At 41.4% G+C, this 71,729-nt stretch overlaps 1 protein-coding gene and 7 non-coding genes across 9 annotated transcripts; 2 read left to right on the top strand and 6 right to left on the bottom strand.

Moving 5' to 3' along the window:
- The first annotated feature begins 4,594 nt into the window (after positions 1–4,594).
- HPRT1 (hypoxanthine phosphoribosyltransferase 1) lies at positions 4,595–35,805 on the top strand. 2 transcript variants are annotated; one of them, XM_059883273.1, is made up of 9 exons: positions 4,595–9,701; positions 13,598–13,704; positions 15,198–15,381; positions 24,375–24,440; positions 27,976–27,993; positions 30,736–30,818; positions 34,296–34,342; positions 34,497–34,573; positions 35,095–35,805. In XM_059883273.1, exons 1-9 carry the CDS (start codon positions 9,651–9,653, stop codon positions 35,140–35,142), a joined length of 681 nt encoding a protein of 226 aa, XP_059739256.1. In that variant the 5' UTR covers positions 4,595–9,650; the 3' UTR covers positions 35,143–35,805. The 2 variants fall into 2 exon arrangements, with proteins under 2 accessions (XP_059739256.1, NP_001029207.1); NM_001034035.2 differs by having other exon boundaries at positions 4,595–4,657.
- A 27,634-nt stretch (positions 35,806–63,439) lies between these two features.
- MIR450B (microRNA mir-450b) lies at positions 63,440–63,525 on the bottom strand. Its single transcript, NR_107724.1, has one exon. It is a non-coding gene; the product is annotated as a microRNA mir-450b (primary transcript).
- Positions 63,526–63,609: 84 nt separating this feature from the next.
- On the bottom strand, positions 63,610–63,691 carry MIR450A-1 (microRNA mir-450a-1). Its single transcript, NR_036342.1, has one exon. It is a non-coding gene; the product is annotated as a microRNA mir-450a-1 (primary transcript).
- Positions 63,692–63,760: 69 nt separating this feature from the next.
- Positions 63,761–63,852, bottom strand: MIR450A-2 (microRNA mir-450a-2). Its single transcript, NR_030963.1, has one exon. It is a non-coding gene; the product is annotated as a microRNA mir-450a-2 (primary transcript).
- Positions 63,853–64,672: 820 nt separating this feature from the next.
- On the bottom strand, positions 64,673–64,769 carry MIR542 (microRNA mir-542). The gene has a single exon (NR_036343.1). It is a non-coding gene; the product is annotated as a microRNA mir-542 (primary transcript).
- MIR3601 (microRNA mir-3601) lies at positions 64,683–64,760 on the top strand. The gene has a single exon (NR_036380.1). It is a non-coding gene; the product is annotated as a microRNA mir-3601 (primary transcript).
- Positions 64,770–69,634: 4,865 nt separating the features above from the next.
- Positions 69,635–69,717, bottom strand: MIR503 (microRNA mir-503). Its single transcript, NR_107789.1, has one exon. It is a non-coding gene; the product is annotated as a microRNA mir-503 (primary transcript).
- Positions 69,718–69,978: 261 nt separating this feature from the next.
- On the bottom strand, positions 69,979–70,074 carry MIR424 (microRNA mir-424). Its single transcript, NR_036341.1, has one exon. It is a non-coding gene; the product is annotated as a microRNA mir-424 (primary transcript).
- Positions 70,075–71,729: the final 1,655 nt, after the last annotated feature.

A 71,729-nucleotide genomic window follows, 5' to 3' on the forward strand; every position in this document is an offset into this window, starting at 1 on the left:
AAGTTAATGGGTTGAATTTGTGTTCTAGAGTGAATCTGATGGAGTTGAAGGAGAATGTGTTCAGAACATTCCTGAGGAGAACAAGAGGGGTAACTGACCAAGCACTTGTAAAGGATTGTGCATGGCTGTTTAGGGCCCGGTTGAGGTTTGAGACCATAAATCTGTAGAGGAATCAATGTCCATGGTTGTGGGATATTCTCCAGCAGCCCTTAACGGCCTATAGGGTGGGCAAAGCAGGCTGTGGGTTGAACAAGGATGTGGCACTGCCATTGTGGCAGAGCAGAATTAGAAGGGTACAAAGGACCTCTGGCAGTGGTGAGAGAGTGGTGCAGGTGGAATCCAAACTGAAGTGGGAAGTAAAGGTTGTAAGGAGAGCCAAGAACAGAATGCTAGATGATGAAACTGGAGACCTGCCATGAATCTGAAGCACAAATTATGTTAGGCATGGTGGCCAACATGAACTGGAGAGGAAGAAAACCGGTCAGAGATTGGGAGCTGCCTATCAGGAGCATTGGAAAGCATCCTCAACCTGGCCTACACCATTATAGGGGGACTATATATTCCAGTTTGCCAAAGACAGTCCCAGTTTATGTGTTACCCTGCATCTTGTCCAATTTAGCATTTGTCCCAGATTTTTCATTTTCCTATCAAGTATTTTTTTTACTAATTAATTTATTTTTTGCTGCGCTGGGTCTTTGTTGCTGCATGTGGGCTTTTTCTCATTGTGGCAAGCAGGGGCTACTCTTTGTTGCACTGTGTGTGGGCTTCTCGTGGTGGCTTCTCTTCTTGTGGAGCACAGGCTCCAGGCACAAGGGCTTCACTAGTTGCAGCTCATGGGCTTAGCTGTACCACGGCATGTGGGATCTTCCCGCACCAGGGATCAAACCCATGTTCCCTGCATTGGCAGGCAGATTCTTAACCACTGGACCACCAGGGAAGTCAAAGTGTAAGTATTAATAGTTGAATCGAGATAAGCCAGGATGGGTCAGTTGCATACCACTGTTTAAATTCCAGCTTCTGCCTTGGCCTTGCCTACTAGCTTGTGAGATGCAATATGCAGAGAACCAAATTCTCACTTTAACACAGTTAAACCTAAGCAACAACCAGTGGACAGCCAGTGATAAACCTTCTCCCTTTTCCTCTCAAGGACAGTGTGCTGGGTGTTCACTTGTGTCAGCAAATGCACTCACACTATGAGTTAGAGACAACCGACTCATTCTTATCCTGGGTGGGGGTTGGGAGAGCAGTATTCACTACTCTGCCTCTTGCTGGACATTGGGTGTGTCAGCTGGGTGTGCCCATGCCAAAACCTGCAAGATACATGAAGCCACTAGGCAAGTGGACATAGGAAATTACATATGTACATGTATGTAAAATATATTCAGGAAATAGAGGTAGAAATATGTCCTGCCATAGAACATAATACAGCAAACAGTCTGAATGCTCTTGGTACAATAGTTATTCATTATATGTTGCAAATCTACAACCCTTATATTTTTTAAAACTTGCAGTCCACCCTTTCAGCATGAGTTTAAAAAACTAAAGTACATAACTAATGAAAAATACTGAACTTGTTATTTAAGAAAATTGATCATGAATGTACAATGTGAACAAAACATTTGTTGATAATTATCCACTCATGGGTGGGGCTCCTCAGTGATATCACTGATCACATGAAAACCAGAAGCTGTATGCATGCCTGCAGAGACAACATCATCTACCTCAAAGGTTTGTAGTTATTTTAAGAAAATTGTGCCCAAAGAGGATGACTTAAGGAGGTCCAGCTGCAGAGAGGGTAGCTTCATATTGCTCATGAATGACTTGTTTAGATCAAATACTTTTCAACATTCATTTACTTTTTGATGTCATGCTTCCTTGTACATGATGAAAAGTGAAACAATAGCTTTTAAGATGTAGCTCTACTAGCAGGAGAACTTCACAGTTAAATGATGTCAGTTTTATACTGATATCATGCGATGATTCAAATTGAAAATCAGTTATATTAGTCAGGGTTCTTAAGAGAAACAACTAACAGGATGTGTGTGTGTGGAGAGAGAAAGGGAGAGAGAGAGAGATTTTATGGACTTGGCTCATGTGATTGTGGAGGCCTGGCTGAGTCCAAAATCTGATGGAGAAGGCTAGCAGGCTGGAAACTGGGAAGAGTTGCAGTTCCAGTCTGGCTGGCAGAATTCTTTCTTGCCGGCAGGGGAGGTTAGCCTTTGTTCTATTTAGGACTTGAAATGGAGGTAATCTGGTATACTCAAAATCCAGTGATTTAAATGCTAATCTAATCCAAAAAACACCTGCATAGAAACATCCAGAATAATGTTTGATGAAATATCTGGGCACCACAACCCAGCAAAGTTGGCACATAAAATGAACCATCCCATTAGTTAATTCCAGTAATTGTTCAGTTTCTCATCCAATTCATGGAATCAAAGTAAAACTAATGAGAATTTAATCTGATGGAGAAACATCTGACATTGAGAAGGCTATTGTAAATTCAGTTTTTCAACATTTAGGATACGGATTTTTGCAGTGATTTTTCCCCCCATAGAAATACACAGTACCATGGTAAAAACAAGGTTCTTACTAAACAAAGAAACCTGTGGAGCAGAAATATACTCAGAATTGGCTGTAGTATAGAAATAATTCCTCATTCTGTCCACATAAGTGGATTACAAAATTGTTTCTTGAAAGGCAGGGGTGGGGCAGGGGAATGTTGCGTTATACCCATGCTTTTTTTTTTACTGCTTTCTGCATGCAGATCTTCTAGTGAAGAATGGTGGCATGCCTAGCATATTTGACACCCAGAATGACAAAATTATGTGAGAAAATTATTTTGCCTATCTGACAAAATTATTTTCTGTTAAAATAATGGTATTACTAATTACTACAGAAAAAATAGTAATTAGTAAAAACCATTATTTTCTTGTTTCATCTTTAGTTTTAAAACAATTAAAAATTTAAATGAATACATTTCAATTTAAAATTTATTGTCCAAAATCAGCAAAAGATGTCATATATGAACCAGATTTTCACTTACCAAACAAAAGGATTACCTCTTGTAGGTTGTACTCTGTTTGCTGTTAAAAAAATTTTTTTTTCACAAGTAAAAGCTCCAAGTTGTCACCTAAAATGACAAGGTTGAAATAATGATTTGTTTCTTTGTCTTTAAAATCACTGGCTTTCACCATTTATTTCAAGTCTCTGTTAAAATACAGGAGTATAGGGGTTGGAGAAAGAAACTGCAAAGCAGAAGCAAGCTGGAAGGGTTCTGAAGAGTTGGAACTTGATTTAGAAACCAACGTGGGCGGCTGAGTCCGCTTGTGTCAGGGGCCAAATATATAACCGAAACTTCTCTGATTTAACTTCCTAGGGCAACAGTGTTTGTTAAAGGAATAAGTAATAAAAATGTGCTGATATGAACGTCAACGTCTATACCCAATGGAAATACACTCATGATCACCAAAAGATAGGTACAAAAAGTTCGTAACTGAGAAAGAGACTGACGCTCCGAGTTCAATGACTTGCCCAGTTTCACAAATCTCCTCCCACCACGTACCTGTCAGTGGCCTTAATGGAGGCCACCAACTATGTGCTAGGCGCTGTGGTGGGTGCTGGAGCTACACAGATGAGCACAGTAGAAATGGAACAACTGTTATTGGCGTGCTCGACCTATTGGAGTGTAGGGAAAGATTTTCCCCCCCAGATTCATATCGGAAATTGTGGCGGCAAAGAATAAAGATCAGTGAAGGCGATAGCTCTCATTTACTGATCGTGCACCGTCTTCAGTGTTGTACACACACACACACACACACACACACACACACATTACATATATATATATGTAATGTAATGTAAAATATAATATATTATATATATATATATATATATATATATATAGTGTGTGTGTGTGTGCTCATAGAACACCGTCTACGTACATATCATTATTTCTCAACGATCCAAGTTAATACCCTCATTTTACTGAGACGCAAAAGAGTGGCTCAGTGAGTCTGATTCGCACAGTCAAAGAACAGTTAAGGTTTCCCTTCGGATTTATACCCTGTTCGGGTTGACTCTACGGTTCTAGGTCTCAACTCGTACACCCAGTTAAAGATTTTTGTTAGAATTGGGCCACGATTCAGGGAAATGGAAGCCGCAATGCAGTCCAAGGTCTTGGGAAGGGGACGCTGGGCGAGAGGAACCACGTGGTGACAGAAACCTGAAGAGTCGGTGCCCGATTTAGGGCCACTGGGAGGAAAGGAGGGCGGCGGCAGGTCTGGGAATTTGGGGACCGTCTGGACAGAGACTGAGGGAAAGCAAAAGAGAGGTTGCGGACGACTCTCCACTTCCTTGGGAAGAAAATTCCCACGGCCACCACCGGAGCGTGGAAACCCGCAGGCGCCCACGGAGGCGCGCGGGGAGCGCGCGGGCGGCCCTGGGCGGGGCGGGGCGGGGCGGGGCCTGTTGCTCCGGAGCTCTGAGCGGCGGTGGAGAGCGCTCCTGCAGACCTCTTGGCTTTCCCGCGCGGCGCCGCCCACCGCCGCGCCTCCGCCTCCCGCTCGGCCCCGCCACCGGCTTCCTCCTCCCCAGACTGCCTTCAGCCCGCGCGCCAGCCGGCTACGTTATGGCGGCCCGCAGCCCCAGCGTGGTGGTGAGCAACCTGGCTCGCGAGGCCCGTGGCGGCTGCCACCGGCCCCCCCCGAGCCGCGGGGCCGCAGTGCGGGCTTGGGTCCGGGTGGCCTGGGGTCGCGGGAAGGGGGGAGGCCGCATCTTCCTGGGTTCGGCCGCGTGTCACGCTGGGGCGTTGGGGTGACGGAACGGCGAGGTCGGGGTGGCCGCCTCTGGAGAGCCCCGGGAAGGAGGGCTGCGTGTGGGAGGAGAGGGTGGAAATGGCGTTTTGGTTGACATGTGCCGCTGGCGAGCGTGCTATGGGGAGGGGCCGTGGGCCAGTTCGGGAATGATCTGGCGCGGTGAGGGTGGGGGATTTCTTAGGAGAGGCTCTTCTCTGCAGGTTTGGAGTGTGGGAGTGAGGTCCTCAGGGCAGGTCCGGAGAGGGCCCCGGGCACGGAAACGACCACATGGGAGGCATGCGGGGACTGGTATTTTCACTTAGTTCTGCAAACACTATGATGAATATCTGTGGGAATGCGCATTGCTTCATTGCATCCTCGCGGCAGCCTTGGCAGCCGTAACCATACCTACATGCGTAGAAAATAGTTAACTGATATTAGGTAATTTTCCCACAGCCCAGAGGTAAGCCAGGCCTCGTAATCAGATATGCTTGAATCCCAATCCGTTGCTCTTTGATGTCTCAGGGGGCATAAAAAATGCGAATCTGGTCCTGACCTTCAAGGACATTGGTACCATAATCCGTCTCTGGTATCCTGTCTCCAACCTCATTGGTTCTTGTTTCTCCAAGAAGCCAAGCTGCTCCCTCCCCTTGCTCTCCCCTTCTGATCATGCTTGCTAAAAGAGCCAACCCTCTCTCAATAGTTAAATGCCTTAGCCTGCATTATTACTATTATTATTATTTTAACAGTTACCTTATTACCTGTTGATTGTCTCTCCCAAAAGGGCAGGAATCACAGTGCCTTGCACGTAAGAAATTCTCGATGATTTTCTGTTGGATGAGTAAATTAAATAAACCGTTGAGCCCTAAAAAAGAAAGGATTCTATTTCATATTAGGCCTTGTGACTTAAAGAGCAGTGGTCTTAATGGAGTCTGCCCTGGGATCCTATCGGATCCTTCAGAGAAGGCAATGGCACCCCACTCCAGTACTCTTGCCTGGAAAACCCCATGGAAGGAGGGGCCTGGTAGGCTGCAGTCCATGCGGTCTCTAGGAGTGGGACATGACTGAGCGACTTCACTTTCACTTTTCACTTTCATGCATTGGAGAAGGAAATGGCAACCCACTCCAGTGTTCTTGCCTGGAGAATCCCAGGGACAGGGGAGCCTGGTGGGCTGCCGTCTATGGGGTCGCACAGAGTCGGACACGACTGAAGCGGCTTAGCAACAGTAGCAGCTGGGATCCTATCATTGTCATTACCTGCCTATCCCTATTTAGTCCTCAAAACAACCCTCTAACAGAAGTATGGTTATCATTTTACAGATGGGGAATCTTTGAATCCTTTTAGGCTCTAAATCTCTGAAGTTATTGAAAGGAGCTCAGACTCAAACCTAGGTCTCTATCAAGCGCCATGTGCTTAAATATGATGCTAATAGTACCTACTCAGCTATTTTTATTCACTTGCTGAGGAGGTTGATTGGTTTTAAGTTTTGGGGTCCAATGCTTGCCCCAGCATACAGTGAATTATTTTTGCTATAACTGGCTGTTAGTTTTGTTTAAACATCAAGATATTCATTGTGTTTTTGGTTTGCAAATTCCTGTTCCCTTTTTTATTTCCTTCCCAGAAATTGTCTCCATGTTAGCAATAACAAACAGTTAAATAGTGCTTGCTATGTGCTGGTTACTAAGCCCTTTATACATATTAATTGGTTTGATGTTTATTTAAAAAATTTACCTGGCTCAGAGAGGTTAAGTAACTTTCCCAAGATGACCCAGCAATACTAGAATTTGAATCTAAGCTATCTGGCCCCAGAGTCTGCTCTTAACCTCTCCACTTTTAAGTTCAAAGTGACAGTAGTAGGTGTTTATTTAGTACATACTATGTCTTAGGCAGTGAAGTAAATATTTTACAACATTATCTAGTATAAATGCCCTAAGAATACATAATAGATATTCCGAGGGACGTTGAGGGAGGTAGATAAATACTAGTATGATCTTGGAGGCATAGATGGATGAAGTAACTTACCCAATATCAATCAGATGAAATTGACCGCCAGATCTACCTGGTAAGACCCATGCTACTTCTAAGTATGTCTCTAAACTACCAGGGAAAACTTGGACACACTTGAACAAAGAACAAGCTTTTAAATTTTTGCAGGTTATTATGAAGCATCAGAAATACATTATGTGGATAAAATATCTTCTACATTTCAGGATGGCCGACTCCAGTACTCTTGCCTGGAAAATCCCATGGACGGAGGAGCCTGGAAGGCTGCAGTCTATGGGGTTGCTGAGGGTCAAACAAGACTGAGCAACTTCACTTTCACTTTCATGCATTGGAGAAGGAAATGGCAACCCGCTCCAGTGTTCTTGCCTGGAGAATCCCAGGGACAGAGGGGCCTAGTGGGCTGCCGTCTATGGGGTCGCACAGAGTCGGACACGACTGAAGTGACTTAGCAGCAGCACTGCTAGAAATGTAATCCCTATTAACTGGGCTTAAATCTTACCCTGCCACATTTTCACAGAATTGATAAAATAGTGCTTTTTTGGGGTCCACAACACTATCATTTTATCAACAGGATTTAGGCTGACAGTGTAGACCAAAATTATCCTTGGTGACTGCTGAGAAATGGAGTAGTTGAATTTGGTGGTTTCATTCTAAAATTGATTAATTAATATGACATGCATCCTATAGATTCATCTTAACTTTTTCCATCCATTTTTTATATCTAGGTATTACAGAAAGTCTGTAGGCAAGAGGTGGGAAAAAGACAAAAGGAACAACCAGATCAACAGAGAAGAAGGGTCTTGGAGTTCTTTTAGCTTTCTGTTAGCTTTCTGTAGTTCACTAGGGAGTAATTAGGCCGTGTCATTTTTACCCCCAGTGTGAAGAGATGCTAAAGATGAAGATGTGCTAGTGTCCTCTTCTTCCTCTGTAATTGTATATTACATGCATCAGTAAGATTTATATGCTGTAAAATTGCCAGCCACCATTGTTAATATCAATATTGAGACTGTTACTTTCCTACCAGTGGCTGCCAAATGTCTAATATTTAGAAAAATTTGCTACAAATAAGAATTCAAACAGACATTTGAAATTGCTGTGAACTACTATCTTCAGCACTGTGCTTCTGATAATTGATAGGCATGTATTTTGCCCAGAGTTAACATGCCTATTATTCTACTGTGCACACTGGAAAGGAAAGATGATAATGTTGGCTAAATGCATGTCCTTGTACATATAGATAGTAGTTATGGGCCCGCTTACATAGAAGCAGGTAATAATTTATCCCTGAGTTGAATAGAATGCTGATTTTAATTCTTGTAAGCCTTAGATTCTTGTAAAGCTTTTAATTCTTTACCTATTAGAAGGGAGGGCAAGCAAGTGATGTATGTAATTTATTTGTAAGGCTGATATAAAATTGGAAAATGAACATACTACTAGCTTAAACTATTTTCACATTTAGGAATAAATGCATCAGAAATTCATAATTTTGGTCTTAAGATACCCTGAGTTATCACAGATTATCCCAAGGGTATGACATATCTGCTTTGGTGTTTTTTGAGAGTTTGAAGTGTCTGAATATCAAAGGTAAAAATATGCCACCTGGTCATTTCTGCCCATTCTGGAAGCTTGGGATTATTGTTGGTGTGTGTGTGCTAAGTTGCTTCAGTAGTGTCCAACTCTTTGCGACCCTACGGACTGTAGCCTGCCAGGCTCCTCTGTCCATGGGATTCTCCAGGCAAAAGTACTGCAATGGGTAGCTATTTCCTCTTTCAGGGGATCTTCCTGACTCAGAGAACTCTTGTCTGTTAGGTCTCCTGCCTTGGCAGGCAGATTCTTTACCGCTATCACCACCTGGGAAGCCCGTATTGTTGGTTACTAAGAATAAAATAAAATGTATTTTATCTATTACTGTACACCTTTTAATTCACATTTTAAAACTCATTTCCTCACTTCCATTTAGTCTTGTTTAGACGCATAAACATTGTCATTTTTGGATCACAAATAGACCTAAGCCATCCAGCTCACAGATGATGAATTGATGTTGCATGTGTTATCTTCATTCTAGTTAATTTCTTTGCTTACTGTAATTTTAGATAATATATCTTTGTAATTAGACATCTTATGTACAAGCAACAACATTTTTCATGTATGAAAACCATTATTATAGATGTGACACATATAATTATTAAGAATTTGTGGCTCCAGTTTTACTGGAAAATAAAATAATTTTGATAAGTTATGATAGTAAAAGATGGATTTTGGTCCTAAACAAAAGATATATAGTAATGTTACATTTTTCAGTAATCTTTCATATTAATAAAAGTGCCTTATAGATTTTACCATTAACAAGTTTATTATAGATGAGTTAGAATTTGAAAGCTACCTTCTAAAGCTCTGAGTAGATGCAGTCAGATTTCTGAACTGAGTAAATGGTAAGTGTCTCAGAGCTATTAATAACCTATCTTTTGGCCATTTCTGGCTGAACTGGGAATCATAGAAGGAAAGATGTATCTGCAAAGAAACCACATTTTCATTTGTTTTCCACTTCCAGCCCCTCCAGAGCTCTCCCCTAAATATTTTGGGGTTGGGCCCTTCCCAAAGCCATCCAGAAGCTTCTTTGTGAGCTTGAGGCATTTTAAGTTCACATGTTGAAGCTTTAGCCACCGCCCCGCCCCACCTGCCCTGCCAAGCAGTGGTATTTGGGAAGGTAATTAGGATTAGATAAGGTTGTGGGGGTGGGGCCTTGGTCTTTGAAGAAAGACACCAGAGTTCCCAGCCCCACGCCGCCCCCAGCACACACATAGCCAGGAGAAGATAGCTGCCTACAAGCCAGGAGAAGAGGCCTCATAATGGAGCCTACTTTGCTAACCTTGATCTTGGACTTCACAGCCTCCAGAACAGTGAGAAATAAGTTACTATTACTGTTGTTTAAGCCACCCAGTCTATGATTTTTTGTTACAGCAGACTAATACACTTCTTTTAGGAAGTGTTGGTAGTAACCACTGTCCTTAGACATACAAGCTACAAATAATACCATGTAATTTATACTCATATACAAGGTTGGGCATTTCTGTCACCTAGTTGATTTAGAAGGCTGTGCTAATTCGGTGCCAGAGACATGTCAGTCTAATTTACTCAGTTTGCAATTTAGGCAACAGAATATAATACTTTATCATATACTTTAAGCTTAATATTTCTTTAGGAAGGGGTCATTGGTGCTAGGTGACCTTGGGTTCCATTTATTTTTAGTGTATATAAGCACTTTTGATAATCACACATTTGTGGGCTTGTGGGATTAGATATGGTACAGATTATAAGCTTTAATGTGCTGTATAGTTAGTCATATATATATATTTGTCTTTTCCATTAGATTATAAACTCTTTGAAGTCTCTCAATTTATAATCATCTTTGTATCCTCCTACAAAATCTGGCATAGTGCTATAATCAAGGTGGATGCTGAATGCATTTTTATGTAATTAAATATATATGATCCCTTCCTATCAAAGTACCCACTGGATTGTTAACTAATCCATATTAGATGGGGTTAATTCATATCAGATATTAATCAGTTAATATTGAGGTTCCCAGGTGGCTCAGTGGTAAAAAATCCACCTGCCACTGCAGGAGACGTATGAGACACTAGTTCGATCCCTGGGTTGGGAAGATCTCCTGGAGGAGGAAATGGCAACCCCATATATTTATAGTGAATTATAACAAAGTTGTGAATTTATGTCTAAAGTACCTCAAGTGATGCAGATTTTATGAATTTTGTTTTTGCCTTTTGGAAAGAGTTATATTGATGTATTTTTTTTAATGCATCAAATAACAAAAAAACCCTTTTACACTGAATGTGATATATAAATCGAATAGTACCAGTTGAAAATAAAACCTTTTCAATTGGAGAAAATTTGTTTAAAAATTTCATTTTTTGGCCATGCCACACAGCTGGAGGGATCTTAGTTCCTTGACCAGGGATCGAATCCGGGCACCCAGCAGTGAAAGCATGGAGTCCTAACCACTGGACTGCCAGGGAATTCCCTGAGATGGAAATGAATTTGGCATGATGACAGAATTCCTATTTGGGGCTATATCCCTGCTGATCTGTCTGTGTTAGACTGCGTGTCTGACTTGAACTCTGGGCAGAATTCACATTAGCTTTGATGGATACAAACAAGACTTGAAGTTCTTAGGATGCATGCAAAACCCATAGCCAGATACTGAGTCATTTTCACAGAAGCAGTAGTCTTCCGTGAAAGTCTTGCATGTTTCAGAGTACTGGGTGGGTCCTGGTTTATGCTTGTGACAGAGCAGTGAGTAACTGGGAGGAAGGGAAGCCATTTTGGTGCTCTGGATCTTGATTTTAAAGCACTCTGAAATGGTACATTTTTCATTCTTGTCAGGTAATAGCAGATCTAGTCTGACAAGCCTGACATGAATGTTTATCCTTGCATAGGATCTAGTAAGGTCTACCTCTCCTTTTCCCAAAACTTTGATTAGATTTCAGTTTATAAAATTTGGAAAAGTAATACCTTGCTTGTTATGAAGCATTATAAAAATAATACTCACTTAAAATACTCCTGTAGGTGTCACAGATGTCCCATTCCCATTCTTTTTGTAGTAATGTCTTGTGAAATAAGCCTGATGTGAATGCTGAGTTGGGTACATTAGTACTTCACCCTAGAGGATCTAGCATAATCTTTCTCCCATACCCAAAATAGGATTTTCCCCCCTGCGTATGAAAGTAATACATGTTTGTTTTTAAAACAAACCCATATTGACTTCAGGCTGCATGCCCAGCGAGTGCCTGTGCTCTGCGTGCTGCTGGACCTTGCCCGTGGACATGTCCCGATCCACCTGCCCAAATGACCACCAGCCTCCTGGCCACAGTTCCAGACGGAAGTGGCGTGCAATTACTACCAGTCTGACAGCACTTGAAACTCCACCAAAGTCTGGAAAACTCAGAACTCTGGGGACCGAAGGAAAGACGACATGAACTTCAAATTTCTTAAAATATAATTATCAATTCTGTGGATAATAGATGCATCTTAAAAATCTATTTTTACAATTTATTGAAAACCAAGCTACTTGTCCTTAAGCACCTAACACAGTGCTGAGTGGAGCAGGAGATGCTCAATAGATAATAACTGACTTGGCAAGATTTAATTATGGTTTGACCAATATTTCTTGCCAGCTGCCAAAGTTCATGTCATCAGCTTCTTGAATGTGATTTGGAAGATATTCCATCTTGAATAAAATGTGAAACAAAATATTATAATTCTGGTTGGTGTCTTTGGAATAAGCTGTATTAGCACCACTCTAACCAACTGAGCTAACTGGCCAGGTGCTGAAGAAATTTTAAATATAATGCCGAATAGAAATTATAAAGAAACTATAATTTTTTTTTAAGTGAAATTGACAATGAAAAAAACCCAAGTCAAGATTAATGTGCAGAAAGTGGCAGGTCCCCAGTTCTTACAGTTGACCACTGTTTGGTATATTCTTGCATACCAACCTTTCTTTTTTTTCTTGTCTTCCTTTTATTTCTATTATAATTTTTTATTCATAGATTTGGTTTTAATATATCTTAGAAAATTTCCCTATGCTTTTCATATTATATATGAAAAGACATACTACCACAACTAATTAATGAGGACCTGACTTTGTAAAAAGCAATATATACTCATCGAAGACAATTTGAAATATATAGCTAAATAAAATCACTGTAACTCCACTCCCCAAGATAAAGGTTTTTGTGATTTTATTATAGTTTTTCTGTGTGTATGCGTGCTAAATCACATCAGTTGTGTCTGACTCTGTGTGACCCTAAGGAGTATAGCCCACCAGGCTCCTATGTCCATGGGATTCTCCAGGCAAGAATACTGGAATGGATTGCCATTTCCTCCTCTAGGGGATTTTCCTGACCCAGGGGTCGAACCTGCGTCTCTTACATCTCCTGCATTGACAGACAGGTTCTTTACTACCAGCACCACCTGGGAAGTCCTCTGTGTGTATAGGTTCATATACAAAATTTAGAAAGCTGTACTCATAGTATGTTTCACCACCACAGGTACCACGTCCTCAGTGTTATTAATATTTTACTTTCCAGGAACTGGACATACCAAGATGACCAATATGTGGTCCTACTCAAACAATCTTAGAGTGTCTAGTATGAAGGCTCCTCATGAGTTGATTATAACAGTCTCAGAGTTATGCAAGCGTGGGTTTTTAAGGAATCACTTAGCTTCATGGTGGGTTTTTTTTCCCCTACTGTGAGATGAGACTATTTTGATTTGAGTTAGGGACCATCAATTTTTCTTGTTCACTGTGATATTTTAACTTGTTAGACTATAGTGTATTAAACATTTTTTACTAAATTTTCAAACATGCAAAAGTGGAGAGCATATTAAAAGTATAATTGATCTCTATGTACTTATCACCTATGTTTATAATATTATCAAGATTTTGCCATATTTGTCTTAGCTATTTAGTTTTTCTTCTCTGCTGAACTAAAGAAATTTTCATGTCATTCAACTTCTGTAATCTTAACTGTTCATCTCTGAAACGTGGTTGATTTCTTCTATAACTACAATTCATTATACCTATGAAGTTACAGAAAGTTCTTGGCCACAGTCCATAGGGTCACAGAGTTGGAAACAACTGAAATGACTTAGCACACACAAGATATCTCATAATATCTAAATTTCTGTGATAGGCTAAGGTTTTTAAACATCTAAATCCAATCAAGTGTTTGTATCCTGAAATGCTCTCATTAACACAGCTGTATTTCTTTTTCAGATTAGCGATGATGAACCAGGTTATGACCTAAATTTATTTTGTATACCCAATCATTATGCTGAGGATTTGGAGAAGGTGTTTATTCCTCATGGACTAATTATGGACAGGTTAGTATGATCTCAAGTTGGAATTTTGTCTTTCCTTATATTAATTTCTAGTGTCAGCAACTGTTTTAACTAGTTGATATTTGAACATAAACTAGGCCAGCTTTTCACATAATTGATGCTTTCTATTTTAGAAGCCCTCTTGACAAAAAGGGAGGGGAGGAGAACTTATGAATAACCCAGTATAAGTCATGGTATACCGGGAATCTGTATGGAGAAGAATAAAGTAAATATTGAAGGGAAACTGGAGGAATGAACTTTAGTCACAAAGTCTTTGATTTCTCAACCCTGAACAGGGTAATGGAGTGGGGCTCAATCATGGGAAGGCAAGGTCATATTTTGATTATTACGCACACTAGCTTGAAAATTTTCTGTTAAATAAATTTCAGTGAAAAACTTCACTTTCTTTAAATGCTTGTCTTGTGTCTCTGGCTGTTCTTTTTTATTCTAAGATTATAATATTATTATAACTATATTCTAAAATATTCTGACTCTAGACGCTTAAACATGAAGAGTAAAGTTCTCTCGGTCTCCTGTACACATTTCTTCCCTACTCACTGCCTATGTATGTATACCATATATTTTAACACATGAGTATTGCTGTTGTATAGATCTACAATTTATTGGACATTTTTTCAGATTAGTACATCTGGTACTGTGTCAATATTTAAAGGTTGCATGGCATTCCACTTTCTGGCTGTACCATAATTGATATAACCAGTTCCTTATTGATGGATGCATGATGTCTCCATTTTTTTGCTTTTACAGATCATACTAGAAGGGAACATCCTTTTACAGATATTTGGTCAATTAACTTTATGCATGGGGAAATTTTGGGCCAAGGGGAAGGTGTTTATTGAATGTTTTGATACTGTCAAAGTATCCTCCAGAAAGTTATATTAATTTATACTCCCAATGGTATATGAGTGTGCTGTTTTCTTCACCGTCTCTTCTAATATTGTATTATCAGAATTTGCCAGTTTGATAGGTAAAAATTGTATCTTATTTTAATTTGCTTTTTAAAATTTTTCATGATAGATCTTATAGTACACATGGATTTTGAAGGTTTTTGAAATTTTTACCTTTGCTTTATGAGCACAGATAGACTTCACAGGGGGCAGAGGACGTGTTTTGTGGAAGCTTAATCCTTTTTTTAACATTTGCAATGCATTGATTTTATTTATTTATATTTTTTTGAACTTATTTTTTAATTGAAGGATAATTGCTTTACAATATTTGTTGGTTTCTGCCATACATCAACATGAATCAGCAATAGGTTTACTGACTTGAACCTCCTTTTTTTTTTTTTAAATGTTTGTCCACTCCCTTCAGCTTGCAGGATCTAAGTTCCCTTACCAGGGATCAAATCCAGACCCTCATCAGTGAAAACATGGAGTCCTAACCCCTGGACTGCTGGGGAATTTCCATAAAGTTTAAATGTTTTTTTTAATAATATAATTTAATTTCTATTAAGTTACTGATTTTAATTTCTGTAGGACCGAACGGCTGGCTCGAGATGTGATGAAGGAGATGGGTGGCCATCACATTGTGGCCCTCTGTGTGCTCAAGGGGGGCTATAAGTTCTTTGCCGACCTGTTGGATTACATCAAAGCACTGAACAGAAATAGTGACAAATCCATTCCTATGACTGTGGATTTTATCAGACTGAAGAGCTACTGTGTAAGTATATTTCATACATGTTTAAAATAAACATGGCATTTTTATTATGCATCCTATATGTATCAGCTTTAACTGATTATGCATAAATTCCAATTGATCTATATTAATAAATAAAAACAAAACTACATGGATTCTAAAATTCAGATTAACATGAATTTATTGTGAAGCATTATGTTTTGCAAAACCAAAAAAACCTATGGCAGCTGTAGGTTTTCCTATGTTTTGAAGCTCTTCAAACTATACTTACATGTTCATTTTACATGGTTACTGAGCTTTTCTAATATATTCCCTAGTACTTTATATCCAAGTGAATATTGTCTTTTTCAAACTAGTTGCCTTATACAGTCGCCAGTATTTATTATAGTTTTTTTCAAACTTTTAACTTTATATTTTGTATTAGGATATAGCCTATTAACAATGTTGTGGTAGTTTCGGCTGAACAGTGAAGGGACTCAGCCATACATATACATGTATCCATTCTCCCCCAAAGCCTATATTTATTTTAAAGTTTTTTTGATTTAGTTTCGGTTTTCTGGATTTTTAAAACCCCCTTGAGGAATTGCTCTTGGGACTTAGGGGATCCTCTGTTGATTGGTGGCAGATATCCTCTCTGGCGCTAGATTGACTTGCAAGGGAGTCCTAGGCATTTGGAGTTAGTTGTAAGTAATAAGGAGGGTCAGCAGTTGTCCTTTAGGAAGCGTGTTGGAGTGCGAGCATTAGCACATTGAAGAAACCACCTTTGTGTCACATTCCCTCTGTCTGTGTCACACAGTCTCAAATGCTTCAGAATATTGACAGAGTAAGCATTATTGATGCTTGTGGGGTGAACCAAAATCCATGTCATCTTTTCATGTGAATTTCATCATCCGTATGCTTGATTTTTATTACTTCATACTGTTGCCTTTTTTCTGGTTGCATGTTGGCATTGTAATTCCTGAGAGTTACTATTTTCCTTAAATAATAGATTTTTTTCCCTAGCTTCTTCAAGGATTAGAATGAATGTCTGATCTTTTTCTGCTTTATAAATCAGTATTGTAGGGCATCTTTGTAGAAACTTGTGTTATGTTTACACTTCCATTTGGAAATAAGGACCACTTACGTACATTTAACTTTCAGCCTCCTTTCTTTTCGTTAATCATCTATTTGACCCAAGTTTTTGACCTTTCCCCCATTTTTATCAGTCCTGCTGGTGATTGGACAACTATTTAAGTATCATCATAGACAGTTTCCCTATCCTGTTAAAAATCTTTGTGCTTATATATCATGACAGTACTTTGTAATTATAAACTCCTTTTAACTTGTCCGTATCTTGCTTGAATTAAAGACTTGCTTAAATGCAAAATTTGGATTTTTACTTAACAGAAGTTGTTTTGCTGATTTACACTAAGGTTTAATTCTAGTCAATATAACTGACTTTAATATGCTATTGCTTAGAGGCTCACAGTCCAGGGCATGATTTCTGTTTTTGATCTTCTGAAGAATCCTCCTGCCCACACACATACACATAAAAATCAGTTTTGTTGCTTTATGACTTCTACTTCATTACTGGAGACGTGTGCAGAATGTTCTTTCTTTGAAAAGAAAGCTCATTAAAAAATGAAGGGAGTTTAATATTTTCTTTTTAAGTATATTTATAGTCATAGAGCAATTTGAAGCAGTAGGAACATTGACATTTTAATTCTGTTTTTTTGGCTACGCCACACAGCATGCAGGATTTTAGTTCCCTGATCAGAGACTGAACTTGTGCCCCTGCAGTGCAAGTGTGGAGTCCCGACCACTGGACCACCAAGGAATTGCTAGTTTTTTCCCGTTAGTTTTAGATCTTAGAGGATTGTTAAGCTGAAGTCCTCAACTGATAAAAAGTGTTGAGATCTTGAACATAATTAAAGCAAACATTTAGGTAAATTTTCCCATAGAGAAAAATTATCTGTTCTATTTTATGTGACATTTTGTGTAGATTTACTACTAAACAATAGAAATTAGGAAAACCATATATACTTTGTTGATTTGAAGTAACATTTCTACCCTCTTTAATAATTCATCAACTTGTGGAAGATATTTACATGTGCATATTATAAAACAATTTGATGTAATCATAAAATAGGCATTTAAAATTGTTTGTAGCATCGGTAACAATGACGTTAGTGTAATCTTCACCAGTTTGAAGTAGTGAATTAAACATTAACTGATCTGTACTTATCCTAAAGAAATGCTCCATGAACTATTAAATTTCCCCGGATATATGAACAGCCATAACAGTGTTAACACAGCCTATCTAGTTTTTCTTCAGAATAAAAAGTAAATTTTTCTGATTAAAAAAAAAAACCTGTAAAAGAACATACAACCATAAAAAATTATAAAGGAATTAAATTCCAGTACCTCTTTTAATTGTAATATTTTGAAGAATTTTCTGTGCATACACACACATATTATAGTTTACATACTTTTAGACTAGCTATTCAGATTTTTATTTGCTTACTGCCTAGTTGAGAAATTGCCTAGGGATTCCAGATACCATGTTTAAATCTAAGATAGCCTCGATTTTAAGATTTCCCACTACTTTTTGTACTGCTAAGAAAGAAGACACTGTCAGTTATATCTGTAAGTTGCTGGCAACTGTCATATGTCAATTTCAGGAGGTATTAAGATGTGTATATATATCCTTCAAAAGTAAAATGCTATATATTAAGTGACCTTTTCTATCACTAAAGATCTATGATATTTTTTTAAAAAGCAGTTAGTAACTGTGCAAATGTATTTTCTCTATTGTGAGTTCAATTTTTTAGTAATTTTTTTTACTAAAATAGTTTAATTAAAAAAAATGAGACAGCCACTATGGAGAACAGTATGGAGATTTCTTGAAAAACGAGAACTAAAACTACCCTATGACCCAGCAATCCCACTACTGAGCGTATACCTTGTTGTTGTTTCATTGCTAAGTCATGTCTGGCTCTTTTGCGACCCCATGATCTGTAGCCCACCAGGCTCCTATGTCCATGAGATTTTCCAGGCACGAATACTGGAGTGGGTTGCCGTTTCCTTTTCCAAGAGGATATACTCTGAGAAAACCACAGTTTTAAAAGACATGTACCCCAGTGTTCATTGCAGCACCATTTACAGTAGCTAGGACGTGGAAGCAACCTCGATACCCACCGACAAGATGAATGGATAAAGAAGTTGTGGTCCATGTATACAGTGGAACGTTAGTCAGCCACAAAGTCAGTTCTAGTGAAGTGGATCAATCTAGACCTTGTTATACAGAATGAAGTAGGTCAGAAAGAGAAAAACAGTATCATGTATTAACATACATATGGAATATAGGAAAATGGTGCTAATGAGCCTATTTGCAGGGCAGCAGTGGAGACGCAGACATAGAGAACAGACTTATGGACGCAGCGGGGGAAGGAGAGGGTGGCACGAATGGAGAGAGTAGCATGGAAACATAAATAGCCATATGTAAAATAGAGAGCCAGTGGAAAGTTGCTGTGTGGTGCTGGGAGCTCCAATCAGGTGTTCTGTGACAATGTAGAGGAGTGGATGGGGTGGGAGGTTTAAGAGGGAGGGGACATATATATACCTATGGCTGATTCACGTTGATGCACAGCAGGAACACACACAACATTGTAAAGCAATTACCTTCTGCTAAGCTGCTAAATCGCTTCAGTCGTGTCCGACTCTGTGCAACCCCATAGACGGCAGCCCACCAGGCTCCCCCGTCCCTGGGATTCTCCAGGCAAGAACACTGGAGTGGGTTGCTATTTCCTTCTCCAGTGCATGAAAGTGAAAAGTGAAAGTGAAGTCGCTCAGTCGTGTCCAACTCTTAGTGACCCCATGGACTGCAGCCGACCAGGCTCCTCCATCCATGGGATTTTCCAGGCAAGAGTACTGGAGTGGGGTGCCATTGCCTTCTCCAAATTACCTTCTAATTAAAAATAAATAATTTTTTTAAAAAAGAAGAAAGCCTCAGGAGGGAAAGTTGTCAGATGAGTAAATTTTTTGTGGGCCGTAATCAAAGGAAAAATTAGCCTGATTTATGATGTGTTCAGACTAAATGGCTTACCTTAAAATGAAATTGTTCTTAGGATTTTAAATCTTGTGGAAACCTTTTTTGAGTTAGGACTTATCTCAGTGTACATTTGGGAGGGCTTCGCTGGTGGCTCAGCGGTAAAGAATCCACCTGCCGACACAGGAGATATGGGTTTGATGCCTGGGTCAGGAAGATCCCCTGGAGAAGGAAATGGCAACCCACCCCAGTATTCTTGCCTGAGAAATCCCATGGACAGAGGAAGCTGGCGGGCTACAGTCCATGGGGTCGCAAAAGAGTTGGACACAACTAAACAACAGCAACAAGACATTTGAGAACAATGAGGGGCAGAGGGATTAAGTGACTTCCCCAAGATCATGCAGGCCTTTGATTTGAACCCAGGCCTTTAATTCTGTGCAGAAGAGTCTTACTTGGGAAACTTTTTAACTGACTTGGATCCTCTGATATGGGCTTCCTATTATTTCTTCATCAGTTTTGCATGCAAAGACAATTCATTTTGCCAATTCTGGGATTTTTTTCCTCAATTATAATCAAGATTCATAAAGCTATAAGTTTCAGTCTTAATTTTGGAGGTCACTTGATTAGTAGCTTGATTAGGCCAACTGTTTAATACATGAAAGGTGCAAATTACTTATAGTGATTTGTTATTTGTAAGAAGCTGGCTCTTTGAGTTTGTTAAAGAAAAATGTAGAAAATATTGGAGTAGTTTCTTAAAGTATCTCTTCTAAGAAGAGGTCAGTAGCTTTCAATCTGTATGTATTTAGTCAATTGCTTTAAGGTATGCTTTTTTTCTCCAGAACAGTTAAAGTTTAAATGTAAAGTACCACTTTGATGTGGTTGAAAGCTTATCTTCTGTAAACCTATTTTTATATATATAAAGCAAGTGAAGTGATTTATGCCTTTCTCCTGCTTATTGAACTAAGACTATTGGACACTGATGGGGGAAAGAATTTGTTCAGTTTAAATTGGCAGGAATGGGGATATGTACTGTCCACAGTGTAAAGAAACTCTAACAGAAAGGTCAAAAGTGTGTTTTCTCATCCTTGCCTGTGGATTTTTACTTTGATGTAGTCCTTCTTGCGCAGCTTAGGTTTTATACAAGCACCCTGACTCATAGAACATGAAGGAAGTAGTCACGTTTGGCCCCATGAAACCACAAATTTTATTTTTTTAAACATGGAGGGATTTCCGTGGTGGTCCAGTGGCTAAGACTCTGCACTCCCAATGCAGGGAGCCTGGGTTCGATCCCTGGTCAGGGAACTAGATCCTACATGCAGCAACTAAGAGTTCCCATGCCACAGCTAAGACCTGGTACAGCCACATAAAGAGATATTTTTAAAAAAGAAGGTTTGATAAAATGGAAACACAGACACTAAGGGTATGTATTTGTAAACCCAAAGAGCTTCTCTGGGAATTTTATGTAGTAGACAGTGACATTCTGAGTTAAGGACAGATTGGGCTCTCCCATGCCAGTACCATCATCTCATGAAGTTTGAAGTACTTGAGAGTCCCTCAGTAGTGAAATGCAGCAGGGAGACAGTGGGAACCTTGACCTAAACGGGAATGGAGGGAGTGAGGGAAATCCTTTGGGGGGGAACGGATTCATGGTTGTCATTTGTATGCGATTTGGGAACTGCTGCTAAGTTGCTTCAGTCGTGTCCGACTCTGTGCGACCCCATAGACGGCAGCCCACCAGGCTCCCCGGTCCCTGGGATTCTCTAGGCAAGAACACTGGAGTGGGTTGCCATTTCCTTCTCCAGTGCATGAAAGTGAAAAGTGAAAGTGAAGTCGCTCAGTCCTGTCCGACTCTTTGCAACCCCATGGACTGCAGCCTGGGATTTTCCAGGCAAGAGTACTGGAGTGGGGTGCCATTGCCTTCTCTAGCACAGTGGACTGTAACATTTTTCGTAAATGAATGTGCTGTTTTAGCCTGCATTTTAAAAGTTGTTTGTGTTTTCATCAAAGAAGCCTTAGAAGCTAAAACCCTTGGGGCAAACACGAATATGGAGATTTAAATCTATCAGAGCAGCAGTGTCTTGCATACTTGGAGTTCTCTTGTCTGTTTCCCTATTACCGTCGCCTTTGGATCACAGGGTTTTTTCCATGATTTCATACTTTCCATACTTTTCAGTTCTCAGATCTATCCTCTGTACAAAAGGGTCCATTGAAGTTGGAGTGTAATACCAAATTTCAACAGAAGATGTCGCTGTTTACCTTGATTTGTTGTGCTCATTGAAAGCTTCAGGTTTTGTACACTTTTTGTTTTCTATTCTGTGTTTGAAACTCTAGGTTTTAGGTTAGTTAGAATAAGAGGTGGCGATGAGAAGTGATATGCAAGGGTTTTTTATATTGGAAGTCATACTTTTGTATCTTATATTCGTTTGCATCACTGTGTTCTGTTGGCCCATTTGTGTTTTTCAAAAATAACATTGCCATCAAATATGGACATGTATATAGAAGCATTCAGGCACAGCTTGTTTTATCGTGCTTCATTTTATAGTGCATTTTTAAAAAGAAGTTGAAGGTTTTTGGCAGTTCTGTGTCAAGCAAGTCTATTGGTGCCATTTTTCCAGCAACACTTTTGCACTCTTTACATCTGTGAATTACATTTTGGTAATTGACACAACAGTTCAAGCTTTCATTATTATTATATTTATTATGGTGATCTGTGATTAGTGATCTTTGATGTTACCATTACAAAAAGGTTAAGACTCACTGAAGGCTCCAATGATGGTTAGAATTTTTATTTATATATATTTTGGGGGAGGTTGTACCATAGTTTCATGTTTTATTTTTAAAGAAACTGCTGATTTCCAGAGTGCCTGTACGATTTCCAGAGTGCCTGTACACTCACATGAAGTATAAATGGTCCAGTTTCTCTGCATCCTCCACAGTGTTTGCTGTCACTACTTTATTTTCTTTTAAATTAATTTTTATTGGAATATAGTTGATTTACACCGTTGTGTTAGTTTCAGGTGTACACCAGTGAATCAGTTATGCATACGCACATGCGTGCGTGCATGAAGTTGCTTCAGTCGTGTGGGACTCTTTGTAACCCTACGGACTGTAGCCCGCCAAGCTCCCTTGTCCGTGGGATTCTCCAACTGAGAATCCTGGAGTGGGTTGCCACACCCTCCAGGGCAAATTCCGGAACCCGCATCTTGTCTCCCAGGCGGGTTCTTTACCACTAGCACCACCTGGGAAGCCCCACGTGGGCGTATATCCATTTTTTTTAGTCTTTTCACATAGAGGCCATTATAGAGTGTTGAGTGGAGTTCCCTGCACTGCACACAGTAGGTCTTTATGATCTATTTTATATATAGCAGTGTGCATCTGTCAATCCTAACCTCCCCATGTATCCCTCTCCCCCCTTACCCCTGGTAACCCTAAGTTTGTTTTCTACATCTTTGATTCGATTTCTGTTTTGTAAATAGGTTCATTTGTACCATTTTTTAAGATTCCACATATAAATGATAACATTTTCTAGCAATAAAGTATTTTAAAATTAAGGAATGTACATTGTTTTTCAGACATAATGCTGTTTCACACTTGATAGACTACAGTACAGTGTAAATATAACTTTTATGTCCATTGAGAAACCAAAAAATTTGTGTGACTTACTTTATTGCAACATTCATGTTATCGTGATGGTCTGGAACCAAACCCAAAATATCTCAAGTATTCCTACATGTAAAAGTAGAAAGTCTTCTTATCCCTTGTCACTGCTCAGAGGTAATTGCAGTTATAAGCTTTTTTAAAATGCTGAACAGAAATGGCTTCATGGGCAGCACATTTCCCTACAACTTGGTGTTTTAGTTACTGTTGTTCAGGACAGTATGTACAGACTGTCAGATTCTTTTTAATAGCTGCACAGTATTACACTGCGTGGATGACCTTGATTTAAATAATTCCCTGTTAATAGACATGTTGGTTGTCTCCAATTTTTGTTGAGAATGTGAAAATATTCTGCATTTTCTTCTGGTCTGCTTATGGCTTTATTTTTTATGTTTAGATTGTAATCCATCTGGAATTTATTTTTGTGTATGCTATGAGGTAGGGATCATACATTATTTTTTTCCCAAATGGATTACTAGTTGATGAAACACCATTTATTGAATAATTCTTCTTTTTCTTATTGACTTGAAATAGCCATCTTTATCATGTACTAAATCCTCATGTGCTTCTGGGTCTGTTTCTGGGTTCCATTCTGTTCCTTGATCTCTTTGTCTGTTACAGCACCATTATAATTGGCAGAACTTTGGTATGGTTTGCTCTCTGGAAGGGCAAGTCTAAGCTCTTTCATTCACTGTTCGTTCACTAGTTTTCTGTCTTGAATCCAGCACAGCTGAATTACGATCATTATCACCACCAGCTAGAGTGGGTGTGGAGCGTTCCTTTTTGAAACTCCTTAATGGTTTTTACTAGATTCTATGATAGCAGAAAACTTGGAGCCTAAGAGGTATGCTTTAAAGGACTCCTGATCAGACCTGATTTCCCAGACTGTGCTGAAGATGGCCTGGGCCTCAGCTAGACTTTTGAGGGAGATATCTTTGGAGTTGAATGTGATACAGACCAGACTCTACAGTTTGATTGACTCATGGGAATGGTCCTGGGCCAGAACCAGACACCTGTCATGCTAATAAATTCTTTCATGGTTCAGAAATTCCTGAGACTGAAGATGGGTGGCTGCTGTAATACTGCCCACTCAAAAATGCGTGTGCGCCATTTTTAGGACTCTTCAAAGCATCAAATCAGTAATGGCTAATTAGAACTTCTTAATTTTTTGTCATTCATTTCTAGAAACATAATTCTTAGAGTATCATAATGCTGTGACATGAGATAGCTAACTTCTTAAATCTCCTAGTTCCCATTTGATAACTTGAAATGTGTGTGTATTATATGGAAGGATATACATGTATATTTATACCTTTTTTTTTTTTTTAATTAGAACGACCAGTCAACAGGCGACATAAAAGTAATTGGTGGAGATGATCTCTCAACTTTAACTGGAAAGGTATGTATCTTGTTCTTTTTCTGGTTCTCTTAGGTGTAAGGTTAGGTTGTTTATTTGATGTTTTTCTCATTTTTTGGGGCAAGCTCATAGATAAACTTCCTCTTAGGGAAAGGTATGTATCTTGAGGGAGAAGGAAAGAACACTCCATACCAAGAGTCATACTGTGCTTTCAATCCATCACCAGGAGGCAGTTTAGATAGTTATTTATGTACTCAAACACAAGTTATTTAGCCCTTGGAAACAATCTAAGTTAGGCATCTAAGCTAGGTCATATAGCAAAGAGGCCACAGAATCCAACGTTAAACTTCAAATCTCTTGTTGCCAAGTACTGTTGGTATGCTTCTGTGGGGATCTAATTTGGGATCCTTCAAAAGAATATATGAAGGGAAAAGCCTCCTTTTTAAAAATAGATCACACATCGTTTCTTACAAGATAAACAGTATAATGTAGTGACTGAAAGTGTGGGTTCTGGAGCTGGAGAACTTCGATTCAATGCTTGACTCAGTGCTTCCTAACTGCGTGACCTTGGGCAGGTTCTTTAACTTCTCTGTCTCCCATATGTATGGTGGGATGATACTGGCAACCACCTCAGAGACTTAAAAGGGTCAAGTGATAATAATTGTGTAGAACTTTCAGCAGTTTCTGGTAGTACAAACACTTCAAATATACTATTATTTTAAGGAATCGCAAAGAGAGTTTTAAATACATCAAAAATCTTCCAGTACAGACATTTAGCTGAGATAATAGAGCTATTAAAATATTTGAATATTATTCTTCTGATACACTGAAATGATTTTTGAGTAACCTGTGATAAATGATGGAATGCTATGATTTCTTTTTCAGCTGCCAGTTATTTTATTTTATTTTTTTTGCTGATAGATGCAGTACCAAATATAAAGGCATAAACTTTTAAAAGTTTCACAAGAATCCTGTGAGGTAGATATTATCATTCTCGTTTCATAGATCAAGAAACTTAGGACTCAGAAAGGTTGAAGGACTTGTCCAAAGTCACTCTGCCAGCAGAGTGAAAGAAAGTTAAAGTGTTAGTCGCTCAGTCATGTCTGACTCTTTGCGACCCCATGGTCTGTCCATGGGATTCTCCAAGCAAGAATACTGGAGTGGATTGCCATTCCCTTCTCCAGGGGATCTTCCCAACCAAGGGATTGAACCCAGGCCTCCTTCATTGCAGGCAGAATCTTTACCATCTGAGCTACCAGGGAAGCTGGCGAATGATAGAACTTGAATTTAAATTTAGGTCTATGTAGCTCCAAAGTTCTTTTCTTCCTCTGGTTTTTAGATTTTAATGCTTATAGCTTACTTACATGACTGAGTATCTGTAAGGCAATTTTAACATACAACACTTGTGTCAAATTCTATGGTCCCATATCAGGGTCATGCCAAACTAATGTTGTCTTCCTCAACATCTTTTGAAAACTTCAAAGGAGAAATTGTAATCTGTTGACTCTTCTCCCTTTCTGCCAGACATATCCTCCTTCCTTTTCAGCATGCTTTGTCCATATTTAGAAGTCATTTGAAGCCCTTACTCCTAGAATCAGTTTTTAGTGCTGGAAGGGACCTAGCCTTCAAAGCTTTCTGATTCCGTTCGACCTTGCCTTTCCCACCTAATGGCTGTCCCACTGCATAGCTCTGTGATCTTACAAGTTCTTTGCTTCTGAAATAACTTTGAGTAAGCTCATTTATTGTAGAAAAAAATTAAGATGCAGAAGTTGGGTGAAGTTATTTCTTAGGGGTGAGATTATGGATTATTTAGACTTTCTATTTCAGTTTGTCTCTATGAATAGTTTTCCCTTTTTTTTCTAGTTAGTAGCTGAGAATATGGGCTTTGAACCCTGAAAACCTCTCAAGTCTATCCACTTGACTATTTTTATAACTTTAAGCAAATCATTTGACCTCTGAGCCTCTTTTTTTTTTTTTCATTTATTAAGTAAAGAGGTAGTTATTTGATATAAAATAAACTCTCAATAATGGTTGTAATTCTCATTCTTTTATTTTTTAAACAGTAATGATACCATACTCTGAATACTATAATTTTGTGTGGCAAATATTTAATCTCTCTAGACGTTGATTTGTGTAAACTGTCTCATAGTACTAAAAGTCTTTGATTATGATTTAGACAAGCTTTTGCAGCTACTTAGTATTAGAGCCAAGACTAGACTCCAGTTTTTCTGTCTCATAATTCAATGCTGTTTTCAAACTATAACTCCATCCCATGGTTCTGATTGCCACATCAGTGAGCCAAAGTTACTGATGGGAAAATATTATCCTTCAGATGTGCTAGCTGGGCTAGAGAAAATGCTGAGCAAACCACATGGTGGGTGGTGAAACAATTATTGGTTCATTACTTGATTGCAGTTGGCCCTTGAACAACATGGGTTTCAACTGTGTGAGTCCACTCATATGCACATTTTTCCTATCAATCTGTACTACACTACTATACAATCTGTAGTTGGTTGAATCTGTGAATATGGAGGAACTGTGATACAGTTGGCTGTAAAGGTATATATGGTTTTCAAGTGTGTGGAAGGTTGGTGTCCCTAGCCTCCTTGTCATTCAAGGGTCAACTGTATATTCAATTTTCCTAAAGATTTAGGTTACAGTGTCTTTTGAGAAGAGAGAAATTAGTTGTAATATGAGAAAGAGAGTGTTGTATATGAACTATTGTAGTAATATAATGTATATTATAAAATACATGCAGTTATAAAATTACAGATTAAATAAGGTGAGGTTTAAAAAGTTTCAAATGTTTCTTTGATAACCACTGACTTAGAAAAGTATAGAGAACATCATACCTAATGCTATAGGTATGTGACAGAGAAATGAGGACTACAAATAAATAATATACATGAATCTTCTTATGACTGATTATAATCAGTATATGAAATGCTACCTCATTCCCAAGAATAGACAGGACTCTTTTCTACCTTAGACAGTTAAGGCAGTATTTCCTCTAAGGGTTCTTTCAGCTATAAAATTCTAAGAGGTAGAAATTGGGATAAGGGTTTATGGTAGCAGGAAGCATTGATATCTTTTTTTAGTTTAGTCCAAGAATATGAGCACATGCAGATCAATTTCAGCCTACCAAGAAAATGGGGGTTTTAATAGGATTCCATATGGTAAGTTAAATGCATGATTTTGGAGTTATTGTACAAATTATAGTTTTTTGAATGTTGGAGTTGGAATACACATTAGTGTATTTCTACATGGGAAACTGAGGCCCAGAGAAATTTTTCAACTTGCCCAAGATTATTCTGTTTAAGTAATGGAAACTCTTTTAAAAAATTGAACATATGGGTCAAATTTTATTTTAAAAATTCCATTGCAGTGAAAATTTTATATTAAAGAGTTCCAAATCCCAACAGATGGCCCATTTGTTTAAATCAGGGTTTGATATAGTAAAGTAGGTTAAAACAAGAATTTGGAGAAATCCTTAGAGTTTGTTATGATGTGACTTAAACTATAATTGGAAACACTGTCTGATTCATTGTACTGATTTTCATTTCTCTTTTTCTTCCAGAATGTCTTGATTGTCGAAGTAAGTTTTACATATTTTTAATATGGTGTTTATGATTTTCTAACTTGGTATATGCAGTCCTAAAGGTAACCCAGGGAAAGAAATTCCTTTGCATCAGTTTTAGTGATGGGCTTGTATTATAAGGGAATGAGATCGTTTGTAAGAAGTATTTAGTAATTTATTTTTAAGTTAAATTGGATAGTGGAAACATTATGGTATATATCTTACCCCTCTCTTTTTGGCTTGGAATTTAAAAATTAAAATTACATATATCATTCCCATCCATGTATTTATGCTTCTGTTGCATATATATAACCATATACAAAGCATATCTTTTGATAATTTACATGTGAAAGTCACTCAGTTGTGTCCGACTCTTTGTGACCCCATGGACTGTACAGTCTATGACATTCTCCAGGCCAGAATATTGGAGTGGGTAGCCTTTTTCTTCTCCAGGGGATCTTCCCTACCCAGGGATCGAACCTAGGTCTCCCAAATTGCAGGCGGATTCTTTAACAGCTGAGCCACAAGGGAAGCCCAAGAATACTGGAGTGGGTAGCCTATCCCTTCTCAAGCGGATCTTCCTGACCCAGGAATCAAACCGGGGTCTCCTGCATTGCAGGTGGATTCTTTACCAACCGAGCTATCAAGGAAGCCCATAGTCTCTATATGTTCTCTCTTGCAACTTGTTATTCTCACTCAGAATTGGTTTTGAGGTTATTCATGTTGAGACATATAGAGTTACTTGACCTTAAAATCCATCATAACTTTGCAGTGTATGAATGAACCTGTTTGTTGCCCTACAAATAGGGAGCTGGCTTCCAGGTTTTCCTACTACGACAGGATTGCTGAGAGCATCCTTCTGTGAGGTCCCGTGTGCGTGTGTTCCAGTTCCTTCCGGGTGCAGGCACTTAGAAGTGGAATGACTTGGTTGTAGAATTTGTACATTTTCAATTTGACTCTTATTGCCAAATTACTCATCATAGTACTATATAGAATAAATTCTCACTCTTTTGTGTCAAATGGTGTAAGGCTTAAGAGCAGCATGTGCTTAGTTGCTCAGTCATGTCCGACTCTTTGCAGCCCCATGGGCAGAGGAGCCTGGCAGGCTACAGTCCATGGGGATCCTCCCGGCAAGAATACTGGAGTGGGTTGCCAGTTCTTTTTCTAGGGGATCTTCCTGACCCAGGGGTTGAACCCAGGCCTCCCGCATTACAGGCGGATTCTTTACCATCTGAGCCGCCAGTAACCCCTAATTCATTTTTTTATTGTTATCAGGGTTCTTAGATTTTAGCTTATAGATTAAAAAAGTAAATAAACAAGTAAGACTCTTTCCAAACGGTTTGTGTACATGAGTATCCCTGGGAACTGGTTGCTTTTTTAAAATGCAGATTCACTAATTCCACTTCAGATTGATTCATTTTTGTCTAGGGTGATGCCACTTAATAAGTTACTACAAACTAAGCAGCTTAAAACAACACACATTTATTATCTCAGGGTTCAGGGATCAGGAGCCTGAGTTCAGGGTAGCTGAATCCTCTGCCCCAGGTCTCATCAGGCTGAATCAAGGCTGGGACTCTGATCTCACCTGTGGTTCATGGTACTCTGGTACTGTCTTCCAAATTCATTCCCATTGTTGGCACAACTGAGTTCCTGTGGTTGCGAGACTGGGAGCCCCAGTTTCTTGCTAGGCTATCCTCATGTCCTAGCACATGGCCCTCTCACATGGCAGCTGACTTCTTCAAAACCAGCCGAATGTCTCTCCAGGCTGCTCCAGCCGTTTTGTGTAACACAACCTAATGACTACTCCATCATTTCACAAGTCCTGCTCACACTCAGGGAGCAGGGGATTATTCTCGATGTGTCCACTAGGGGGCGGGAGTCAGAGTCTGTCTACCACAGCCCAGAAATCTGTATTTTTCACAAATCCCCAGCCCTGATGTTTCTGATGACTTACAGCTTCATTTTGTGAGCGCTGCTTTAGACCATCTGTAGAGAATATTTTCACAAAAGAACATTAGGGTTATGGTTGAAGAAATATTTTCCCAATTAGAGATGGGTTTCTTTTGAATAATGTCCTACTTTTGACTAAATAGCTAAAATTCACTTTCATGTAAAGTCATTCTATATAGTAAAATCTTAATATTTTGGATACTTTTTGTAGTCTTTATTTACTTGGCTGCACCTGGTCTTGGTGGTGGCATGCGGGATCTTAAGTTGTGGCATGCAGGATCTAGTTCCCTCACCAGGGATGGAACCCGGGCCCCTGCATTGGGAATGTGGAGTCTTAGCCCCTGGACCACCAGGGAAGTCCCTTGGATACTTTTAAGATGATATAAAACAGTGTTTCTCAGTGTGGTCTTTTAACCACCCGTGTCTAAGAGTTGGAAGGAAAGCATCCTCATCTTGAATTTATGAAAAAATATCTAATCTCTTATAATGAAGGGCAGCAACCACAACTCTCTAATAAAATATGCATGTACATACTTGCATATATATTTAAACTAGCTGTCATTGACCTCTTGGTGCCTATAAAATCCAGCCCTGAGGACTGGCGTTCCTACTGCTTGCTGAGAGCCAACTGATTTTCAGATTCCAGAATATCTCAGTATGAATTGTGGTGAGAATAACTGCAGTTAAAAAAATGGCGTTATTCCAGTTATACATGGGATTTTGGTTTTTTGTGTGTGTTTGTATAATGACTGAATTTAAAGCTGTGACGGTTTTATTTGCCATTTAAATATCTTTTCTTTGTTTTGAAAGGATATAATTGACACTGGGAAGACAATGCAGACTTTGCTTGCCTTGGTCAAGAAGCATAAACCAAAGATGGTCAAGGTTGCGAGGTATGTATATAACATTTTGACATAAGCTACTTCATTTGAAAAAAGAGTACTTGCTTCTTTGTAAGGGTAAATTTTTTCAACTCTAGTTTTATCTTCAAAAAGTAATGTAATCTCAAATAAGACTCAGTAAATGTCCTTGTAAATCATTCGTCACGTTTTAAAGCCTTTCAGTGTAGTTGCCTTATTGTCTTATGTTATTAATATTTGGTTTTCCAACAATATAGTAATGATACCAACTTGTCCAGGGTAGCATGGCAGAGGGTTTGGGGCCACTTTGCAAAACTGAGACCAAGGATCCTAAAGACAAGTAAGGAGGTGGAGGGAAGGGGTAGGCCTTGAAGCGCCTTAGCTCCCGCAGTCACGTGACGCAGTGGGCCTGTGTGTCGCATCTTGTAACTACATTGAAAATGGACAGTGCCTGCTTCCTTTCTTCTGGATCAGCCTCACCTCCTGGTCCTACCTATGCTGTCTGGTTTTTGCTTTATTCTACCTGTGTTTATTTTATCCCTAATTAGAGTTTCACCCCCCCCCACCCCCCGACAACTCTGAGGTCAGTTGTTAGTCCCACTTCACGGATGGGGATAGCAAGGCATAGGGAATTATCCAAAAAGCACAGAGCTGGATCACTGTAAAGGTGAGATTTGAACCCAGAAACCTGGCTGAGTTTATGCTGTACTATTTTAAGTGTTTTGTCGACTGACATTCCTGTGTGGATTTTTTTTTCATTTTTTTAAAAAATTTGACCAATCTGCAATTTTTGTGTAGGGGTCAGATAGTGATCTGCCTTTTTTTCCCCTAAATGATTATCTGGTTTTTATAAACCTGTCTTAAAGGAACAAAGTATTTGTTGAACATCTTTGAATCAGAGTAAGCCTTCCACTGAGTCATATGTCTGCAGTTTGTCCTTCGGGGCTTTTCTGATAGCTGGTGCAAGTTTATCATCAGGATTTGGGACAGGCATGATGGAAGTGCAGAAATGATGCATTCTAGTGCTCTAAGCAATTTCCTGTAAACCAGTCAGTGCACTTGCTTATTTGTCTACGTGCTTTTAGGGTTTTAAATGTCAACCTACCATGGCATGTACTTCTCTAGATATTCTTTTGTGCCTCTCTCCTGGAATATGCTGAGAAACTGAGAAAGACTGCCTCATGAGAGAGGTATTTCCTGTTGCTGGAGGTGTGAAGTAGTCAAAGAATACCTAGGTCATTTCTTAGTGATGGACTTGACCCAAGTCAGTTGTTTTTCAACCTTTTTTTCTCAATCTCTTCCTTGCCATTACATTTAATATCACAGATATATTGTGCATTTGTTTGTGTAGTGTATGTGTATTTGTGTTTTATGCATAAAGAGAGGAAACATAAAGCTTATTCTTTTTATTCAGAGCAGGGTTAAGAATGACTAGAAAGCTTTTTAACTTCAAAGTTAAATTGCAAATAAAAACTATTAACTGCGAGGCATGTCAAATGCTGCAGCCACTTTGGGAACCAGTTTGGCAGTTTCTTAAGAAACTGAACCTGTATCTGCCATACAGCTCCCAACAGCTGTACACTGGGCTTTTCTCCCAGAGAAATGCGGACTTGCATCCGCACAAAACCCATGTGTGCGTGTTCATGGCAGCTGCATTTGTAATAGCCCCAAACTGGAAAGAATGAAAATGTCCTTTGGTAGGTCGCTGGTTAAACTGTGGTCCACCCTACCATGGAATCCTACTCAGCCCTAAAAAGGAACAAGCTACTGATCCACACAATGACTTGGAGGAGGATCAAGGGACTGTTCAATAAAAGCCAATCTTAAAAAGGGCACATACTGTATAATTCCGTTTGCGCAACCTCTTAAAGTGACAAAATGGTAGAAATGGAGAACAGATTCGTGTTTGCCAAGGGTTAGGAGGTGATGTTTGGAGGTGACTATAAATAAAGAGGTAGCAAGAGAAAGCCATGTGTGATGGAAAGTTCTGTATCCTGATTGTGGTGGTGGTTACATGAGTCCACACGTGTGATACAGTTGCCTAGAACTACACATAGATGAGCCTGCAAAGCTGGTGAGATCGGGGCAAGGTCAGTCCACCAATGTCCATGTCCTGGTTGTGGTAATTGCTACATTATGTGAAATGTTCATTGGAGGACACTGGAGAAAGGACGCAGGGATCCTCCCTGTGCATTTTTTTGTAACTTCCAATTATTTCATTCAGATCTATAGGAACATAAGGTGCTGAGTTCCCCTGAGCTCTTAGTACAGCTTGCACTGAGTTTAATGATACCTTTTCTGGATTGTTCCTGAATGAGTTCAGGTAGATGGAAGGGGTTTTGCTGTGATCGATTTGTTATTTTCTTTCTAAATGAAAACTGAGTCCAAGTGTCTCCTCTCATTACTGAAAGGAGAATCACGAAGGACTTACTAGACTATGATCTCTTGGAGTCTAAGGTTTAGGCTAGTGCTTCTCAACTTAGGCTGTACATTGTAATCACCTGAGAGTTTTTTTAAATAATTATTTATTTGATTTATTTATTTGGCTGCCCCAGGTCCTAGCCATGGCACTCAGGATCCTTGATCCCCAGCTGTGGCATGTGGAATCATGAGTTGTGGCATTGTGAACTCCCAGCTCTGATACATAGGATCTAGTTCCTTGACCAGAGATCAAACCCAGACCCCCTGTATTTGGAGCAGGAAGTCCCTCACCTGAGAATTTAAAAGTCCCTTCCCTTGAGCTTCAGATGTAATTGGTGAGGGGTATGGCTTGGGCATCTGAGTTCTGTTACGTATTTTTTAAGGTTCCCAGATACTTCTGATGTGCAGGTCCTTTCCAGCCCTTTTAATATACTTATCTCTGAAGGTGTGAAATCTTGAGTTTTTTTGGGACTGCCCTTATCATATGTAAAGACTTTCAAAGAACCATTACAGGTTTTTTTTTTTTTTTTTTAACAGCTGAAAAAATTCTGCAGGCAGCATTTGGGTTATGAAATTAGCTTTTGTAGAGGTGCCGCATCCTACCAGCAGTTTCTGCTCTCCAAAATAAATACCAGCTCCTTTAGGGTGGTAGTTTATTTATTTATTTTTTGGCTAAAGTGCCTCTTTGTAAGCCACTTATTTGTGGCTTAGGGATTGTTTTCTGGGGATTTGGGACTAAGAGCCTTTATCTTATCATCTTTGCTCATTGGCATTCCCCACCCATTCATCCTCCCAATGAGCTGCCCTTTGATGGGCATGTGGGTAGTCAGGGGGAAGCTCTCAGAACAGTCCCTTCTGTCCCAGGTGGAGATCAGTCAAGGGCCCCATATGTAGTGTGAACTCGTTGCTGCCCCTGCCCAGCGAGCCCTGTGATGTTGCTCTCCATTTCACAGTCTTTCTTTGAGTTTGTGAAAACTGACCATAGCAGGCTAAACAGCAGATGAAACCATGTTGCAGAACACACATGTTCTCTTCGGTAATGCCCTCTGGTGTCTCCACGTGTCACATGTCACATTTTATAATTAACAGCTTGCTGATGAAAAGGACCCCTCGAAGTGTTGGATATAAACCAGACTGTAAGTGAATTACTTTTCGTCAATCATTTAACCATCTTTAACCCAAACAAGTTTTATATGAAATGGTTTAGAGTTACTTTAGAGAATGTTTACACATATTAGATTTGAAAGTGATGTTTTCTGTATCTGAATGATGAATTATGGTTCTTTTTAGTTGTTGGATTTGAAATTCCAGACAAGTTTGTTGTGGGATATGCCCTTGACTATAATGAATACTTCAGGGACTTGAATGTAAGTAATGCTTCTTTTCTTCACTCTCAGTTTTCAGAACCCATATAAAAATTTACAAAAGGGAAGACTTGTTTTCTCTTTCCAGCACCTCATAATTTGAACAGACTGATGGTTCCCATTAGTCACATAAAGCTGTAGTCAAGTACAGACATCCTTAGAGCTGGAACTTGGCCAGGCGAGGGTGACACTTCTTGCTGGCTCAACAGTTGAACAGCTTTAATACACAATAACCGTCCCATTATTATTTCAGATGATGGATGTGGTCATAAGAAAGAAAGGAACTAGTTTCTGTCTCAAGTCACTCTCCTTCAAATACCCACCTCCTCCTCTGGAGGCAGGAATCTGGAGAATGCATTTGTGAGCATGGGTGAGGAAGATGGGGAAGGCACACAGACCTCTGTTGGTTTCACTAAAACCCCTGCAGCATAATACTGTTCATAGAAGACATGCCAAATATTGTTCTTGCCTTTTACTTCAGATGATACTTTTCTAATGTAAATTTCTCAATTTTTATTTTATAGCACGTGTGTGTCATTAGCGAAACTGGAAAAGCAAAATACAAAGCCTAAGATGAGAGTCCGAGTTGAGTTTGGAAATACCTGGCGTCCCAGTGAAATCACCAGTGACATGATCCAATGTTCTTGTTCTGTGGCCAGCTGCTTAATAGAGCTTATTGCATGTATCTCCTAAGAATTTGATCTGTTTTGTATTTTAGAAATGTCAGTTGCTGCATTCCCGAACTCTTCATTTGCACTACGAGCCTAAAGACTATCAGTTCCCTTTGGGTAGATTGTTGTTTGACTTGTGAATGAAATAGCTCTTAAACCACACCACTATTGACTGGAAATATGGAAATTGTATGTGTAAGAAACATTTGAAGAGAAGAATATATTAGTTTTTTAATTGGTATTTTAACTTTTATATGTTCAGGAAAGAACAGAAGTGACTGAATATTGTTCCCTATGCTACTGTGTGCTTAGGAAAGTAGCGAGAGGCACTCTCGTACCCACGACAGCACTTTGAGGCATTGTGTCAGAGAGACCGCATGTCCCGCAAGTGTTTCAGTAGGTTTCGGTAGTATTAACTATATTTTCTTGCTTGTTCAGATCATTTCTGGTGAATCTTTGTCAACAGTTCCTTTTCAATACAGGTCAGTAAGTTCCAAAAACCTACCATTTTTGAATTCTTCAGTGTAAAAATCCTTCAAATAAAGGCTATCTCTTTAAAGGAAATTATGCATACCTGTCATTTCTCTACAAATTAACCTAGTTTTCTGTTGGCTACCTTTTCCTTGTCTGTTAAATTTTAGTAGATAGTTTAATTGTAATCTTGACCAAACACAGCAAATAATGGTTATCTATTAAAATGGGTTGGTGGAGCTAGACCTTCTTCAGAGGCCTTAGATTTTAGACACACAGTATATAGTTTATTATGTTTTCCTATGCTAAAATAACACGGCTCAGGGAATTCTCTGGCACTCTAGTGCTTAGGACTTCGCACTTCCACTGCCAAGGGCCCAAGTTTGATCCCTGGTCATGGAAGAAAGATCCCACAAACTGAGTGGGGCAACCAAAAATAAAGTAACATGGCTCTCTCTTTTGTAATTCTGTTAAATTGTTTCAGTCACAACTTCACCTACACTTGCACAGCTTTTCAAACATAGACTGCTACCTTCTTTGGGTAGAGAATACTCTATTGACTAAAGAACAACAACAAAACTTTTTGTTTTCTGGGAGCAGGAAGGTAAGTTTTATGCCAAAACTCTTCACTGCTTCTCTGCTCCAGGTAAGGTATGAACTAGCAACCTTGTAGGCCATCCAGCTGTATTTGTGCCTTAAAAAGTTTGCTGTAATTCCCTACAGGGAACTTTGAATGATAATGAATAATAATGTGTTATAGTCCTAGAACTTCCTAGTATGCAAAATATTTTCACTTTTTGTTATCTCATTTGATCTTCGTGACCTGTGAGTCTGAGGTGTTACCTTGTGAGTGTAGCATCCAGGATCAGGAAGAGGATGCCTCCCAAGTCCTCTCCTCACCACGTGCCCCCAACCAGGCGTCCCAGGCCACCCTACTCACCACTGCATCCTGCCTCCCACTGCACACCTGCCTCACCCTCTTCTTTCTGTTGCAGGAAGGGGACCCCTTCAGGGCCTGAAACTGGGCTCTTGTCTAACACTCAGAAATGAATTGTCTGAGGAGACACATCTGCTGACAAAGCAAGAGATTTTATTGGGAAAGGGCACCCGGGTGGAGAGCAGTAGGGCAAGGGAACCCAGGAGAACTGCTCTGCCGCGTGGCTCGCAGTCTCGGGTTTTATGGTGATGGGATTAGTTTCCGAGTGGTCTTTGGCCAATCACTTTAATTCAGAGTCTTTCCTGGTGGCGCACACATTGCTCAGCCAAGACGGATGCTAGCGAGAGGGATTCTGGGAAGTGGACAGACACGCGGTGTCTCCTTTCGACCTTTCCCGAACTCTTCCGATTGGTGGTGGCTTATTACTTCTGTATTCCTTATCAGGATCTCCTGTCATAAAACAACTCATGCAAAGTTACTATGGTGCCTGGCCAGGGTGGGCGGTTTCAATCAGTGTGCTTCCCCTAACACATTTATAAGAAAGGGGAGGGGAGATACTGACAGGAATAGCAGTAATTTTTAGGATAACAGCCTGTCAAGGTAGAGGAAGAATATTTAAAAGGAAAAAGCTGCAGGCTCCGGGACCATGTAGTCATTGAGGATTGGAGCAGATGGTCATAAATGTCACACCTCAGTAATCCCTCAGGGCTGCTCTTTCACTTCAGCCTCTTACAATAAGGAATGTTCATAAGGAAGGAAAAATGAAATTTCATTTACTTGATTTTAGGAGCTAGGGCAACACAGACTCTGTTTTAGGAATGTTGCCATCCAGGGAAATGTTGGTGCTTAAAGAAGAACACCTCAGCAACCTGGAAAATTCATTATGTCAAAGCTTTCATATGTTCCCATATTGTGAATGCTTATAATCTATGAATCATACCTGTAAATATAGGTAGGTCCCCATTTTAATTCCACGTGTAAAAGATTTATAGATAACCAGGGCTAGTACCTTAATTCTTTAGCTAGGCTAGAGTTAATCAAGTAATGTCCTTCCCTGCATTTGAGATCCTAGAAATATATTGAGCATCTACAATATTCTAGGTCCTGGGAAAGATGGGCAAGGTTCCTAGTTTCACAAAGATTTCATTCTAGTTGGGGAGAGGGACAGCAAACCAAATAATTTCCAATAGTGGCAGGTTGTGAAGGACCTAAAACACCAATGTGTTAGGGACTGGTGGCTGAGGGGTGGATGTTAGATAAGGCAGTTAGGGAAGGTCGTGGTTGAGCTGCAACTGAATGGAAGAGAAACCAGCCACATGAAGAGATGAGCTTGGTGGTGACAACCATCTGAGGGGTTGGAGGGAAAGAAGGAAAGCCAGTGTCTTCTAGCCAGGAGAGAGGCAGGCCCTGAGATTGGAGAGGAAGGTCAAGGCCAGACCATGGACCACCCAGTAGGCTGTGACCAGGAAGGTGGATTTTCTGCATTCCACAGGGTGAAGGCACTTCAGGGTTTTTAAGTAGAGAGAGATAAGATTGTATTTGCATTTTTTAAAGACACAAGAACCTGTAAGAGAGTTCTCAAGGTAGGTGCAGAGGCTTCAGGAATGAAACTGGCAAAGCCAGTAGTAGCTACTATTTAATAGGTTTAATATATGTCAGATGCTGTGCTAAATTATTTATATACATTATTTTATACATTATATACATCCATTCTAAGCACATTTCACAGAAGAGACTACCTCTGAGCTTCAGTTGCCAAAATCGTGGAGGAAAGGCTGCCACGGACAAATTGGCCATGATTTCTTCTGTGGATTATGGCAGTAACCTCCGATTCGATTTGATTTGAACTCCAGCTTCCATTCTTGTCCCCCTTTCCCCTGACCAACAGACACAGTCTCTCAGTACAGCAGCCTCAGATCAGATCAGATCAGATCAGTCGCTCAGTCGTGTCTGACTCTTTGCGAACCCGTGAATCACAGCACGCCAGGCCTCCCAGTCCATCACCAAGTCCTGGAGTTCACTGAGACTCACGTCCATCGAGTCAGTGATGCCATCCAGCCATCTCATCCTCTGTCATCCCCTTTTCCTCTTGCCCCCAATCCCTCCCAGCATCAGAGTCTTTTCCAATGAGTCAACTCTTCGCATGAGGTGGCCAAAGTACTGGAGTTTCAGCTTTAGCATCATTCCTTCCAAAGAAATCCCAGGGCTGATCTCCTTCAGAATGGACTGGTTGGATCTCCTTGCAGTCCAAGGGACTCTCAAGAGTCTTCTCCAACACCACAGTTCAAAAGCATCAATTCTTGGGCGCTCAGCCTTCTTCACAGTCCAACTCTCACATCCATACGTGACCACAGGAAAAACCATAGCCTTGACTAGACGAACCTTTGTTGGCAAAGTAATGTCTCTGCTTTTCAATATGCTATCTAGGTTGGTCATAACTTTCCTTCCAAGGAGTAAGTGTCTTTTAATTTCATGGCTGCAGTCACCGTCTGTAGTGATTTTGGAGCCCAGAAAAATAAAGTCTGACACTGTTTCCACTGTTTCCCCATCTATTTACCATGAAGTGATGGGACTGGTTGCCATGATCTTCGTTTTCTGAATGTTGAGCTTTAAGCCAACTTTTTCACTCTCCATTTTCACTTTCATCAAGAGGCTTTTTAGTTCCTCTTCACTTTCTTCCATAAGGCTGGTGTCATCTGCATATCTGAGGTTATTGATAGTTCTCCCGACAATCTTGATTCCAGCTTGTGTTTCTTCCAGCCCAGCGTTTCTCATGATGTACTCTGCATATAAGTTAAATAAACAGGGTGACAATATACAGCCTTGATGAACTCCTTTTCCTATTTGGAACCAGTCTGTTGTTCCATGTCCAGTTCTAACTGTTGCTTCCTGACCTGCATACAAATTTCTCAAGAAGCAGATCAGGTGGTCTGGTATTCCCATCTCCTTCAGAATTTTCCACAGTTTATTGTGATCCACACAGTCAAAGGCTTTGGCATAGTCAATAAAGCAGAAATAGATGTTTTTCTGGAACTCTCTTGCTTTTTCCATGATCCAGTGGATGTTGGTGATTTGATCTCTAGTTCCTCTGCCTTTTCTAAAACCAGTTTGAACATCAGGAAGTTCACGGTTCACATATTGCTGAAGCCTGGCTTGGAGAATTTTGAGCATTACTTTACTAGCATGTGAGATGAGTGCAATTGTGTGGTAGTTTGAGCATTCTTTGGCATTGTCTTTCTTTGGGATTGGAATGAAAACTGACCTTTTCCAGTCCTGTGGCCACTGCTGAGTTTTCCAAATTTGCTGGCATATTGAGTGCAGCACTTTCACAGCATCATCTTTCAGGATTTGAAATAGCTGAATTGGAATTCCATCACCTCCACTAGCTTTGTTCATAGTGATGCTTTCTAAGGCCTACTTGACTTCACATTCCAGGATGTCTGGCTCTAGGTCAGTGATCACACCATCGTGATTATCTGGGTCGTGAAGATCTTTTTTGTACAGTTCTTCTGTGTATTCTTGCCATCTCTTCTTAATATTTTTTGCTTCTGTTAGGTCCATACCATTTCTGTCCTTTATGCCTAAGTGATCCTAATTTAAATCTTTTCTAGAGTGAGTATTGATAGGGCTGTGTGTGTATGTGTGTGTACAGGGCTCAAATCCTTCCTGTGGCTCTTGGTTTCAGAGTTCAAGCCAAACTCCTACAAGGGTGGATTATCTCTTCCCCACCTTGCTGCTCCCAGCACCAGGCTCCTAGTACTCTGAGCATATTTCACCAGAGTGCTAGGCCCCTGCTTTCAGTCGTGTCCAACTCTTTGCAACCCCATGGACTGTAGCCCACCAGGCTCCTCTGTCCATGGGATTCTCCAGGCAAGAATTCTGGAGTGGGTTGCCATAGTTTTGGACACCCTTTTTTCATTCTTACGTGTTTTTTTTTCTCTTTTTTGGATGATAATCTTTTGAAAACTACAGATCAGATTACAGTTGACCCTTGAATAACGATGTTCACCTGTGTGGACCACTTATACAGCGATGTGTTACCAAAAATACCTACAGGGCTACACACTGCTGTGCATTGAATCTGTGCACGTGGAACTGACACCTTCTATGCAGATTTCTGACTACTTGAAGGGTCAGCGGCCCTAATCTCTGTGTTCAAGCGTCAACTGTATATCGCTTGCCTTCTTAGCACTTGAAAACTCAAGCTATCCGCAGACCTGCAAAAGTAAGTAAGTATTAGTCGCTCAGTCGTGCCTGACTTTTTGCGACCCCATGGACTGCAGCCCACCAGGCTCCTCTGTCCATGAGATTTTCCAGGCAAGGATACTGAGGTGGGTTGCCACTTCCTTCTCCAGGGGATCTTCCCAACCCAGGTAAATCGGCCCCTGCCCGCTCCTCTAACTTCATTTATCCTCTGCCTCCTGTCTCACTTCACTTCACACTGCTGTTCCTTCCGCCTATTACTCTGTTCCCCCAGATGAGCTCACCCATCACCTTGGTGGACCTGTCCCTGGTCTGCCTAATAGCCTCAAAGTCTCTCTCCATTACCTCTGTTTTAATCTCCTCATGGTACTTAGCTCTGTCAAGCGGTCAGGCAGTCCCTAAATGGCAACTACTGCCATAGCTGCTAGGTGGGACTTGCCACTCGGGACTTGCCACTCTGCCATCGATTGGGGTGGGGAGGAAACAAAGCCCAAGGTGGCTGCAGAGTTTATTACTTCGAAGGGTAGGCGAGATCCCAGCACGATGTCAGCTTCCTGCATCCCCAGTCCCTGCAGGATGGCACCAAACCAGAGAGGACAGATGACAAGTGGTGGGTTGCCCTGTCATGGTGGGGTTGGCTCCGTACTCCAACTAAATGATTGTATTGCCCTCAGTTGTAGCCTCAGTGGTGCAAGATTGGAAGCCCCATGCCTCTCGGGAACCAAGGAGAAGGACCAGAAACTGCCTTCTGAGGCAGCCCCTTCAAGGTTGGGAGGTGGGTAACCAATAGCCTCAGGACAGCGCCTCACAAAGCTGTTTACCATGTTCCTGGGAGGGTCACGGGGTGTTGATCTGAGACCTGGGTCCAACTGCAGTTGACCTTGTCCACATGGCCTATGGCAGAGCTGTTCCCTTAAAAGCACCTGCCGAGTGGAGCTTTTCCTTTATTTCTCTATTTATTGGCTGTCTCCGGTGGTACACCATCAGCTCCATGAGGGCAGGACCTGGACTGTCTGGTTCACTGCTTCATCCCAGACCCCTACAACAGTGCCTGCCAAATTGTAGTGCCCAATAAATATTTGTTGAATAAATGATAGAAAGTAAAAAGATAAATATAATATTTTTAAATTGTATCTGAATTACCTAGAATAAGAAGCAAAACATGTTCAGGTTGAACAAAAAAACCCAAACAAAAAAAGGCCCACACAAAACCCCCAAACCCTATTTATTATTAATCTTTTATTGAATGATCACCATAGGCAATAGAACCATACTAAGCATTTTGAATCTTTATGATAAACCCTATGATGGTGGGTTGGTTTTTTTAACTATCCCAGTTTTGCATATAAAGAAATGCAAGCCCAGAGAGGCTGCATCATTTGCCCAGGATCACACAGCTAGAAGTGGCAGATGAGGAATTTGAACCCAGGCAATCTTAGTCCAGAACCTGGCTCTTCATTCACTGCCACTTAACCTTTGGCACTCAGCTCTTAAGTGGAAATGAATACACTGAGAGCATAGAGGAAAATATTAAGCTCATTGAAGGTAATAATTCCAAATGACTTGTACATTAAAGTGCTTTTTTGAGGTCATGGCTGATCTTTAAGAATGCAAACTGACTTCCTCTGGCACTGGGAAGCATTTTCAAAGATGATTACAGAGTTCTTCTAATGTGATCTTCAAATTTTTCTGCTGGCTTATTTTATGATCCCGTGGGCAGCTTCAGACAAAATAACTTTCTGGCATGAAGGATTGTGTGTGCTCTTTGCCATTTTTAAATGTGAATTTTATAGATACTTCAAACCACTTGAAAGAGTAATGATTTTTTAATGGTTTTTCATTATTATTTGTAACTTCAAGCATTACTAATAAAAACTGCCAAATTAAGTTTCAAGTTTTCTCTTTATTCAGCCTGAGTGTGCATCATAATGAGCCTCCTCATTATGATTCATGACTGAAGTGACTTTCAAACTTGGTAACTTTTCAGTAGAACTTCTCTTCTTAACATTTTTTCTCCTATTCCTTTCATTATGACAGTATTTGAGAGTTTTGAACATAAATCACAGGTTCATTTCTATTGCACATTTTTTCCCCTGGAACATTTGCTGTGCATCTTCCCATTAATCCCACCCTTTCCCAAGCACTTTCCTATTTCCTGGCACCATGGGATATTACAGGTTTGCCTTGTGTTTACCCTGCCCTGGTATGGAATCAACCATTACTTCAAGAAGCCCTGGTTCCTTTACTGGACAATGGTATTAGAAATCAAGATCCGAGAGCTAGATGTGCTTATGACTATTGGGGTGTTTTTGCTTCTAGGTCCTCCCAGTGGACAGAACTAGGAAATACAAGCACGCATACTAACCCATGTACACACACATCTATGTTTACTTCTGTATCTGGGCTAGAATGAATCCTGTAGTTTGAGTGAGAGTGGAGATGTCAGTATGTTTATTTCCGTATGTCTGTTGTCTCCACTCATCCACACCACAAGATCCATTCTAACCTTCCCCTTTTCTTTATTCTTAAACTTTTTTTTCTTTGACAGAGAGAATGTGGCTCAATTCAGTAGTTTGTTCGACCCTAGTGTCATAAAGTAGTTACATATGCCTGTAACAGATTTATTAACTAGAGTCCAGTATTTGTGGACAGATTTTTGTCATAAGACTTATAGTATTCAGTCAAAATGCTGTTCTCCATGATTACTTTAATAACCTATAATGGAATTTGATTCATTTGTTAGTGTTTATACTTCATGTATAAACATCATATATAAACTCAGCTTCCCTGGTGGCTCAGACGGCAAAGCATCTGCCTGCAATGTGGGAGACCCGGGTTTGATCCCTGGGTTGGGAAGATCTCCTGGAGAAGGAAGTGGCAACCCACTCCAGTACTCTTGCCTGGAAAATCCCATGGATGGAGGAGCCTGGTAGGCTACAGTCCATGGGGTTGCGAAGAGTCGGACATGACTGAACGACTTCACTTTCACTTTCATACTTCATGTAGGCCCTCCAGCTCCCAGTCGTAAATACTTATTATGGCAAAACGTTAGAGTCAGAGCTATACAAAAAGGTCTACTTAGATTTTCCCTCCCCATTCCACACTATCCTGTCCCCATTACCCCTACTTTCCACTGCTTTCCCCTCCCATCCCTTGAGGATCACCCTCCTTATTGTTAATGGCAGGTACATTTTTACCGACCACTGACCATGTGTGAACACTGGGCACACACTGCTTCATTCCTATGCACAACACCCTCTTGAGTGTGCACTATTATTCCCTCTTCCCATTTTCTTAGATGAGGGAGCTGAGCTCCCAGAGAGTGGAAGGAATTTGTCCAAGGTGACATATCTGGAACATAACCAGTACTGAAACCGGGATCTGTCTGACACCAGGGATGGTGTTCAAAGCACCCTTTTCTTAAAGTTATCTGGTCTTTCTTCAGTCTGGGTCTTTCTGAACCTCAGCACTTCCAAAATCACCTTTCTGACGACATTTTGTTAACAGTTGCAACACTTGCTCTAGTTGATCATGTGTGGTTAAACAAGTTTCACAAGGGGCCATCTGGCCTTTTGTTGGAACTTGGGGGAAAGTTATCTGGTCTTTCTTCAGTCTGGGTCTTTCTGAACCTCAGCACTTCCAAAATCACCTTTCTGAGGACATTTTGTTAACAGTTGCAACACTTGCTCTAGTTGATCATGTGTGGTTAAACAAGTTTCACAAGGGGCCATCTGGCCTTTTGTTGGAACTTGGGGGAAGATACTGCCTTCAGTTGAATCTGACTTCCGCACTTTCAAAATGTGTTTACATATGTTACTTGTAAATTTGGAGACATAACCATTTCTTTAAAAAGTCACTGAGCCTTCATAGGAAACAACTGTCTGGAGTCACATAAGTTAAAGAAGCAACCACATTTGGTATTGTTGCTGTTCAACTCAGTACAAGCGCCCTCCACAAGAACCTTCAAGTTGCGAACTTTCAAAGATGCGAACATCTGTGTCTGGCGTACATTGTCACACGTGTGAATCCTCTACAAGTGATTGTACTTGAGTGTACTTTACTGTGCAGTACTGTATAGAGTATAGTAGTACAGTATCTTTATGTCAAGCCCAGCATGTCTGGAAGCAAGCATAAAAGCAGCAGTGATGTGGCTGGTACTGCTAAGACGCACCAGCTGTTGCACTGTACTACTGTACTTTTCAAGGTACTGTACTGTAAGACTAAAAGTATTTTCTTTATTTTTTGTGTTTTTTAATGTATTATTTGTGTGAAAAGTATTGTAAGTACTATTACAGTAGAGTTTTTATTTTTATTACTATTACAGTATAGTACCATATAGTCAGTTGTGTTAGTTGGGTACCTAGGCTGACTTTGTTGGACTTACGAAGGCACACTCGAAATGGAAATTTTTGGTATGTGAGGGACTTATTATGGCGCCTTTCTGTGTCTCAGGTTCTGTGCTAGGTTCTTCAGGGATAGAGATGAAAGAAAATTATCCCTGCACTTGACGGGAGTCTAGTAGGGGAGAGGGATCAAGTATAGAAGCATTTGTAAAGCAAGGCAATTCTTCCTTCAGTGCTAGAAAAGGGGCGCACCTAACGCAACAGGAATTCAAAGAGGAAACTCAGAAGAGGGAGGTGGAGGTGGGGGGCATTTGGGGAGAAGCTTCAGGGAGAAACAATCATTGAAATGGGACCTGGGAGAGTGGGAAAGGTTTTGACAGGGAGATATAGAGGAAACAAAGCTGGGGAAAATGTTTCAGCCATAAGGTCTGCTTGGGCAAAGTCATAGGGAAAAAATCGCAGGGGAGTGTGGGAAATGGTGAGTAGCCTATTCTGGTTGCAAAGGGGAAGGTAGAGGGAAGTGACAAGACAAGAAGCCAGACAGGGGGACTGGACTCATCAGAATGGCCTTTGTATCAGTTAGGATGTTCTAGGCTCCCAGTCATATTGCCCAGATCAAACTGGCTTACACAAGAAGATTTATTGACTATGTAACTGGGAAATCCAGAGGTAGCTCAGGCATGACCAGTTGATCCACTGCTCCACTATGATGCCAAGGACTCACAGGGTTTCCATCGCTCTATTCTGCGGTCCATAATGCCAACTTCATCCTAAGTCTGTGCCTTCTTACGGTCAGGAATTGTTGTTCAGTTGCTCAGTCATGTCCGACTCTTTGCGACCCCATGGACTGTAGCACGCCAGGCTTCCCTGTCCTTCATGATCTCCCAGAGTTTGCTCAAACTCATGTCCATTAAGTTGGTGATGCTATCTAACCATCTTATCCCCTGTTGCCCCTGTCTCCTCCTGCCCACAATCTTTCCCAGCATCAGGGTCTTTTCCAATGAGGCGACTCTTCGCATCAGGTGGCCAAAGTATTGGAGCTTCAACTTCAGCATCAGTTCTTCCAGTGAATATTCAGAAGAGAGGCTGACAATAGTCATGTGAGTGCAAGCTTCCTCGAGAAAGGCTTTTTGAGTCAATTCTCAACAGCAATGACAAATCTCTCAAGTCCCACTAGCCAAAATGGGCTCAAATGTCCCATTTCTTAATCAGTCACTGGAAATGGAGGATGGGATTGCCTTTTCCCAAGTCAAGCCCACTTTTAAAGCTAAGATTATAGTTAATTTCCCTTGGAACATGTTGAACAAGGTCAGGATTCACTGAAGAAAGAATAAGGGAGAAATTTGTGCTGAGGAGGCAAAAAGTGCCAAGAAACTGCATTATGCTTGTTAAGTGAGAAACTGGAGAACCTGGAAAACTTTCTGGGTTTCATAAAGCAAAAATATCCCTGTGTTTCTAATCTAAGATGCTATCAATTGTTTTTATATGGATAACAACCTGGTTTCATTAACAAATAAGTTTCAAGGAAAAAAGACATAAAGGAGAAACCAATAGAAAAAGAGATTCAAGAAATATCCATTAGGAACTTCTCTGAAGGTTCAGTGGTTAGGACCCTGGGCTTCCACTGCAGGGGGCACAGGTTCGATTTCTGGTCAGGGAACTAAGATCCCACATGTCATGCATGTGGCATGGCCAAAAAAGAAGAAGAAATATCAATCAATAGTGACATATGGACCTCATTTGGATCCCAATTCAAACAAACTTTAAAATACATGCATATTTAAAAAAGGGAGAGTTGGTGCAGAAAAAAATACACATTTATGACACTTAGGAGACAACTGGAAATTTGCACACACTTGAACGTACATTGATATCAAGGAATTGTTGTGGCTTTTAGAAGGCTCAGATGGTAAAGTGTCTGCCTGCAATGTGGGGGACCCGGGTTTGATCCCTGGGTTGGGAGGATCCCCTGGAGAAGGAAACGGAAACCCCCTCCAGTACCCTTGCCTGGAAAAATCCCGTGGACAGAGGAGCCTGGTGGGCTACAGTCCATGGGGTTGCAAAGAGTCGGACACGACTGAGCAACTTCACTTTAGAATATGAAATAATATACTGTGGTTATTTTTTAAAAATAATCTGTCTTTTAGAAATACAATAATATTCAATTATCTATAGACAAAAAAGTCTTGATGTCTGGGATTTATTTCAAAATAACATGGGAGTTGGGGGAAATAATAAGTGGGGGCGTGAAAGCAAGATTGGCCATGAGCTGATGATCATTGAAGCAGGGTGATGGATCTATTGTACGTTTTTATACATTTGAAATTTTCCATTATAAAACTTTTTTTTTTTTTTTAACGAAAGGAAGAAAAACAAGATATCCGGATAAGCTTAATTGAGAAGGTGACATTTGCTGTGGAATGCTCAGCATGTACAGGACCCCTGTCACCATCTGGCAATAAAAATACTGAAAACATAGTCTAGGGGCTGTTGTGATAGATTAAATATGGCCAAGAATTCTTCTCTAATCCTCCCGTCAAGAGGTGGAGAAAATTCCCCTCCTCCTGAATCTGGGCTGGCCTTAGAGACTTGCTTGAGCAATAGAGTCCAGCAGGGTGACATTCCAGACTTCTAGACTAAGTCATAAGAAGTCTTATAGCTTTATTTGGCTTTCTTGGGACACTGAAAGCCCTGAGCTACCCTAGGAAAAGTCTGACTACCCAGAGTCAGTTATTCAGGAGGTTTGGCTCCAGTAAACAGTCCCATCTGAACCCAGCCTTCTACCCATCCATCTCCACCAAGCCTCCAGACTTGTGCTGAGCCCATGTAGGCCTTCCAGCCCAGCCCATCCACTCTTTGTAATAGAAGAATCTCCTACCAGAACCCTGCTTGAATTCCTGACACACAGAATCATGAGATATAATTAAATGCCTGATGCTTTAAATCACTGTTTTGAGACAGGTTTTTAGGCAGCAAGAAGTGGCCAGAATAGAGCTAGATACATATGTGACAAGCAAGAGAAGAATAAACACAAAAGTCAGAACAGCGTTTCTTGGTGGCAGGGGACGGGGTGCCAGTAGGCAGAGGCAGAGGAATGACATGACACGGTGTTGGACACGGGTGGATTCAAAGGCATCCACAGGGCCTAGTTCCAAGACTGGGTGTTGTGGTAGGTTCTTAAGTGTGCATTTTAATTTTATACACACAAAATATTGTAGGTACTGAATATTACATGATAAGAGACTTTTATAAAAGGTCTCAAGCCAGAATGGGAAAATACAAAAAAATTTTCTAAACTTGAGTGGTGGGTACATGGACATCTGCATTATGATTCTCTATACATTTGATATATCATACAATAATAAAATATTTTGAAATTAAAAGGATTTCTATGAGGACAAAAAACAAATAATATATATACATGTAAGTGTAAAGATGCATGAAAAGATGAGTTCCCCAAGTTTTTGTGTGTTTTTAAATTAATTATTGGAGGTTCTGGGTCTGCATTGCTGCTTGCAGGCTTTCTCTAGTTGCAGCGAGCAGGAGCTAATCTTCGTTGCAAGGCACAGGCTCTAGGGTGCATGGGCTCCAGCAGTTGTGGTCTGTGGGCTCAATAGTTGTGGCTCCTGGGCTCTAGAGCACAGGCTCAGTAGTTGTGGCACGTGGGCTTAGTTGTCCTACGGCCTGTGGGATCTTCTTAGACCAGGGATCAAACCCGTGGCCCCTGCATTTGCAGGCAGATTCTAATCTACTGGTCCACCAGAGAACAGTTCCCTAGTTTTAATGATTACTATCTCAGGGAAGTTCTTGCACATTTTTTATTGTGGTATACATCACAGCATAAAACATACCATGTTAACTACTTGTAAGTGTAGAATCCAGTGGCGTGAAGCACGTTCACACTGTTGGGCAACCATCACCATCATCCATCTCCAGAACTTTTTCATCTTCCCAAACTGAAACTCTGTACTCATTAAACAATAACTCCCCAGTCTCTCCTTCCCCTAGCCCTTGGCAGCCAGCATTCTACTTTCTGTCTCTAGGAATTTAACTCTTCTAGATTCCTCATGTAAGTGGAATCATACTGTGTTTGTCCTTTGGGGACTGGCTAATGTCTGTTACCATAATGTCTGCAAGGTTTATCCACGGAGCATGTGTCAGAATTTCCTTTTTAAGGCTGAATAATATTCCATCGCATGTATATATAGCCTTTTTGTGTATCCATTCATCCACTGATGGTCATTTGGTGTCATGGACTGAATTGTGTCCCCTCAAAATTCATAATCCCTAATGTGACTGCATTTGAGATAGGACTTTGAAGAGGTAATGGAGTTAATGAAGTCATGGATATAAGACCCTAGTCCAAGAAACCGAGTGCAAAAGGCCTATGTGAAGACACAGCAAGAAGGTGGCCATCTATAAGCCAACAAGAGAGGTCTCAAGAGAAACCAACCCTACTGACAGCTGGATCTTAGACTTCCAGCCTCCAAAACTGAGAAAAGAAATTTCTGCGGTTTAAGTCACCCAGTCTGTAGCATTTTGTTATGGCAGCCCTTAGCAAATAACACACTTGGGTTTGCTTCTACCTTTTGGCTATTGTGAATAAGGTTGCTATTCACATGGGTATACAAATACCCACTTGTGTCTGCTTTCAAGTCTTTTGGGTATATATTCAGAAATGGAATTGATGTTTACCATATACTTTTGTTAACTTTTTTTTGGAAGAACTGCCATCCTGCTTTACACAATGACTCCACCATTTTATATTCTCACCCAAAATGGACAAGGGTTGCAAACTTTCCACATCCTCACCAACCCTTGTTATTGTTTATTTTCTTGATAACAGCCATTCTCACAGGTCTGAAGTATGAATAGCATTGCATTGTGGCTTTGATTTGCATTTTCCTTGTGATTAGTGATGTCGAGCATCTTTTCCTCTGTTGATTAGCTATTTGTACATCTTCTTCGGAGAAATGTCTATTCAAGTCCTTTGCCCATTTTTAATCAGGTTGTTTATTTGATTTTTGAACTTTTATGCATATATCTGAATGCTTATGGGGCTTCCCAGGTGGCTCAGTGGTAAAGAATCTGCCTGCCAATGCAGGAGATGCAGGTCCAATCCCCGGGTTGGGAAGATCCCCTGGAGGAGAAAATGGCAACCCACTCCAGTATTCTTGCCTGGAGAATCCCATGGACAAAGGAGTCTGGTGGGCTACAGTACATGGGGTCTCAAAGAGTCAGACATGACTGAGCAGCTGAGCATGCATGATAAAATTATATAATCAGAAAAAAAATGAAACTATTTGCTTTGTAGCCAAAACAGAGAAAGAAGAAAATAATTTTTTAAATAAAGCTAATGCTCTGTGATTTTTCCTCTTTTCAATTATTTTTCAGTCTTTCTGATTACATCAAGAAGAAAACCTGTTTGTGCTCCTATAGATTTTAATGCTCTCTGATTTTTAAAAATGTGGAAGTTAGAGAAAAGTCTATCCAAACACAATCATAGTGCATAGTGTTTTTTATCCTAATTTTAATCACACTTTATATATGACCATGACATTTTTTGGGGCTTAGCTTTGTGCCTTCCCTGGTGACTCAGACTGTAAAGAATCTGCCTGCAATGCAGGAGACTCAGATTTTATCTTTGGGTCTGGAAGGTCCCCTGGAGAGCAGAATGGCTGCCCACTCTAGTATTCTTGTTTGGAGAATTCCATGGACAGAGGAGCCAGGTGGGCTACAATCCACAGGGTCACAAAGAGTTGGACACAACTGAGCAACTAACACTAACATTTGTGTGTCATACACATTTCCAGGCTATTGCATGAGAAAACCAACATGTATCTACTGTCAGAATTGAATTTATGTGCTCACCTCCACTTCCTCCCTACCCCTGGCATCTGAGCAAGGTTCAGTTCCCACTGAGTGTCCATTTCCAACAACATGGGGTAGGTAGATAGTCAATAAATGACAATTCTTACTATAATTGTTACACAGCTTTTATCACCAATCTTCTTAACAGCTGTATATTATAATTATTTTTTAATATTTATTTTTGGCTGTACTGGGTCCTTGTTGCTGCACAGGGGTTTTCTCTAGTTGTGGCGTGAGAGCTTCTCATCACAGTGGCTTCTGTTGTGGAGCATGGGATCTAGGTGCATAGGCTTTAGTAGGTGTGGCAGGTGGGCTTGATTGCTCCAAAACATGTGGGATCTTCCTGGACCAGGGATCGAACCAGTGTCCCTTGTATTGCAAGGTGGATTCTTAACCACTGGACCACCAGGGAAGCCCTTAACAGCTGTATATTATTTTTAAGACAGTAACTATTGCAAAATCAAAATAGTTTTTTTCTTCCCTGTGGTTTCTGGAGGGCTCTGACTTAGAGCAGGTCCTTTCACAGTTCAACTGAGATGGGTTAAAACTTCCAAAGTAGGGTCTTTGTTTGACCCATACCCCCAATGGTGAGATTTTAAAAATTAACCGCAGTGATTAATTTGTTAATCAAAATAGCATTATCATTTTTTCTGGATATACAAGAAGGTATGAAGAGCCTTGGAAATGGCAAGTAAGTGAGTAAACATAAAAGACTGTGTTTCTTCCTGTCATTTACTTAAAAGACAAATGACGATAAAAATAAACAATAGAAACTGTCAGCTGGGGTTTATAAGACTTGTAGAAGTAAAAGATATGACAATGATTGCTCAGAGAACAGGAGGGCAAGTGTATGTAATTACTGTGTTGTTAAGGTTCCTAGATTTGTGAAGTATCACACACAGATGAGAAGGGAAAGCTGGAAGTCTGATGTTTTGTCTCTGTATCAATAATGACTCTCAGTAGACTTTCTAAGTTAAGGATGCATGTTGTTAACCCTAGAGCAACTGCTAAAAAATAACAAAAAGAAGTAAAGCTAAGAAGACAATAGAGAAAATTACATCATCACAAAGAAATATTAATCCAAGGAAGGCAGGAAATTCTCAAATATTAGAAAACTAACACACTTCTAAATAACCCATACATCAAAGAAGCTATGTGAGATATTAGACTTATAAACAAATAAAATCCTGTGGTAACACCACTCTTTCCTGATTTAAAAATTTTAAATATTTCCTATTGACTGTCTCTGTCCTGTCTCTTGTGCTCTCTCTCTCCCTTCCTCTTACTCACCCTCGCCCTCTCTCCTTGACTTTCTTCAAATCTTTGGCTAAATATTTTCATAATACCCAATAACTTTTTTTTTTTTTTGGCTGTGCCATGTGGCTTGTGGGATTTTAGTTCCCCAACCAGGGATCGAACCTGTGCCCTAGGCAGTGAAAGCGCCAAGGCCTAACCACTGGACTGCAGAGGAATTCTCAATGTCCAGTAACTTTGTACGACAACTTTCAACTCAATTTTTCATATGGGAAATACATTAGAGAATCTATCAACTCCACTCTATTTTTTTTCCTGCTCCACTTTTTTCCTCCTGAAAACAACCCTCTTGAGGCCTTCCAGTTCCTGCTCCAACCTGAACTGGTAGCTCTCAAGGTCTGGTGTACAGATTTCATCCTGGCATCCTCCTTCCCTATTGCCGGGGGAATTTCCTTTGTATTTCACCTGTGTTACATTCTCTGTTTGATGGATCCCATGTCTTCGTCTTCATTGGTTTACTCTCACGTTTTTTTTTTTTTTTTTTAAATCTTCAATGATTTGTTTTATGGTTTTCAGCTTCCTGCTACAGTTGTAAAGCTTGGCATTTCCCCTCTGAACAAAATACACATCACTGTTTTACAATCATGGTTGAAAATTGTGGTGCTGGGAGTTCTGCTTTAATTTGTATTGGCTATCATTCCTACTGGTTCTTGCTCATCATAGTGTCTAAAAACTTTAGGAGTTTGATTATGTGTTGGACATAACTTTTTTAATGAAGCCTAGGATACTGTTCTATTCCTCCAAAGGTTTTTATTTGTTTTTCCCAGGTGCCTGCGACTGCTAGCTATCTGAAATACACTGAATACAATTTCAGGGCATGAGGTTTTGGGGGTTACTCGGAAGAATGGAAGGCAGGCTGCATTGCGTGTGAGAGCTGGTTTATTTCCAAGCCATCCTTACTCCTAGGCTACAGCTTTTCCAGATCCCAGCCCAAGACAGGTGATGATTTACCAGAATCTTTGTCGTGGCCTGACCCTGGACTCTGACTTTTGTTCCCTACCCATTGGAGGCCACTGGCAATGTTCAGTCTCTTGGCTTCTTCTTTCTGATTGGAAAAATATCTTTGAACCAAAGTGACCCCAAGAGCTGGTCTCATCTCTCCTGGATCTTGGCTCACTACTGTCTATCTTGTTAAGTGTTTCATGCTTTTAAGGATATTTTAAAATTATGTTATCCACTTTCTTTGATGTCTTCAGCAGGAGTGTTGGTCCAAATGACCTAGCCTGCCATGTGCAGAAGCTGAAGTCTCGTTCTCATTTTGGTGGCACATAGCCTCCAGGAGCTTCCTGAGAAAGGAAGCAACTTTTTTGAGACCCTGCATGTGTGCAAATGTTTATATTCTCTCCTCATGCTTAATTGTTGCTTTAGCTGCATACAGAATTCTAGGTTGGATATTAATTTTCCTTCAGAATATTGTTTCCTGTCGTCTAGCTGCCTGTTTTCCTCTTGAAAAATCCAAAGTCATCCTGGTTTCTGATCTTTTACGTATAATCTATTTTTTTTTTCCTCCTGGAAGCTCCTAGAAACTTTTCTTTATCTTTCCGTTTGAAATTTTCATGATGAGGTGCCTTGATGTGGGTTTTTTTAATTCACTACGCTGGGCACACATTGTATTCTGCCAAACAGGAAACTCATGTCCTTCAGTTCTGGGCATTTTTATGTATTATTTCTTTTATAATATCCTCTCCCCCTTTATTTTTTTTTTTTTTTCTGGCTCTCTTTCTAGAAACATCTATGATTTGTCTCTTGGAACAATCCTCTAATGCTCTTTTCCTTTTTTTTTTTCTATTTTCCTACTCTGCCTTTTTGTTCTACTCTTTAAGAGATGCCCTAAACTTTTCATTTCTTGTTCTTTAAATGCTCCTTCTTTTCTTCTTGAAGAATGCATAAATTATGTTTCTGGAAATACGGTGGATTGTTCAAAGTTGTGTTCTGCTGTGTGCATTGTTTCCTTTATTAGCGTTTCTTTTTTCCATTTGTTGGTTTTAGTCTTAAGGCTTTTTGCTACTGTTTCAGCCAGTGCCAGGAGAGGCAAACAGGACGCCCTGGGTGCCTCCCTTGGCTCACTCTCATCCCAGCTCTGGGCCCTGATCCACATTTAGGGATGAGACACTAATGTGCTGACTGGAAGCTTTGTGACCTGTGTCAGGCCTGTCCACTGGCTCCAATCTAGAACAGCTGGACCAGCACACAGGCTTTTCATTCTGGTGTCTTCAAATGGAGACTATTTTAATTTGCATTCCCTCAAAAGCAGAGGCTCAGAAAAAAAATTGAGAGCAGGTAGTTTATTTGGGAGTTGATCTCGGGAAGTTGGAATGAGGGAGCTAAGAGAGTGACACAGGGCAAGAGGAAAAGCCAATATAACCAAGTGTTATTGAGGTCACCCTTGTGGGAAACATGAGTTTCATTCCACCCGGGGCCTCCCTAGAAGCTTTCAGAGACCTTCCAGAATTGACCACTGAAGAACAGGAAGCTTCAGCCTTTAAACACCAGCTCCCATCTCCCTGTTGGGTGAGGGTAAAGCCTTACTAACCCTTAATAAAGTCTTATTAACCCTGGGGTGTTAATTGACCACACTTACAAGCTACTTTTATAAGTAGCTCCTACAGCCTCCTAGTCCACTGGGGCTGCTACAACAAAATACCACAAACTGAGGGGCTTATCAAAAATGGACATTCTTTGCTCATCATTCTAGGGGGCTGGGAAGTGCAGCATCATGGTGTCTGCCTCCTGATTCATAGACTGGCCTCTTTCCACTGTGTCCTCAGCTGGCAGAAGCGGGAAGGGATCTTTCTCCAGCCTCTTCCATGAGGTTCGGTTCAGTTGCTCACTCGTGTCCAACTCTTTGCAACCCCAAGGACTGCAGCACGCCAGGCTTCCCTGCCCATCACCAACTCCCAGAGCTTGTTCAAACTCATGTCCATCAAGTCGGTGATGCCATCCAACCATCTCATCCTCTGTTGTACCCTTCTCCTTCTGCCCTCAATCTTTTCCAGCATCAGGATCTTTCCCAATGAGTCAGTTCTTTGCATCAGGTGGCCAAAGTATTGGAGTTTCAGCTTCAGCATCAGTCCTGATGAATATTTAAGACTGATTTCCTTTAGGATGATTGGTTTGATCTCCTTGCAGGCCAAGGAACTTTCAAGAGTCTTCTCCAACACCACAGTTCAAAAGCATCAATTCTTTGGCTCTCAGCTTTCTTTATGAGGTTACTACTCCCATTCCTGAAGACAGTTCCACCCTCAGGACCTAATTGCCTCCCACCCTGACCTAATCAGCCCCATCCCCCAGTACCATCACCTTGAGGGTTAGGTTTCAACATATAAATTTTCAGGAGTGGAGACATAAACATTCACAGCATAACACACACAGCATTAGAGAAGGCCTTGGAACTGAAAGCAAAGAGAGACCTAATACTCTCTAAAGGTCAAACACTGCCAATATGAGGTGAGTCTGATCTCCTACAAAACAGTGCACTTATGCAGCTGAAATCAGAGGTGCCCCAAGGGGAAGGGACAGGAGGCACCAGAGGTGTCTACTACATAGAATAAAATCCCACCTTCTGTCTGGGGGACATAAGCCCAGTTGCCAGCATTCTGGAAGCTCAGTGGGAAAGACAGGTTGGGGTGATGGTAATATAGTTCTCATTCATTTGGACTTTCAGTTAATCCTTTTCATTTTGGTTTGGTGAATAGCTCCCATTCTCAGTTGTGTCAAGTGTTACCAACGGCAGATCTTCTAGAATTCACCCTTACCCTCCATATTGATGCCTTCCTTAACCCACTTGGGCCAAGATGCCCCACATGTGTCACGTTACCCCTCCACATGGATGTGTGCTCACAGGTCGGCAGCGCTGTGCTGAGGTTTGTGTCCTGTGGGAGGTCGCAGAGCTTCCAGCTCGTGTCTCTCGTCCCCGTCCAAGTACTATCCAAGTACCAAAGAGGATCAGGGGTGGAGGCTTAAACACCCTTGGGTGGTCGTCAGTCAGCCTTCGGTCCTGGTGGTTGACCCTGGGGGAGCCGGGAGGCCTGACTTTCTCCCCCAGACTCCACCGCCAGGTATACTGGGGTAATACAAGTGGGTCCATCCCCGAGTCTTCTGGGAGGGAGTCCGTCAGAGTCCTGGGGCAGAGCGCATCCCCACCATTATTGGGGTAGATGGGGACCCCTGGGCGCCTGCAGGGTGTCCCAGCAGGGTCAATGCCTTGTGGTTAATTCTGACCTGTCCAGAGTCTGATCTCTTACTGGAGGTCTAGAGACACTCTCCCAGGATGTGTTGTGCCAGAGGGGCTCCTCAGCTGCTGGGACCCTGGAAATAAAACCAGGAAGACTCTTAATTGCAGATGACTCTGCTGTTGGGCCCTTGAAGAATGTGGCTAGCTGCCAGAATTAATGTCTGTATGAGTTTGATTACTCATAAAAGCATATAACTCATATACATAGACTCATACAATATTTGCCCCTTTGTGTCTGGCTTATTTCACTTAGCATAATGGCTTCAAGATTCATCCATGTTGTAGCCTGTGTTAGAATTTCCTTTCTTTTAAAGGCTGAATGGTGGTTTAGTCCCTAAGTCCTATCTGACTCTTTGCGACCCCATGGACTATAGCCCAGCAGGCTCCTCTGTCCATGAGATTTTCCAGGCAAGAATACGTGAGTGGGTTGCCATTTCCTTCTCTAGGGTATCTTTCGGACCCAGGGATCAAACCTGCATCTCCTGCATTGCAGGCAGATTCTTTACCAACTGAGCTACCAGGGAAGCCCAAATAATATTCCATTAAAGGCTGAATAATATTCTATTATATAGATATATCACATTTTCTTTATCTATGCATCTGTAGATGAATATTTGTATTATGTACACATTTTGGCTATTGTGAATAATGCTGCTATGAACACAGACTGGTGTATACATATCTATTTGAATCTGCTTTCTTTTGTGTGTGTATATATATATATATATATATGCAGAGGTGGGATTGCTGGATAACATGGTAATTCTATGTTTAATTTTGAGGAATTGCCGGGTGATTGTCCACAGCAACTGTACCATTTTATAAGAAATGCACAAGTGTTCCAATTTCTCCATATCCTTGCCAACACTTATTATTTTGTTTTTTTTTTCCATAGTAGCCTTTCTAATGGGTGTGACATACACTTATTTTGTAAGTATAATTTGATTTCACTATGGTAAATACATGAAATTAAAAGACATTTGATATTTGGAAGGAAAGCTATGACAAACCTAGACAACATATTAAAAAGCAGAGACATCACTTTGTTGACAAAGGTCCCTACAGTCAAAGCTATTGTTTTTACAGTAGTCATGTATGGATGTGAGAGTTCGATTGCAAAGAAGGGTGAGCACTGAAGAATTGATGCCTTCAAATTGTGGTGTTGGAGAAGACTTTTGAGAGTCCCTTGGACAACAAGGAGATCAAACTAGTCAATCCCAAAGGAAATCAACCCTGAATATTCATTGGAAGGACTGATGCTGAAACTGAAGCTCCAATACTTTGGCCACCTGATCCGAAGAGCCGACTCATTGGAAAAGACCCTGATGCTGGGAAAGATTAAAGGCAAAAGGAGAAGGAGGCAGCAGAGGATGAGATGGTTAGATAACATCACTGACTCAATGGACATGAGTTTGAGCAAATTCTGGGAGATAGTGAAGGGCAGGGAAGCTTGGCGTGCAGCAGTTCAGCGGGTCACAAAGAATTGGACATGACTTAGCGACTGAACAGCAACAGCAACAACAGCAACATGGTAAACACAAAACCATTTCTGCTTGCCATAAAAAAAGAAGCTAAAAACAGTCATAGTACTAAATTTAAACAAATTCCCCTTTACTGTCTAACCATTCTGTTGCCTACTCCCAGCTGTGCTCTCAGGTTACTGCACCAGGAATGCAGCAGTGCAGGGTTCCCTCTTCCTCTCACCCCTGAGTCCTTCCCCATCCGCACTTTTGGTCCTAGAGCTGAACAGTGCACCAGACTTATGCTACAAGAATTGATAAATCAATAAATATTTCCAAGAGGGAGTACCCTGCTTATGGGTTGCTAGAGAACAAACCACCCCAAAACTTAGTCTCTTAAGACAATGAAAATCATTGATTTTGCTCAGGAATCTGCAGTTTGGCAGAGATGACTTGTGATATCCAGGGACTCGGCTGGGGTGACCTAAACTGCTGGGAGCTGGAACAATTAGGGGCAGCCTGGGCATCTCTTTCTCTCCTTATTGGAGTCTCGGGGCCTCTCCATGGCATCTCTTCACATGGTTTCTCCAGAGCAACTGGAGCATGCTCCTCAGAGCAACTGGACTCATACGTGGAAGCACGAGGCTCCAAGAGGCCCAGGTGGAAGCTTCAAGGCCACTTCTGCCACCTGGGGCAGCAAGGCACTGAGGCCAGCCCAGATTTGAGGGGAGAGGACATAGACCTCATATCCCAGTGGGAGCCATGTGTCAAAGAATTTGTGGCCCTCTTTAATCCATTCAAGGGAGAAATGTTTGTCTCACAGGGCCTCTACACAGAAGCCAGTGAGTATGGAGCAGTGGCAAAATGATGCTGTAACCCTGGGGAGACAGAGGTAGAGAGGGAGATGGGAGGGTGATGGGGTGAGGCTGTTTTTTCTTTTTTGGTTGCCCCTGGGAGGCAGATTCTCACAAGCTAAGAGCTGAAAAGAATCATCAAGCAGCACTTTGCCCCATCTGCTGGATTTCTGGGGTGTTCATGATTGCCTTTGAACTCTTTCTGCTTCTGGACTGAGCTCTATAAGGAGCATATTCAGTTCCAAGTAACCAGAACACAGAATTGCAATATAATGCTGCTTTGATTTTATAAGTATTTTGTCTTATATCAGGACCCCTGTCAACTTGGCTGTGACAACAGCTCCTTCGGTGCCCTCCAGACAAGTAGGTAACAATATATTTTATCACAAGATACTTTTGAAAGTGGGAGGATGCTGCTGATGATTATGGCAATAACATAGGCTGAAACAGGACTGTCCCAGGAAAAGGACTTCAGATCATTACCCCTCAGTCATCTCCACAGTCTCATCAACTAACTGGGGTGGAGCACCCTCTCTGCAGTGTCAGGCACAGGGCTAGGCTCTGTGGTGGGGAAGTAGCATAGGGGAGCCTGGCTCTGGTCTTCAGACAGCTTCCTACTGAATTGTAGGAGGATCGCCTGAAAAAAAAAAAAAGCCACCTCTGCTATGAGCAAGTGCCCGGATACGAGAGTGGCAGGAGCCCAAAGGAGGTTCCACCTGGGTGGGGCAGTCAAGGGAGTCTTCTAGAGAATGAAGCACTTGGGATGGGTCTTAGGTGGGTGGGTTGGGGCAAGGAGAGGGCAGCCTAGATGGCAGCTCCTGTGGGCCTTCCCTTCAGCTACTACGTTCTGGTCAGTGGCATCTGCACTTCACGTGCAGACAGCTGTCATTGTACTGCACGTGGGCAAAGGGAAGGAAAACGGAGCAGCCCAGGGACGGCAGAACCACACAACCAGAGGGAGTGGGGTGGTGGGAGGGCCAGGAGAGCTGGGCCTGAACACCTCCTGGGAGCATTTTATTTTCCTTTGAAGTTGACTTTCATCACAGGAACCATGACATTCTCTTCATGAGAGTATCTCAAAAATGGAGCAAATTGGAGCCCCAGCCATTCCAGTCTTTTCATAGTCACTGCTACCAGCCAGGCCTGCTGTGAAAGATCACATGAGTCCCCTGCTCAAGAAATTTCAGACTCCTCTGTTTATAATACAGACTCTCTCTCTCTGGTCCTTATGCTTAGCGTGTACATTCTTCTGCAATCTGTTGCAAGTGACAGAAGCACAACTCAATCTAGAATGTAAATTCCATGAGAACATTTTTTACTGCTCTATGTCCAGGCCTTAGGATGGTGCCTGGCACCTTGAAGGTGCTCAGTAAATATTTTTCTAACAAATCAAATGAAACCAGCTTAAACAAAAAAGGAACAGACCATACGTGCTCCCAACCTGGGATGGGACTAGTTAGGTCATTTGCCTCCCTCCCCTTCCCCCACTGCTCCTCCCCTTCCTGCTGTGTTTCTAAGTGTTTCTAGGTGCATGCTGTTCTCATTCTCTCCTGCTTAAGATGGACTTCCTCCCAGTGATGGACACGGAAGAGCAAGGTAGGTGAGGGCATAGCCACATACAGCCCCAAGCTTAGAAACTGCAAGAAAGACTTCCCATTTCAGGATTAACCCTTACTCCCATCAATAAGAGAAGTATTCTCATTGATCAGGCTGGGGTCACATGAGATTTTTAGAGTGTAATTGATGTGTATGTAATGGGACATGGGTACTGTGGGACTGGCCTGACCTGGGTCCTGTGCCTGACACGGGGCTCTAGCAGTTTCCTGGGGTAAGCAGCAGTCACCTTAAAGGGCAGAGCAGGGCAGCTGTTAGCAGAAGTCAAGGATCCTGGAACTGGCAGGAAAAGCAAGCAGAAAGCCAAATGTCTAGAGACAAATGCATAAATCCTCCCTCAGGATAAGACTGGGATGGAAGATGTGGGGCAGCCCACAGGGGCCTGCAACAAACTTGAAATGATTTTGAGATCTCAGTTTTATCTTCCCGAATCTGTGCTTAACAGAAAAACAGTGCTTTAAATGACCCACTGTTGAATCAAATCTTTCTCTTGGAAGTTGTATCATCTGTATTCTGTGGCTTTTTGTACCTCTTGGGACAATGTCTTATCCCCTCTAGGGTCTGCATAGCCCACATTGACAATCTAGACTTGACCTTAGCAATTTCCTCCAGACCTGTCTCCTGACTGCCCTAGTGCCACAGCATGCCCACTCTGCCCGTGCCTGCCCTGGGTCATTGTCCCCCACCTAGAGTGTCCTCATGTGCCTCTCTGCCTCTTCTGGCTCCATCTACCTTTGCAGATGTTGATCAAGCCCCACATCCTATCTAGCATCTTCTTGAGTCGCTTTCTCTGTCCTTTAGATGCAATGAATTACAGTGGAAAGAGCCCTGAAGATCAAGGTTCAAGTTCTAACGTCACCACCAATTCTTTGCAAGTTGCGACCTCTCTGCAAGTTATTTCCTCTCAGCAACTCGGTTTCCTCTTCTGTAAAATGAGGGATTGCACTGACCCTGCTAGCAAAGGGCAGCTCCCAGCTCCTGCGCTGGCCCCCTGCCCCCCACCGCCCTGCCCCTCTTGGCACATTCCCAACTAGGAGTACTCTCTTTAGTGGCTAAATTCTAGGACATTTTATTGGTTCAGAAAATTAGGAGTTGGGGGCTTTTTCTCTGGTAACGAAGAGTTTATGGTCAGTGCTTATGTTAAGAGTTCTCTCTTTCTCTCTCTCCTTTTCCCCACCACCCTCTCTCTCTCTCAGCTGTACAGGAAAGCTTCCACTGAGGAAGGGGGCCCTCCCACACCCTTCCCCCATTCCATGCTCTGGATCTAGGCAAAAAGGAAGATGCTGGATAATTCAGCTGAGCAAAGCAGATTCTCCGTATGGTCTGCCCTGTCTCAGAAGGTCAAAGCCTTCTCTGTACTCAGTGGCAGACAGAGGACAGGATTGGTGTGTTCAAGGGCACTCTGGCTTAGTATCACATTCACCCGCTTCTCTTCTGTCCTCTCCTCCCTGCAAAAATAAGTAGCACAGAGCTAGGTATCCTGAAAATGTGCTCAGATTGCTAGAGTGCGGCAGGGAAAAGTGCGTATGAAAGATTAAAGAGGAGCACAACCATTGACGCAAAAGGACACGGTTGGTTGTATGACAATTGTCCTTAAGCAGAAAAAGGGCATGGCACCAGGAAATTGGAAGGCTGTTCTCAAAGTCTTATTTCAAAAATAATGTCTAATAATATGGACTTGCTACAGGGTTTGAATGATTCTTTGAGGGGAAACAGTTTCCCCAGAGTGCTACTTAAAGGATGGGGGTGGGACCCTAGTCCTTTTCTGATAAAGTGTCTCTGTTGAAATCAGTGCAGCTAAGGAGCGTTCGACCCTTGGTGGCTGTCTTGTCAGGCTGTGAGCCTGATGTGTCTCCAAATGCCTCTGTCTGTCTCTCTCTCTTTTAAATTCTAGCTGCCGGCCTCATGCTTGACCTTGGGTACGTTATTTTGACTCCTCCTTTTTTTAAAAAAAATTATTCATTTTTTACAATGTTATGTTAGTTTCTACTGTACAACAATGTGAATCAGCTATAAGTGTGTGTGTGTGTGTGTATGTGTATGTGTATATATATATAATAATATATATATATATAATAATATATAATAATAATAATAATCTCCCCTCCTTCTAGAGCCTCACTCCCACCCCCCCATCCCACCCCTCTAGGTCTCTATCTCTCTTAAAAGAACAGGGAAAGCTTACATTTCGGGTGGCACATGTGTTTTTCACCACCGGGGTTGCTATGAAGTGCAGCAGAATTGTGGGGGGATGCAGGAGGTTTATCTGCATCTGCAAAAAGTTAGCTAAGTGGAATTAGACTTTCTGTAAGGTGTTTTCCTGACTCAAGCCTGTCCCAAGCTGGCCACTGTGTCTTGAGGCCCTGGGCAACAACCCAAGTCCCGCCAGCCTCAATTGTTCATGGGGAAAAGCAGCCTGTTTCAACTTTCTATACTTCTTGAAGTGTTACTCTGATTAGACCGGAGATAACAGTCTGGTTAGCAATATTACTATTATTACTCTGTCATGGTTATATTTTAAAATTATACTTTCTCTTTCCTTTGCCAAGAGTAAATGATAACATACATTTGGGCCACAGAGCCAACCAAAGCTGTGTAGGTTTTGCTCAGACAGGTTTGAAAATGTATTCTAGGCCCTTTGCTGCCCAAATAGGAAGTCTTCCCCCATCCCCGGGTCGAAGGACCATGTTTGTTTTTTTTTTTAAATGAGTACAAACTCTTTAAAAACATAAAATAAGTTTTATTATCGCTATAAAAGTAATGAATCTTGTTGTTTATACAAGTATTACTTGGAAAATACATAAAAGCATAAAGAGAAAGACAGATATCATCTATAATACTAAAACCCAGAAATAACTACTATTAAATTTGGGTATATTCCTTCCTAGCCTTTTTTTCTAAATACTGATACAAAACTATGGATGCAAAATGTTCCCAATATACTTATATTAAATATTCAGGAACATATTGCAAAAATAATTTTGCATCTTACTTTTATCACTTTATGATATCATAATCCACAGATAACCATGATATAATTTTTGGTTTCTTCCTGCCAGTCTTTTATCTGTATATTGATACAAAACCATGCATGCAAAATGCTCCCAATATATTTATACTGCATATTAGGAACACATCGCAAAAATAGTTTAGCATCTTTCTTTGATGGACTTTTGGTATCCGTCCTCCTAGCCTTCTTTCCATATAATAATATGAAGATTGATACAAAACTATGAATGCAAAATGTTCCCAATACATTTAGATTACATATTAGGAACACATCGCAAAAATAGTTTAGCATCTTTCTTTGAACACTTTTTATACCACAATTCATAGATAACCACTTTAAAAGTTTTGATACATTTCCTCCCAGCCTTTTATCTGTATATTGAAACAAAACTACATACAGAATGCCCCCTGTACGCTCAGATTGCATAGATGGGAGAGGTGCAAAAATTTGCTCATTTGTTTTATTGCTAAATACTTCAGCAGGAGCATATTCTCTTGCCACATATTAGAGGCACCATCTTTTATTTACCCAATCCTTTTTCATTGGTCATCAAGATTTTTCTAATTTCTATTCTTAAAAATACTGAAATGAGGGACTTCCCTGGCAGTCGAGTGGTTAAGACTCCATGCTTCCAATGCAGGGGGTGCAGGTTCCATCCCTTGTCAGGGAACTAAGATCTCACATGCAGCATGGCGTGGACAAAAAAAAAAAAAAAAAGTACTGAAATGAGCATCTTTTATGTATTCTTCTGTGAGTTTTTGTTCATGGAGTTTTTATGCCTTTTCTTAACAACTTACATCAACAACATATTAAGGATGACCCTGTGTCTATAGTACTTATGGTTCATGTCTTTTTAGTTGTTTGCTTGAGCATAAATTCTTTAACATTCTAGCATGAATATAAAATCTTATGCCTTAAATGAATGTCAATTCATTACAAGGAACTTAAAACAACAACTAAAGACACAAAGTCTGACTCCCCCCACCTCCCATTAAACTGTAAAGTACAGCTTGTCCCATTCCTTCCACCTCAGCAACCTCTTTCTTCCTCGCTCAAAACCCACTTTTTGATCTTTTCATCAATGGGTCTTGTAATACTTACCAGTTGTATTGCTGTGAAGATGAGCGGCTCCCAGACCTTTCAGTTATCAATCTGTCACAAGTGCACAGTGGTATCTCGTGACATGATGATCCCCGAGATGTCTGAGGTCTGTGCATCCTTGACTCAAAACTGCTGTATCGTCTGTGACCCCTAAAGACTTTTTAGAGAATTATGTTTGACAATGTAACAAAAAACACGGCATAACAAAAAACACATGGAAAAGCAGAGAAAGAACTTCCGCTCGAATTCCACCATCTTAAGCAACAAGTATGCTTGTTTTGATGTTCTTTCCAGTTTCTGCTCCTACATACACCCCCTTGTCAATTGCGGTGTCCACATGCTTCTATGTCCATGATTTCTAAAACTTGATATCATAAGTGTTTCCCAGGTTTCAACTCAGCCTTTAAAATTATTATTTGTCATGGCTCAAAGAGGTTCCACTGAGTGAGTGACTACATTGTTAACTCTTATGGTTGGACATTCCATATCTCTGCTTAAGATTAATTTGGTTAAATCTTTAGAAAGTATCCAATATAGGTCAGAGACTTTAAAATGATTTTCAATCACACTTTTTTTTTTTTTGGTTTGTGTGTACTTATATGTATACACCTGGGTTATTTATTGTCACTATTTAGCCATCCAGGGGCCAATCATGGGCCTTAAGCAGGAACTGTCCAGGGCAGAGGGAAAAGCTCATCAGACAACTCATCAGTTTCACCTCTAAATTTTCTAAACAAACCCAACTCCATTTCCTGCTCTAGTCACTACTGTGTAGTTGGTTCTGATTAACAGGTAATGAAACAAGAAGTTCAACATGAGCTCAGGAGGAAGAGGCCCCAGACTAGCCTCAGACCCCCATAAAAGCCTCAACCCCCATAAGCTCTAGGCTTCTTATCAGCAATTGCTTTTCTTGATGTTTTATCCTATCTCTTGGGGTTGTTGCAAGTAGAAAATATGAAAACATTTGAAAAAGCATGTAAAAGCACAATTTTTTTTAAAAAAAGGAAAAATGTTAGGATTATTATGTTTCTGATTATTGTAGTTTTTGTGGCCGGGACTTTAAAATGTCTAGCCTTGGGGCAACAGTCTGGTTTGGAGGGCAGGTCCGGTGGGTTAGGGGACAGGTAAAGGGAGCTGCTTTGGGAGAGGCATGCTTCAAAGCCTTCGGAGCTCATGGATACCGCTCTGTTCTCAGCTCCTTGACTAACAGCAGTGGCCAAGCCAGGGCCACTGACTCCCACTGGCTGCTCAGATTCTAGAGCTCACTGGCATAAGTGGAGCACTCCAAAGCTGAGCAGCTGCCTGGAAATGGAGGTCTTGTCAGGGCTCCTCCCCAATGGTTTAATTTACTATCCCTACAGGGGTCTATGTCTTTTTAAACTTGCCAAAGAGATCACTTTTGGAGCAGGGGAGGGAGGTAAAGGCTGCAGGCAGGTGAGATATTATGAAAGAGCTAGCAGATTTTTGTTCATTTACTGAGCAGTAACTAATGGGAAGGATAACTGGGGTGTAGAATAGCAGGGAGTTACACATTTGCTATAATTGGTGCATAGATCGATTTTCTTTTAGGAGTAATGTAATCATTCTAAACACAAATGTGTATCAAGTTTTAGGGTTATGAGGATAAGTTACACTGTAGGCCGATGGGAAAATAGGTCTCTAAAAATTTACTCAAACTTGGATATAGCCCCCAACTCTAGTCTTTAATTCCTATTTATAAACTTTCATTGATTTTCAAAAAAATGCTTTTTGGACCTATTTTTATTTTCGTCTTGTGCAGTTTCTCAGGAAAGCTGCCTAGAAGTTAGCTCACACCTGTGTAGGATGACTTTTTCTCCAAGTGTTGCCCTGAGCCTGTTCCAGGATTGGGTGAACAAACCCAGTCCCCTGCTGCCCCATCTGCCTTGATGATTTGATTGGTATGGTGTTTTTTAAAACAATCAGCAAAATAATTTGCACTGCAGAGTCCTTAGTAGGTCTTTTTAATTGGACAGTTATTCATATTAATAAAAATCAAAAGCAGCATACAATCATTTAATGTCCCAGCACTGGAGTATATCCAACTGTTTTCCTGTTTGGGGTTCCACTTTAGTCACTGTCTGTATGTATGCATAAATTTTTACATAGTTGCAACCACTGCCTTTTTTGTGTGTGTGGCTGTGGTTATTGGCATCTAGTTTTCCAAGTAACATTGACACACATCTGTTCAAATCAATTGACGTTCCCATCATGACTGACTCATTTGGCGGGGAAAACAAGCTTACATGCCAATTGGAACAAAGAAGCATGGGTATCAGGGAGCAGCAGGGAGAAAGAAATGGTGGGAGAGGGTTATTTTGACTTACAGATCATAAAACATTTTCCAATAACTTTTTTAAAGGATGCATAATATTACACTGAGTGATTGATTATATTTTATCCCATGTTGTGGGACATTTGGGTGGTTTTCAATACCTAGTGAGTTTAGAATGCATATAAATTACAGGATTTGAGAGATGACTGTATTTTCTTGAAACAGAAGTCTTCTGTGTCCAGATCCGGGCCAAGAGTGTTGATGCAGTGTTCCTTTGTTGGAAAAAAAGTCATTACTGCTAACTGGAAATGCTGGATGCCTTCAAAAAATATCCTTGTGATTAAAATATTTTAAATTATGTTCAATTCTAGCTTATAAATGTAACCTATATATCTTGTCCCACAACTTACAGAAATGTGGAATTTTAAATTTAGAGCCTGACTAAACTTTTCCTAGTTTATGGGCCACATCTGTCTAATAAACTTAATACAAGGCTGTGTGCACGCAGCTTCCTAACAAATAACATGTGCTGGGAAAAGATGAGAAAACAATGGAAAGGTGCCTACTTGAAGGTGGTAACATCGGATCAATTGATCTGCTGACTATAAGTGGATTCCTTTCACACTCCCACACATTATGATGCACATTTAGCAACGTTGAAAAACAATTTGAATGAATACCTTAGAGAGTTAAAGAGAATTTATAGTCTGGAACGAATTGCAATCTTCTTAATTGACACGGAAATGTTTGGCTAAAATATTGCTTTATTCACATTTTTGTCCTTGGAGGAAAATCTAGGCACACTGCAACTTCGACCGTGTGAATAATGGTGTAAGATGACTGCTTTAAGTCAGAAAAAGGGCACTACGCAGTCCGAAGGCTGTGTGGATGCCCTCAAGCTCGATGCCTCTTGGGGGCCTGGGGCCAAGGGCCACAGCGCATCTGGAAGGCAATGCCCCCAATCCGGATCGTGGCTCCCACCCTCCGCCACTTGCAGTCCCCAACCGGCCGGGTCTCTCACCTGGGTCTCGCTGGAGGGAGCTGGAGGGCGCGGGTATGGTCCTCCCGTGGGATGGGCGCTGGCTGCTGCCAGGCCTCCTTCTGGCTCGAGGGGACCCGTCCTGAGCAGGGAGAAAGGGAGAAGTTGAGAGGCGCGGCGGCAGTCTCGAGGTGCCTTTCCTACCCTAAGCGCAAAGCCAGGCGGGTGTGGGAACCTGTTCGCCGTTCAGGCCTCGGGATTGCGAGCCCGCGGGGCCCTGGGCCGGCCGCGAGCCAACTTTCAGGGTTCGCGGTCCGGGATCGAGGCCGGGGCGGGGCAGCGGCGGCCGCGGGGAACCGGGCTGGCCCCAAGCAGCCGGGTGGCGGCGCCCCAGGAGCCCTCAGGTCCGCGGTGGCCGGAAGGGCCCCGACCCGCCCGCGCCGGCCTCAGCGCAAAGGAGTCTGGGAGAGCGCGCGTTGGGGCGGCAGGAGCCTGAGCCCCGGCTCGGGCTGCCTGGAACCCAGGGCTCCCCAAACCCGACCTCCTCCTGCTCCTCCTCCAGGGGTCCCACTCCTGGCCCCCAGGAAGACAGTTCCAGGCAGCCTGTACAGACCAGAGGGGCTTTCACGTCTTTGGTTTCTTTTAGGATGACAGAAAGCGTGGGAAAGTTTCCATACCTCTCTCTGTCTTTGCCAAGAGTCCTTGACCTGCCCATGCGCTGGATCAAACCAAAAACCTAAAGTGATTTTCACAGGCAAAGTACGACCTCAGCCAGAGAATGAGTCCTCTCTTTTCTAGGCCGGCTCTCAAGCTCCTAGCCTAGACTGGGGGGCGCACAGTGAGGGGTGGAGACAGCGTTCGAGGTCCATTGGTAACAGTTCCTGGAGTTCTGTAGGCACGGAGGGCCCCAGAGTCGACAGCTCAGGGGCTGCCATTTTCTCAGGAGCTGTCCAGCCAGCGCCCTGCCAGCGGGGCAATCCCCGTGGGCGGGCCCCCGGGCGACTGCGGTGGCCTTGGGGAAGCGCCTCCAGAGTGGAATTCTGGTACCAGATTTTGGGAGATAGGGCAAGAGGCAGCTTGAACCGCCGAGCCTCATTCCACAGCCACCCCCTTGGGTAACCTCGCTCCCTGCAGGCCTCAGATCACTTAGGTCAGGCCTTTCTACGAGGCAGCCTGGGATTCACCGGCGGGCCAGGCCCTGTGCCTTGCCAGATCTCGACAGAAGCTTCCCCCAACAGAGACAGGGAGAAGAGTGGGGAAGGTGTCGAGAAGGGGCCAGAAACATTCTCTTTCCTGGACTCCAGTGTCCTTTCCACACGCAGGATGTGAGTCATTTACCAGGAGCCGCACAGCGGCCTGGCGACTGCTTGCAATGGGTCACCTTAAGGCGTCCCCTTACTTCTTTTCCAACTACTCCCCTCCTCGCCACCCCACACCATTTAGTTGCTGAGACTTGAAGGTAGTCTTTATTCGTTTTTTGTCCTGTGAGTGGTAGTCTAGGTGATCAGGAGGGTTCTCCCCCCACACCCTCGTTTAAATTTTACCCGGACGGGGAAAGGAGTGCTAAAATGCAGTTTCTTTCGCATCTATTCAAAGGCGGGCAAAGGTTGGACCGAGGACAAACGCGCCTCACCCGGGTCTCGCTGCTGGAGCAGACAAGGCGGGCACTGGACTAGGACTTACCTGGTGGGGGGGCCCGTGCGGGAGTCCCAGTCTTGCCCGGGCAGCAGAAACAATACTCCAGATCACCAATTGCCCACTGCAGTACTGTTCCCGCTGCTAGGGCACGGCTGAGTGCTGCACGGCAACCCCCTTCTCGGCGCGCTTGGCCCAGACCATCCCCAGCCCCCAGCCCCCAGCCCCCAGCCCCCAGCCCCCCGGGCGAGCAGTAGAGCTCTCCTCGAATTCTGGCGGAGCCTCGTGGGAGGTGAAAGGGCGCTGGGGGAAGAGGAAGAGAGATCCAAGCCTCCGCTCACCTACCTGTTCCAGAGCTGGCCTGGGGAGCCGGTGCTCCCCGGGAACGCACGCACGTCTAGCAGAACCCCACCTTCCTACTTCCTCGCAAGGGGGTATAGCAGCGCCTCACGTTTTGAACCGTTTAAAGCACTTCAAAACATGAATTGCTGCTGCATCCCCTCGGAGTCAACGAAGGAGGATCGCTCTGGGGTACCTGCAGGTGGAGAAAGACAAGGTGACTGGAAGGAAGACCCCCGTGCCGCCCGATGGCGAGGAATAAAGCGAAACGTCAGTCCAAATCGACATACTTTTTAGAAATTTGATTTCCAGGTTCAGCAGGTGGAGTGAAGGATGTTACTCGATTTCTTCTTTTTTTCCCTCAGAGGATGAATCTTGGAAAAGTGTAGTGGTGAAAGGCAGAGGGCTGAGAGAGGAATTAGGGTGGGAAAGAATCTTACTTCTGAAGGAAAGCATAGTAAGAAAAGAAATTGAGGCAGTTTGGCAACATCTGGATCACTCTTGCCTGCTTCCAAAGTCTTCCTGAAACTTTTTCCTGGTGTATGTTATAAATAAGCCTCACTCAATGTCCCCACTAAAAAAACAATAACTTTTCATTTATTGACTTAAAGAAGATCACCAAAATGTCTATGGCGGCTTCAGCTTATTTTAATATATATGATAGTTGGGAAATACAGATCCATCCCTAGAAGCATGAGATGTCCTCTTGAACTCACCAGTGCTTTCTTATTACAGCAAACACCCTGCTTTGAGTTCTTTTTAAAGGTATTAAAGAATGAAGAGATAACTCTTCTGATATGAAATATCTGGATGTTTACATATGAAACTAACTCAAACTTATTCATAAATACTTTGTACCTTTTAGTATCAGCTATTAAAACACAAGTCAAAAAGTTTAAATACTTGATGTCAAATCAGTCCTTCTTGTCTCAAGCAGTTCCCCAGAAATGCTTTCCCGTTCTGAAATGGCCGGCTCTGTGCATACTCCTTAATGATTAACTCATTACATACCACTTTTTCCTTTTTAAAATGGACACACATTAGCAATAAGTTACACGCATCCTTTCCCACAGTGTTTAAACGGAATAGTCAAGCAGAAGCAAATAAATCTGTAACCCTCAATCACAAACCTGTAAGTTAAAACAACACAAGTAGCACAAAATGCTAATGGTTTTGAAAGTTAAAATACGTTTCAATACAAGTAATAGACACGACAAGTATCCACGTCTGTTAAGTGTTTTGGTTCATTTAAAATTTACATCGTTTTTTCAAAACCAGTTTAATGGATGCTGTGTCCTGTTTATTAGATGATAAAATGTTCAGAGTATTCAATGAGACTAATTACAAAATTCGTAACACCAGACTGAGATCCAGTGTTACCAAATGCACTACTTATGGTAAACTAATTTATTAATAACTCGTTCCCTAAATTGGGACATACATTTAAGTGTGTGTAAATTCCATCTTGTTTTGGCTATGCTATTTACAAACAACTCTCACTTTTGGGATTAATGGAGATAAACGTCCTTGGTTGCCTTTAAAAAGAAAGAAAAAAAAAACATGTTTAGCAAATGTACAGTTTTACTTTAAAACTCCACAACCTTCTCCCAATTAAATATTTATGCCCCACACAAATATGAGAACCCTCACATTAAAGTCATCCCTCATTTAACATTTCCTTAGTTGACTACTTAGAAAAACAAAAGTTCATTCGAAACAGCAATGGTGTCAAAGGCGAAGGTCCCTTCCAGATTGCTCTGCAAACTCACTGGAATCGAATTCATTTGTACCTGTCATTTAACCCGTTTTTTCTCTCCTAGTGACAGTACA

The sequence above is a fragment of the Bos taurus genome, chromosome X (assembly GCF_002263795.3).
Source record: "Bos taurus isolate L1 Dominette 01449 registration number 42190680 breed Hereford chromosome X, ARS-UCD2.0, whole genome shotgun sequence".
NCBI lineage: Eukaryota > Metazoa > Chordata > Mammalia > Artiodactyla > Bovidae > Bos > Bos taurus.

Coding starts and splice junctions, on each gene's coding strand:
- HPRT1 (XM_059883273.1), top strand. CDS start 9,651: ATGGAGCCTACTTTGCTAACCTTGATCTTGGACTTCACAGCCTCCAGA. Junction 9,702..13,597: donor ACTTCACAGCCTCCAGAACA/GTGAGAAATAAG, acceptor TTTCTTTTTCAG/ATTAGCGATGATGAACCAGG. Junction 34,574..35,094: donor AATACTTCAGGGACTTGAAT/GTAAGTAATGCT, acceptor TTTATTTTATAG/CACGTGTGTGTCATTAGCGA.